The sequence below is a fragment of the Rhamphochromis sp. 'chilingali' genome (genome assembly GCF_963969265.1).
Source record: "Rhamphochromis sp. 'chilingali' genome assembly, chromosome: 5".
Lineage (NCBI taxonomy): Eukaryota > Metazoa > Chordata > Actinopteri > Cichliformes > Cichlidae > Rhamphochromis > Rhamphochromis sp. 'chilingali'.
Window position 1 is genome coordinate 13,262,391 of NC_137932.1, and position 70,855 is coordinate 13,333,245.

Sequence of the window (70,855 nt, forward strand, 5' to 3'; positions counted from 1 at the left end):
GCGCCCCCAGGCCCCGGCCAAGCGACGGGGAGGTGCGAGTTCAGGTGGCCGCCCGCGAATCCAGCGGTGCAGGCCAAGCTGGTTCGGAAGTCGGACGCGTGGCGTGTGCACCCGGCGCGGCCGGCACAGTCGTGAGCCCCAGCTCACAGGTGGCTGGGCAGAGGTGTGGCGTGTACTGGCCTCTGGTGGTGGTGAGGCCGATCTGGTGAGCACGGCGATCTCAAGCGTGGCGCACGCCTCGCTCGCCAGTTCCACTCGAGCAGGCTCCCCTGGCACGGGGACCTCCAGCTCCTTGCGCGGTCCATCCGTCACTGCCGTCGCTCCCCGCTGGAGCAGCCCATCGCGCGACTCCTCCGTCACTACTACTCCCTCCGCCGCCGCCTGCTCCCGCTGGGCGGCCGCCATTTCGGCCACCATCTGGGCCAGCTCCTCCATTCCCTGGCTCCGATACGGACCCGCCGTGCTGCCTCCTGGGTTTCGGCACCAATGTGGCGAGAATAAGGCACGGCGGGACCACGGAGTATCATTCGGAGCCATCTTTATTTACATCTCACCACAACAATCCCCAAACCCCTGAGTCCCCGTGTTTTTAACTAGGCGGGCGTGATTAAGGATGCCGTGCAGGTGCGTCCGCCCTCCCTGCACGGCACCGCAGACCACGCCCCACCACAATGTTATAAAAGGTACAATTAAAGATTTTCATGGATTTTTCAAGGATAAATGTCTAATTTGATCAAAAGTTCTATATGCCATTTCTGGAGAGAGTGCAGTGGAAATGTTGTCACTTTTGGACTTTGCTACTTGCAGCTAAACATTTGCAGCTAAATAATGTATAATGTAAGCAGAAACTGCAACTGAATGAGGGAATATTTGTCTAAAAACTTAAACTGAACTAGAAGGGTACCAGTGCTCCAGCTTACCATCTTTACCTGAGTAAATCTGTTTGTTGAACAATCTAAATGGTTGATTCAGAAACTTCTGTGACATCAACTTAACTGAGACTCATTACAAATTTCACAAAACACAGTTGAATACTTAGTTAATTAGTTTTTATTAGTTATTTTTGTTTTTGTTGTTACGTTAATTTTAATAAAAAATAAATAAATAAGTAAATAATTGTCATGGTCCCCGTGCCTGCCCAGCCGGCCTCACAAGGCTACACTTGTGTTTTTTTTCTCTTTCTCCCCCTATCTCTCTGCCTGGGCGGAGCTCACAGCTGGCTCCCGCCCTTGGCTCTCACAGCTGTTGGCGATCAGCTGATTATCCGTCTTCTATTTGAGGCTGGGTCACATATCCTCTCATCGCGGGATGATTGCGCTACTGACGTTAGTCTACCTTTCCAGCTCCCGTGGTCTTACACCTTTATGCCTTCGTGATTTGTGAGTGATATCTCCCTTTCCCTGTTCCAGCTTATCTTCCCGGACCTGTGACCTCCCCGCGGTACGAACGTGTGTGAGGACGTGAGCGAGCGTGAGAGAGAGAGAGCCTTCCCCTAATCCCCTGAATTTCCCGTCACTGTATATATTATTGCACGGGTGTGTAAATAAATTGTGTTTTGAGACATCAACCTGCTCTGCGCTTGAGTCCCTGCTTTCAGCCCGTGACAATAATATCTTTATTTTATTTTATTATTAATTTATTTGTTGTTCCCAGAGAGCAAGCCAAACACTGGTCCTGACTATCTCTAGTAGTGGTGCACTACTAGTGAATGACCGGTGAATGTGGGGCGACGGTGGCAAGAAAAAACTCCCTCCTGGAGGAAGAAATCTTGGGAGGAACCAGGCTCTCTGGGAGGACCCTTCCTCCTAAGGGCAATACTTACCAGCGGTCTGAGACGACGGTTGTTCCTTCTCAGCACGATGATGGCTCTAACTTGCTTCCACACCCTGTTTTAGAATGAAGAGAAAAATGATTAACAAGGTAATAGGACATTTCAAAATTCTCTCAGCTGCTGTGTCTTCTTACGTTTCTCTTGTAAAACAGGATGTAGGCAGACTGCTGCTGTTCCTCAAAAACTGCCGATCCAGTTGTGTGGAGCACCCGTGCATCATTATAGGTGAGCCAATGATCTGATGTAGACTGTGGGCTCTCCTCAGGATGCACAGAATGACAGATGTAGTGTCCTAAGATCACATTAAGACAAATGAATCCAACTTCTAAAAGTCAACTGATTCAAGCAAACAGTGGTTTGGACTTAGTGCTTCTTAAAACATCAAAAGCTTTTGTGTGTGAGTCCTTCACTCAAAAGTAGCATTTTCTGTTTGTAACAAGTCAGTTGTTTTACCTGATTCTGTGCCTCCATAGTGACTAATGATGCTTATGAGTTCATAACGGCCATCACCCTGAGAAGGAACAAATCCAAAGATCAGTTTCATAAAGTCTCACATCAGTGCGATAATTAAGCTGATTCTCTGAGATGTTCTGCAGTCTGTTTTTACCTGTTTGGATGACACCACCAAGTCCCTCTGCAGCCTGACGGGGTCATTCACCTTCTGAAGCTTGTGGGTTTTTGTAAAGCCAAACCTCTTCAGGTGAAAGATGAGAACTCTGGCAGAAAAGAAAAAAAAACCCAAGGTACAAAATAAGAAGAATGAGTGTCAAACACAAACCGAAGATGGGAGAAAATGACTGCTCAAGTGTTGTCTTAAAAACTCTGATGTTTAGTGCGCCACAGTTTGGAAATCAGGTCAGTCGATCAATTCTGATGTGACCTTACTCACCTTGGCAGTGTATCAAAAGACTGCTTCACTTCCGAGGTCGTCCCTCCACAGTCACAGGTAAATTCGATTTTTTGTTCCTAAACAACGGCAAAGAGAAAACAGGCTTTATGGTAGAAAAAAAAATCACAACCTATGCACACACACAAGATCAGTGATACTACATCTCTACTGGAATTTGTGATCTTACCTTCAAGTATGTCCCTAACATGTCCTCAACAGACCCCTCTGGAACCAGGTCAAGGGACAAGCTTGTAAATTCCTCCTGTTGTGATGACTGGTGACCGCAGCTACACATTTAAGGAGTAACGTAGTTAAAGTAACGATCAAGTAGGTGGAAAAGAGGTATATGAAAATGTTGCAATCAGCCCTGTGTTTCTGAAAGACTGGCTTACCTCTTGCATGTCCTCATGTTTTCCATTTTGAAAACATGATGGTCTTCTACTGGGCAGGTATAACTTCGGCCCAGGAGAGCTGCTTCCCTCTTCAGGTGAGGTGAGAGGCTTTTCACCTCATTGAGGAACAAGGTTAGGAATTCATGAGCGTCCTGAAAGAAAAACACAGAGGAGATTTAGAACATAAACATTAGAAGGTAAAGCAAAAAACAAAATGTCCAAATAGCTGACGCACTTTCTGTGCACTGCCTTCGTATTCAGGAACCTGTTGGCTGAATGCCTTCTTAAAAGATATTAGGCGGCGTTTTTTAAGGTCATAATCTCTTGATTCATGACAGTTCCTGATGTTCATGAGCCTTCTGTAAACAGACAAGGGTAAACAGACATTTCTGGTGTTAGATATCTTTGTTCTTCAGGTTTCTGAAGAAAGTAGAAGGTTGACGTAGCGCACCTTAAGAGCCGAGCTTCTGGGACTGCTCTCCACAAAGTCTCCTGACGGCTGACATCTCTAATGAACTCCTCATTGTTGAGGAGGCTCTGCAGGCAGGAGTTCATGTAGCAGCTGTTTACAATGTTTGGAAACCTGCCACACATACACAAAGTTTACACTATCAGTGTAAAATAACTCATTTCCACTTTGACAAAGAGAGCTTTGGTCCTCGTGCACCACGTGTACTCACCCGAAGCGGTCCACAGTCTGAACTTTCTTTTCCATTTTTTTTCTATCCTTTAAATTTTTCCCTAAACTATTGCAAAAAGGTAAAAACACAAACACACAATTAGGAAAGATGTCAAGAAGCTAAGCAGTGTATGTGCATGTATGCATGAGCTTTGAAGTTTAAACATTTTGGAGGACGTTTTTCTCTTACATGTCAAACACCTGCTCCAATACATCCTCTTGTGCCAGAAACTCCATAAGCAAAGTGTCCCAACTCAGGTCTGATGGCTCACTATGTTCAGTGGTGTTTCTAACCTGGTTGGAACTTTCACCACATTCCTTATGGGTGCTGCTGCATGCAGAAAGAAGAAAGGAGTCAGGGATGCATAGCAAGCACAACAGGACAACAAACAAACATTGTCTCTCTGGAGAAAAGCATTCAAACATCTAATTCTTATTGTGATCAGCAATCGGCCAAAATATTAAAAGCACTTACCTGGGATTGTCTGTAGTTATGACCTGTACTAGGTCCTCTGAACTGTTCAGTGGAGGCTTGATGTCCAGTTCTTGGCCTTTTGTTTCTAGGCAGTCTTCTTTTGGTGGTGCTGCCTCAGCAAGTGTACAGTCCTGCTGCAGGTTCTTTAATCTGCAAAAATATACAAATATATAGAAGATTAAGTATCAAATCTGCAACCAGAAGGATCCCAAAAGAATTTTTCTTTAAAGTGAGAAGATTAAAGTGTCCCTTACTTGTCACTCTTTTTATCAGGTTCCCCTGTTGTTTCTGGAGCAACCAGTTCTCGACCTTTTGTTTCTAGGCAGTCTTCTTTTGGTGGTGCTGCCTCGGCAGGAGTACAGTCCTGCTGCAGGTTCTTTAATCTGCAAAAATATACAAATATATAGAAGATTAAGTATCAAATCTGCAACCAGAAGGATCCCAAAAGAAATTTTCTTTAAAGTGAGAAGATTAAAGTTTCCCTTACTTGTCACTCTTTTTATCAGGTTCCCCTGTTGTTTCTGGAGCAACCAGTTCTCGACCTTTTGTTTCTAGGCAGTCTTCTTTTGGTGGTGCTGCCTTGGCAGGTGTACAGTCCTGCTGCATGTTCTTTAATCTGCAAAAATATACAAATATATAGAAGATTAAGTATCAAATCTGCAACCAGAAGGATCCCAAAAGAATTTTTCTTTAAAGTGAGAAGATTAAAGTTTCCCTTACTTGTCACTCTTTTTATCAGGTTCCCCTGTTGTTTCTGGAGCAACCAGTTCTCGACCTTTTGTTTCTAGGCAGTCTTCTTTTGGTGGTGCTGCCTTGGCAGGTGTACAGTCCTGCTGCATGTTCTTTAATCTGCAAAAATATACAAATATATAGAAGATTAAGTATCAAATCTGCAACCAGAAGGATCCCAAAAGAATTTTTCTTTAAAGTGAGAAGATTAAAGTTTCCCTTACTTGTCACTCTTTTTATCAGGTTCCCCTGTTGTTTCTGGAGCAACCTGCCTTCTTCTCTGTAGAAAGAAACCAAAAGACAGGACATAGCTGTGTGCTTCATTGCTCTTAATTGCTCCCATTTCATTGTGATGAATAAATGCTTGATGATAATGACTCTTTCCATAAAACATACCTTCCAGAATTTGAAAATAGACCAGCGGGACTTTTTCTGTGGCTTTACAGTGGGGGTCTCTGCCTCTGTATCGCTGTCAGTTTCCTGTAGAGAACGAACAAACATAATGTTATTAAAAAAGAAAAGTCACTTAAAATTAACAAATACATTTTAAGGAAAATGTGCATTTCATATGTCTTCTGTAAAAGCAAACCGAGAAACAGCAGAAGAAGTGTCTCCATTTTATTTTCTTCTTCTTCTTTATACCATTTTCATGGTTAGGTGTTGTGGCAGCAACAGAAGCATCCGGGACGCTGATCGAGGACAAAAGTGTAAATGTTATTTTTCAAAGTGGAAATTTTTAACAAGGAGCGCATCCTGGATATTGCAAATAAAAAATAATAACTGTTATGAAATACCAAAATGAACAAAATCATGTATTTTGTACATTTACACTCTATATTTTCAACTAATCTCTGAATCGATATAAATAATAGACAAAACTAGAAGTAGTAAAAACGATATAAACACACAAGGCGGAAGAAAAACAACAATAAAAGGGAAATAAAACAGCTCACACTAAACCACTGCTATAAATATCTCCGGCAACATTGGATTAAAGAGTCACATTTCTTTACCTCTGTTGAGACGTAGAAGGAATTTCCTTCTCTGCCACGTTTTGGTTTTTTGATCTCTGTTTAGAAAGAAGAAAACCAACATCAGTAATGGCATAAAACAAACATTCCAAGGGAGGCTCTACATGAAAAGTGTCCAGTTAGAAAATTTGGTATTATTTTAGATTATTTATCAATTTAGTGAGCTATCGACTCATGAAGTGGACCGATATGAATATGTTTAAATAAATTAAAAACAATTTATTCATGCCTCAATTTGAGTTTTAAAGTTTAGGGTATGAAATACAAAATACTTCATTTGGTTCAAAATTCAGTTTTTACAAAAATCATCTATGAAGCTCCATTAAAAGCTTCAAAATGCTTATTTACTGTAAGAAAATATACAGAGAAATGTGCTACAAGTCTCGTCAAACTTACCTTTCTGAGAAAAAAGCGTTTGAACATCTTTGAACCTAATTTGATCGCAGTGAAAATCTTCTGTGCTATGCAAAAGTTCAACTGAAAACAAGTTCAATAGTTGTATATTTATAAGCTTTCAGCATAGAATGTTCATACCCTGAACATATGTCATCATAATGTATGGGGCTAGTTTGCATATTTTGGAATGTATGCTCATTGGAACTGTGTGGTACTCGTCTCCAAGCAACCCCACTGTACATGCTTGAAATGTACAGTGCAATGTGCAAAAAATTGCAAAAATAAACAAGACAAGACAGTGCAATGGATATGTGCAAAATGCTGAGTATTGTGCAAAAGTAACTTGGTGTGTGTGTGTGTGTGTGTGTGTGTGTGGGGAGCAGGGCGATATGACCAAAAATATTTATCACGATATACATTTGAAAATTTGCGATAACGATATAACTGACGATATAACTGACACTAGACAAAATACTTTACAACTCCACAACTTTATTAGTGCAAAAAAACCATCAATGTATTTTCACTTAAACAAGCAGCTGTTTTTATGTGCATTAAAGTTATATAAAAATGTAACAATGCAAATTCCTTGCTGACAGTTTAACCAAAAGGCATTTCCAGTGGAAATTGGCCGACATATCCTGAGCATAACAATGTATAATATCCACTAAACTTAAAAAGAGGTTATACACACACAATACAGTAATATTATGTTGAAGCACAGTACGTATCACTCCGCGAGGCGCCTGCCTAATATAGCCGTAATGCTCCACTTTCGCTCTTCTCATTCTGTGTCGCCGCCATGTGCGTATGTAAACATAGGCACTGCGCATGCGCGTTTTACCCATATTCTATCACGATATTTCATTTTCCTATCGTTGCCCAAAATTACACCGGTATTACCGTGAACGGTATGATATAGCCCAGCCCTATGTGTGTGTGTGTGTGTGTGTGTGTGTGTGTGTGTGTGTGTGTGTGTGTGAGATACTGCAGATAAGTGCTTGGTAGCGATGTGTGAAGGTGTGTGTGTGTGTCAGTCCAGTCACTGAGTGTTCAGGAGTCTGACGGCTTGCTGGTACCTCTTTCGAGAAGGCAGCAGGGTGAAGAGTGTGTGAGGTCCTCCATAATGCTGGTGGCTTTGCGGATGGAGCGGGTGCTAAAAGTGTCCATGATGGAGGGGAGAGGGGCTCCAATGATCTTCTCAGCTGCTCTCACTATCAGTTGTAGGGTACTGCGATCTGATACGGTGCAGTTACCATACTAGATAGTGATGCAGCTGCTCAGGACGCTCTCAATAATCCCTCTGTAGAAGGTGGTGAGAATGGATGGTGAGAGATGGGCTTTCCTCAGCTTCCGCAAGAAGTAGAGATGCTGTTGGGCCTCCTTAGTTATGGAGCTTGGGTTAAGGGACCAGAAAAGGTTCTCCGCCAGGTGGACATCAAGGAATTTGGTGCTCTTGACGACCTCCAAAGAGGATCCAGTGATGTTAAGTGGGAAGTGAGCTCTCTGTGCTCTCCTGAAGTCAACAATCATCTCTTTTGTTTTGTCCACGTTCACAGACAGGTTGTTGACCCTACATCTCTACAGATGGCCCCTAGCGCAACCCTTCAGCCTACTAGTAATTGCACCTATTGTACAAAAGGGTTAGGGTTGTGTATGGGATTTCCTATGCCCCCTGAATGCACCATCGGGGTGCATGTCCGCAACTTTAGTTCAGAGACAAACGGCAGCCAAACAACGGACAGTGTGTGCGTTCATAAGACCGTAAGTTAATGTTTTACTTCACTCAGTTGTGTTGGTGTTCAGCCATGAGTGTATTTGATGACTTACCAGCAGTTTCTGCTTCTGTTTATGTGACATTATGTACAAGTGGTAGTTCGCTAGCATAACAGATTTGTTTACTAATTAGCTTCTAGGAGAGAGATTCGTTGTTATCGTGTTGTTGATTCTGTGCTCCGTGTAACAGATGATAAACCAATGTACAGTTGCCTTCAGTGCATAGTTGTATGCGGTGTGTTAATGCATAATGTCTGACTTTAAGTTTATGTAACCAGGCTGAAGTATAATGTCAGCTCAGTTGTATCTTTATGTTTATTATGTAATCTGATTCCTAATTGATTGTATTATTATGCTTTGTCTGCAGAAACCACACATACACACACACACACACTCTATCTCGCCCAGCTGCGGGCACATTCTCAATTGAAAATACAAAGAATGACAACTTTATTCCTGGACTCTGCCTGTTTGTTCCTCTCACATCTGAACATTTGCAAGTGTCCTGACCCGACACTCTGAAGTGATTGCTGCCAGCTCAGATTTCTTTAACCCTTCTGAACACCTATGGTACAAATTTGAGCAAACTAGGTGACTTCCTTCCTGTCACCAAGTTGTAACATTCACAAGATTTTCAGAAAACTTGACCTTTGACCTTGAGGTCAAGGTCACTGATATTCAAACTGAATATCAGTAGATGCACCATTGGTATTAATTCAAAATCCTATGCCTCTTGTTCTGGAGTTATTATCTTGACCAAGCTGAGTATACAATTATGAAAGAATTATTTTCCATTTTATTTCACTATCTGTAAATACGGCAAATAAACAGTATTTGTGACAATTACTAGTAAAGCGGTTAGTGAGAATCCACATCTGATTACAGTATAATACACTGCTTATTTATGTAAAATCATCATCAATAAATGTGTTCAAAACAGAAGCTACACTGGCTTTAAAAGTTTTTGTTAACTCTGGCTAGGGCTAGGGCATATCATACCGTTCACAGTAATACTGGTATGATGTTGGGCAACAACAAGAAAATGAAATATCGCGATTAGGGATGGGTACCGGTGTTCTGACATAAACGGTAGTAACCAGACCGAAAAGCAGCGCACATTTCGGTGCTTTATTTCGGTGCTTTTTTTTCCTGAGCTGTGATACACTTCTAGCCAATCATTTTACGTTTCCGAGGATAGTAGGCGGGGCCAGGTACGTACGTTCTTTTATGCAGAGCTACAGATTAAAAATGTCCAAGGCGAAGCGGTCAAAAGTCTGGCTGTACTTCATAGCAAAATATGCAAACTCAGCAGCCTGCAACAAGTGCTTTAAGCTGATACTGTGATACTGTCAAAGGAAGTAACACCTCGAATCCGATGAAACACCTGGCGACGCGTAGCGTTTTTTTTTTAAAAGCCGAGAAATGCGCCGTATTTGATGGCAGCAGCAGCCGTTCTTCTCTGCGTGAGTAGCTTAATGTTGTTTGTGTGTAATTTACGTTGAGTAGGCTAACCACGTTATTACATTAATGCATGTAAGGTGAACTAGCAAACATCATCATAGCTACATGCGGCTGTCTTCTTGGTTGATGGCAGATACTCCCTTCACCCTGGCCAAAAAGGCTAAAATGACCAAAGAAAAAGAGGGAAACAGCTAAACATGAGAGGTTTTTGGACAAGGTTTGTATTTTTTCCATTGTTTAAGCACTGCTTCCAGCTAAGAGTGATACCATATATGCCCCATAGCTGCAGAAAAGGCTAACATTGTTATCTTTTTACAAAAAACCAGCTGAATATGAGAGGTTTTTGGACCAATTGTGTGTTCTCCATTCTTTAAGCACCGGTTTGAGCACCGTTTGAGCACCGGCACCGTTTCAAAAGTACCGATTTGGCACCGGTATCAGATAAAACCTAAACGATACCCATCCCTAATCGCGATAGAATATGGGTAAAACGCGCATGCGCAGTACCTTTGTTTTCATACGCACATGGTGGAAAAAGCGTGCTGGCGACGGAGAATGAGAAGGGCGAAAGTGGATCGCTGAATGAAACGGATGAACCAGAATTGGTTTGTAAAAATGCTGCAACCTCAGTGGTGTGGAACTGGTTTAGCTTTCGTCCATCAGATACACAACAAAGCACATTTTTGGTAGAGCATGCTAGCAGGCCGTCGTTATTACCGTGTTTTTTGGAAAATACGGCACACTTAAAATCAATCCTTTGATTTTTCTAAAAATCGACAGTGCCCCTTATAATCCCGTGTGCCTTATGTATGAATTCTGGTTGTGTTTACTGACCTCGAAACGATTTTATTTGCACTGTTACATTTTTATATAGCTTTAATGCACATAAAAAACAGCTGCTTGTTTAAGTGAACATACATTGATTGGGTTTCTTTTGCACTAATAAAGTCGTGGAGTTGTAAAGTATTTTGTCTCGCGTCAATTATATCATCAGTTATATCGTTCAAGGGTTCAAGGGGGTTCAAGGTTCTTTATTTGTCACATGCATAGTTATACAAGTATAACACACAGTGAAATGTAGCCTGACACGCTCCTCGACATGTGCAAAAATTGGGAGGGGGGGGGGTAGAGAAAGAACATTATATATATATATATATATATATATATATATATATATATATATATATATATATATATATATATATATATATATATATACACATATAGTATATACACTGGGTGAATGTGCAGTAGTAGCAGCAAGCAGGTGAATTCTGTACATTAATATGAATAGACATCTGACTATTTTACAGGATAGACAATATAAACATATTTAAAATTAAAGGAATTGAAATGTACATTGTGCCTTGGTTTAGAGTGTCTGGAAGAGAGTCCTGTCTCAGTCAATTATAGATGATGTGAGAGGGCGGGTGTGTGTGTTTAGGGCACGGATGGCTTGGGGATAGAAGCTCATTATCGCAAATCTTCAAATGTATATTGTGATAAATATTTTTGGTCATATCGCCCTGCTCTAACTCGGACTACCTGTCCGCTCTTACCTGTTTCTTTTGCTCTCTCTGCTGTCTTCATCCTACATCCAACTTTACAGCTATTGTTTGGGATGATATGATGAAACTGAAGAGTGGCTGGGCACCTGGAAAAAAAAAAAAAGAGGTTGGATGAGGCTGCAGCTCGTGTCCCAGCCTTACTGGCATTGCCCCTCAAACCTGCTGCACCACCCCTTCCCTGCAGAAATGACAAGAAAAGAAATGACAAATGATGGGTCTCTGATGGGCAAAGACAGACAGACAGACAAAGTCCCTAGAGACACAATTTCAGTCAGTTCTATGCCAAGTTGTTGTGAATAAGGGTAAGTATGGAATTGAGTGCCTTTTTTATGTTTGAATAATTCATGCTGGTGTTACAGGGCTTAGTAAACAAAAACTAATTTTGATGAAAGAAGCCAAGTACAAGGACCTCAAAAAAGCCTACAATGAGGTGTGCCTATTGGAGAAAAAATACAAAGAAAGTCAGGTTGGCTCAAAGCATTTGTACAGTACTGTATCCGAGGAAATCGATGAAATTAAAGCCAAGTTCATAGAAACTTTATATAGCTTACAGTGAAATTATCAAAGAAACCTCAGCTACTTACCTGCTTTTGACTAACAGTTCTCTGAGTTTTGCTTCAAAGAAAATTTTTTGGTTTATTTCAGCTGTTTTCAATTGATATTGACTTTGTTAGTTAAACATTGTTAACCTGCTTTCAGTGTGTCCTGTACACGAGTCCTCTTAGCAAACCATGACATAGGGCTGCTCGATTATGGCAAAAATGATAATCACGATTATTTTCACTGAAATTGAGATCTCGATTATTTGACGATATTTATTTAACCCTTTAAGACCTACTATAGAACCAAGTCCGCCAGAGCTTATATTATTTTTTTACATGTTGTAGTGCCATTTGTGGGAGCATTTCAAGTTGCTATACAACTGTTATAGCCCATATTTTAATAATATGTATGCATTAAGTCCATAGTAACTACATTAATTGCAAAAAAGTGCAATAAACTACAAAAAAAATTGAAAATCGTTTTTGTTTGTTTTTTACATATATTTCTACTTGGAGAAATTTAAGAGGCTTATCCCTCAAAACTTTAAATACAAAAAAGTTGCAAAAAATAGTTTACAACAACAGGAAATTTATTTTGAGTGTCTTCAAAGTTTTATTTTGGAGATACAGCAATTTTTATATACACTGCAGGAAAAACGAAAAAACAATCCTATGATGCAAATTTGCAAAGAAAACAGCAGGTGCATCAAAATAAACTATTTCCAGCAGCGCAATTCGAGTTCTAAGCATCCCAGGAACTATTCCGAAGAGTCAAACATGACCAGTATAGGCTTTTAAGGCCTACAAGTAAAAAACGACATTTTCCGCGAAAATGATGTCACTTCCGGTTTCGGCCAGGGAATGGCGGACATGTGATCGTTCGCGCTGACGTCTGTTTCACTGTGGGAAGTGTTACGAACAGCTGATCGGATCGGCAAAGCCTGTTTCTGGAATATTGTGTTTTTGTTCCTGCAAGCGCTTTTTATGCAGTTTTTGCAAAGCTTTATGTGGAAGGAAACCGTGACCGAGGACAAGCTGATGGCATCAGATGTAAGTACAACTCCTCCGGTTTCATATGTAAAACAAATTATTGCGCTAGCTTACACGGTTCAGGTTCTACAGGGATTTAAAAATAGTTACACAAAACGGAGCGTGCTGCTCTGACCGGCTTTAAAGGGTTAACAATGACTTTAAAAAATAATATAAAATAGTGTGCAACACCACTGAAGTTTTTTTTTTTTTAACCTCTCTTTTCAACCAACAGCAGTCACTCTCCTCTCCAAATAACTTCTGCTTAGCTTTCCGAGCTTCCCTCGGGTCCTCTTAATCAGCGGTCTCCAACCTTTTTTGCGCCACGGACCGGTTTATGCCCGACAATATTTTCACGTACCGGCCTTTAAGGTGTCGCGGATAAATGAGGGAGGGGCTAATAATCGGCTCAGTCATTTTTAATGATCGTTGAAAGCCCAGATCGTAATCGTGATTAAAATTCGATTAATTGAGCAGCCCTACCATGACATAATATCTTTTTGGAGCTGATGAAGCTAAGCTAAAAACTATGGAGGACCACAAGAGCCACGTGCATCGAAATAAAGAATTCTGTGCTTAAATATTGAATTGTAGAATAAATTCTCCATTTGTAAATTCATTTTTGAATTCCAATTTAATAAATTGCATTTCAAAATCCATTTTTGATTCCTGTTCGCTCAGGGATTAACCTTTGGATTAGCTGTTGGATTAACAACTTCATTTTAAAAATACTGCAGCTATTCAAATTTGCCACACTGTGGGATGTAAGGAGCTCTCTGATTGGTCCATCTCTGAGGCCGTCTCTCCTGCATGAAGTCCAGGCGCTGGTTTTCCAGTGTGTGCATCTGTCACACCATCAATGGCTGCAGTATGGAACAGATGTGGGTGTGTCCTCATCTCCCAGAGGAGTCCAAATCATCATCAAACAGCCCTACAGACAAAAACAAGAGGAAATATAAACAACCAGACTATCAGCAGTGATTTAACTACTTTAAGATCTCTGAGAAAATCATTTACAGTATATATCACTGAATTTAAGGCCTTTAAAATCACAGAGCATACAGAAAAAAGTACTAAACTGAATCAATTTCGGCTTTCGTTTTTCATGATGTATATTGTATTAATAATTAAATTTCATTATCTGTGTCTTTACCACACATTTGCCACACAGGTTTAGATACTGTAGGTTAAGTGAATGCTTAAATTGCACTGATTAGAATATACTGGACATTCAAAGCTAAGATTCAGCGCACTGTGTTAGAGGCTGGGATTTGATGAATTTATCATATATACAACCTTTGATCATCATTTATGTCCAGTTGAGAATGAATCTGTGCACTCACATATTAAATGAACTGAAATCAGTAGTGTGATCTCCAGTCTTGATATAAGGAATGAGAGAACTGACAGCTGTTATTTTAATCCGCCTGTCTCAGTTGTTTTAACTCTAAGTATCATAAAGTAATGTGGTAACATCTGGACTGACGAGTTTACTGTCAGCATTTTAATCGCTAGTTTAAAGGCTGTAGGCTGCAGCCATTGCTCTAACACTGTATAAACGTAACAGGCCTCAGTGCTGGTTCTAATAGTCTGAGCTGCTTCCAGCTTTATTTGTGAAGAGCACAGCAGCTTACAAAATCACGTAGCTAGCTCGTACAGCTGCCACGTAAAAATTTCATAAGCTAAGATGACCTTAAAATAATGGGGCTAAGTGCGGTGATGCTAGCGTTAGCCATGTTAGCACGTTACCTTCAACAGGTGGTCAGACTGCATAAACAGGCACTCAGTCAGAGGTTGCGCTCTTCATTTTGCTGCAGGGTCCCTTCATTCTTCACATATCCGTGTTGAGCCGAGTGTAAATCCCGAGGCTGAACGGCCTTTGTACAAGTACACACGCTTAGCATGGCGAAGCTATGAGCTAGAAAAATCCAGGCAGACAGCATGTGTCTGTCCAACCAATCAGAGAGCTCCTTACATCCCACGGTGTGGCTAATTTGAATAGCCACAGTATTTTTAAAATGAAGTTGTTGATCCAACAGCTAATCCAAAAATTAATCCTGAGCGAACAGGAAAGGGAAATGGATTTTGAAATGCAGTTTATTAAAGTGCAATTGGAAAAAGGGTTTTGAAATGAAGTTTATTACATTGGAATTCAAAAATGTTTTTTGAAATGAAGTTTTTAAAAAGCATTTTAAAAATCAGTTTATTAAATTGGAATTCAAAAATGAATTTACAAATGGAGAATTTATTCTACAATTCATTATTTTGGCTCTTGTGGTCCTCCATAAAAAACAGTCATCATGTAGCAGGAAGCATGAAGTTAAAATCTTGTAAGTGGTACAATAAAGTTTTCATCCTGAAGTGATATCATTGTTCCAGGATAAATGTCTTGTCTGAACAAAAGTTGCCACTAGTCAGGGAAATGCTAACCAGGTGCTGGGTTAGTTCAAATCCAGCCTAGAGCATTTCTATGTGAGATTTGCATGTTCTCCCTGTGCCTGTTTGCTCTGTGTTCTCTGGTTTCCTCCTACACTTAAAAAATTATTTACAGGTTAGGTAACTGTTCATTCTAAATTGGATGTAGGCGTTCAATGCTTGTCTGTCTCGCTGTTTTATCTCTGTGACATGTGTACCGGGCTTGCCCCATGACATCTAGGTTAGGCTACAGCTACTCTGTGGGGGAAAATGAATGGATGGTCTCGTCTAAGTCATGTACCCAGATTAATTTTGGGGTAAATTATATAATGCTATTGTTTTTCTCAAATTATGGAGCCAAGAATCATAAGGATGATCACCATGTTAAAACTGAGGCTTCAGACCACATTACATAGGTGGTCCATTTTATTATACAGTATTTAGTTCAGCCACAGTTAAACAGAGATGACAGATCACATCAGATTTTCCTCAGTCCAGCATATCACTGATTTATAAAGCTTTACTGAATGATTTCTCAGCATAAAATTATTTATTACAACATAAATGTTTATGCCACTCTGTCTAAAGATCATTTGCGCCAGACTGGATCCGGTTACAGGCTTCCCAGGTGAGAGTTCTTGTCAAAAATTTCTAAAAAGAGCTAGAATGTCACCAATACGCTCTTCTACATCTCCCTCCCTACTTTATACATAGCGGACAGATGGAACTAGGCTATCGGTTTGCTAAAGTTAGCCACGCAATTAGTTCACACACTAATTAGCTGTGAGAGGCAGAGGCACACCAGATTTCCCCAGTGTCTAAAACCCGTTTCCCAGCCTGAAAAAGAGTAAATGAGGTCCTGGCAAAGACAGCAGAAAATATCCAGAAAGAAAAACATGGCAGCTCATACAACAACATTTATCAAAGAGTGGCGCTGTTATGGGAAATGTGAATGGAAATTTTAATCCTTCTTTGTGGGAGAAACAAATATTCCACATTGCCTAATCAGGAGTAACTCAAACATCTATATCTGTTTTATATAATATCATAATATATATATCAGCGGGAGAAAAAGAAAGAATTTAGATGGTGTCTAAACTTTCCATGAACCCTCCCCCACTTTTGTTTATCACCAAATAATCTTGTAAAAATTAGACCATCTTAGGGCTTTAATTTCATGTAAATATCTCTCATCCTGCCCTCCTTGCTGCTGGGATGAACTGTGGTTTCACTTTAGGGCCAGGGGTTCTTTAAAAAGCCAAATTCCCACATGCTTCTATTTGTTTTTACTGCTAGCCAAATGTTTTACTTCACTGGAAAGAGAAAATAATGTCTGGTGAGTGTTCCTGCAATGTGTGGGCATGTGTGGAAGCACATGTGTATGAGTGTATACTGAGGGGAAACTGCACGCCCGAGAATGTGGAAGAAATACAAAACAATTAAAGCTCTGTTAAGAGAGTGCAGTGCTGGCAGGCATCTCATATCAGGTGCAGCAGAGACCCAACAATGGAATGCTCTGAGGTGGTGAGCAGATCGATGTCAGACGTCTCACTTGTCATGAAAAAGGCCCAGATGCTTCACTTGATGGACAGTCTGGACACATTAGCCATTCAAAATGGACACAAGTCATGAGAAGGTCAACTTGATGCCTTCAACCTTGCATGAAATCCCTGCAATTTCCCTGCAAAGTCTTTGATGAGAATCATTACTGTTTGCTCTGATTTTTTTCTGGCCTGGTTCACTGATCAGGTCACGCAGTAAGAGCCAGTTTTATCATTTCTATTTATGGTAATGCCTCCAACTAGCACAGCTATAGTCTTTAAACCAAATCTCATTTTCATCAATGGCATCATCTCAAAGCACATTACTTTTCAGTTTCAACATTTGACAAAAGTAGCAGAAATCACACATTTTCATCATCTGGGCCTTTTGTTTTAGGCAAAGAAGGAGGGAAATATTTGAAGCTTCCCATTCCAGGGAACATTTTGTAACAATCAGGTTTCTGAGCAGTGTCCAGCAGACTTCACATTGTTTCTCTAAGGGGGAGAAAAAAATTCTCTGGCATCATATGAAAGCGGGGGAGGCCTGATTGGAACATTAACTATTCATGCACTTGTACTTCCCTGGGGGGACGGGATCGGGAATCCCACCCATTTACCAGAAAACGAGAACGTCTCAAGGAAACTGATCCCGATCTGATGGATCTGGGTGGAGCTCTGTTAAGCTGTTTTTCCTTTCACTTTTAGACCAAATCTTTTTCAGAATGTAATATTCTAAAAAGAAAAAAAAATACTTCTTTCTTTTTAAGATATTTAGCTGAAACTCCTTTACAGAGCTGACTGACAGTTGACTGACAAGTCAAAATTTAAATTAAAAGAGAGAAAAAAGTTCAAATCTAGTTCTTTTCCCTTCTTGATTTTTTTTGTATGATCATTTTCATCTACAAAAACCTAATTAACCAGCCGATACATTAAATAGTCTGTGAAGACAAATACAAACAAAGCATATATTTAGTATTTATTCTGTTTCTATCCCACACATCAAGCGAGCACAGAGTAAAATGAACATTCATTCAGGGTTGGGCTCTGGATGTACCTCTGTTTCTCTTTTTGGTACTGCGCATGTTTGCATGCATACGAGTTAATCGGAGCATTTACTGTATCCTTCTTCAGTTGCTTGCTTGTGAGTTGTTCATCATTCAGTTTTGTAGTCAGTAACTGAAAAGCATGCTCTGTTGTGTTGAGATCAGGTGACCCACTTGGTCACTGAAGAATATATCATTTCTTTGTCTTGAGAAACTCCTGCTTTTGCGGTATGCTTTGGATTGTTATCCATTTGCAATGTGAAGAGTTGTGTTCTGTTTTGCAGCATTTAGCTGAATGTGAGCAGAGTATAACTCTGTACATGTCACAATTCATCGTTCACATCATCAACGGCTGTTTTATCCTCTTTGCAGACCTCTTTCCATTCATGAAGCCTTCTAGATCGTAAACTATGATATGTTTAGCTCCTATAAAGCATTCTTGATTTGTTGTGAAGCAGTTTTCCCTAACCATGGAAATAATTCTGTCATCATCCACGTCTGAGGTATTTCAGTCCTTCTGGTGTTGCTGAGCTGACCACTTCTTTTTAAGAATGTAGAAGATTGCTGATTTGGCCGCTACTGAATCTTCCAGTGAATAGCCATGAAATGCAAGTTCAATATGTGGAATCACCTCCATTTCTTTTATCTGCCTAATTTGTCATGGAATAATGAGAGAAATTGCCCCTTTTGCCGTGAATTGTCTAATTACATGTTAGCCTCTGAAAAATGGGCCCTATGTCTAAAAATGGCCATATATTTCTGGCCCATTTACACCAATGAGGTGCCATAAATAGTGTAGGAATTCTGTGTGTCAAAGACCCTGAACCCTACAAGGCCCTAAGGACTGAAGGCATGCGTGAGCCACTACCTCGTAACTTTCCTTTTTCTTCAGTGACAGAGAGCCTATTTATGCCCACATTTTGAGAATAAATCACATTTGGGAAACATTTTCATGAAACTTTTTCTTCCTTTATGAGCAGTGATGATAGCGGCCTCTCTGAAGGCATATGCAGACGAATCCAGAGTTTGTGTTCAGATTGTTTGTGCAAATCCAAGCCAGTGAGAGATAAGGACAGAGACAGAACGGCTGAGACAAATGTGCGTCCACATAATCCACGTAACTGTTTTACCTAGACTGAATTCTAGACAGATAGATGAATGAACAAGGTGCCAGAAAGTCCCAAGGTTTTGAAAACTGATATTATCACCACCACCTTACTTGATAAACCTCAGCCACCTAATGCTCAAGGTAAACAAAATCAGCCTTCAGGAATTTCCCCGTTCCCATAAACTTATTATTCAAACCAGATCAAATCCACTTTTTTGTTTCTTCCTCTTTTATTTTTTGTTTTTTAATTTTAATTTTAATTTTCATAGTTTCTTTGTGGTTTACTTGCAATTAGTGCGCTACCAATCCGTTAACATAAGCCACATACAAATGCTATGTTAATTGATACATTTATATACTGTTGTAAAGAGGGGTTCAGCCACGGTCAGACATCTGAAGGGTCAGGGGGTTGTTGCAAGTAAGTTTCTGTTAAACCTCCAAGAGTGATTCTATTTTCTGAGGCACCTCTGACACTCATCTAGACCTCAACAATGCCCCCTTTCTCCTGTCTGCCTCACGCTTGGCTGGCCTCTCTGAATACGACCCAGGATGAAATAATCCATACTCCTGATCCCCCACACAGCACTTACATAAAGAGCACCCACCTAACCACAAATGCAAAGCTACACATTTTAGTCCTTAAATGTTTTTAGGAGCTCATTGAAACACATGCATAACCTGTATAGAGTTGGCAGCCGCCTGCAACTTTAAACCTCAACAAACTATAATTGAGAATTCACATTTGCAAAGGACAATAAATAAAGCACACATAAAAAACGAGTTGGTGCACATAAAAGATACAGAAAAAGTGTATCTCAACCTTCCTAGCTTCCACAGAAGTGTATGGAAAACTTAGCTAAAAGCGCCATCATGTGGAAATGTTTGGAAATACACAGGCTTTACCATCAACACTTTCAGCATTACACACACGCACACACACACACACACACACACACACACACACACACACACACACACACACACACACACACACACACACACACAAAGAGAGAGATAGATAGACCATAGTATCTAGTTTCTTTGGATTATTGTAAAGTAAAAAAATAAATAAATAAAGGTGAGGGTGCATTAGCGCACGCAGCATGGGTGTCTTACACATCTGTGATGTTTCATTCAGATGACATTACCAAGCCACTTTCTGCATGCATTACATTTTTATGGCTCCAGAGTAAGGATCCGGGTGCTCTGGAGCATTATATGAAATGCCAAAGGAGACCTGAAACTCCTGAGCAGCTGAAATCTTACACCAAGCAAGAATGAGAAAACATGTTACTGTCAAAAATAGAGCTTAGTATTTCGCATTAACAGTTACAGAAGGGTTTCAACATTTCATATGCTGTCCCATTTTAAATATAGGGATCACCGGAATTTGAAATCATTGCATTAAATTTCCACAAACCATTATGATTTTACACGGTCCCAGCATGTTTTGAAAATGTGGTTGTGAATGAAGAAATGAACTAAAATAAACTGCAACATGTTCATCATGATGTTGCCTCTGAAAAGTAAAAGGTATCTGTCCTTTACAACTAAATGTTCTGCGTTGATAACGTACAGCAGGGTTTAGCCCTAAATAGCACCATTGTGGGCATCATAGCACAGAGGGAGTGAGTTAGGAGGAGGGCAGGCCTGCTGCACTCTGGCTGGGATCCATACTTAACACATAATCTATATTATCTTTAGTCTGCATGTTGACACATTCCGGATACGCTCAGTAAATAACCACAGAGACAAGTAAGACTTCATTTTCTTGTATTTCGCTGATGGGAAATTTTTAAAGTTTATTGATATGTTTTGTTGAATACTATAATGAATACTTTGCTTGATTTTTGTTTTATTGATCGGTTTTTGTCTGGTTTTGTCTCTTCGTGCTTTAGTGAAGAACTGATGAGGGTCTTTTTCCTCCTGATCTGTCATACCAGTATTTTTTGTGAGCTTTTGCTTTGAAAAATTAAATCTGCCACCTCATAAATACGAAGCAATATTTTTTGAGTAAAACGCAACTCAGATATTCAAATACATGAAATTAAAGGTTTATTTATTCAAATAATTGATCATTAAGGCAACTGTACTTGGCATAAACTGTATGTGTACAAGTGAATGTAATTCGACCAGATTCCATTAAATGTAACATTTTATATTGTACTTATGCAACAAAATTACATCAGTACAAAAAATTTACATGTAATGTAACTGCTTAAAGTCTTACACACACACACACACACACACACACACACACACACACACACACACACACACACACACACACACACACAGCTGCTGTCTTTGTTGTCTAGGTAATGTGTCCTGAACCGATTCATTAATAATTCATTACTTTTCTTTTGAAACTTACACCCTTGTATTTTACACCACTTTCAGAGTAAGGGTATCCCCCTGACATTGGCCTCCATCGAGCAAGTTGTCATGTTTTGATAAGAGACCGAGGGTGGTGAGGTCATCGTCTAGACTCCTTATCTTTACAGCCATTTAAAGGGTAGGAACCTTTGGTGGCTCTTTAACACATTTTTGAAGATTTGGATTTTGTCACTGTTTTAATGCATTTAACTATTTAATTCTTTAAAGACTTTAAAATTGATTGAGTGTATATTTTAAAAATCGAATCTTTTAAAAAATTAAAAATAGGAAAGAATACTTTTTTTTTTTGTTTGTTTTACAGCACTAATTGAATATAAAAATATTTTCGTATCCAAAGTCCTATTATTACTTTCCTTGTGTTTTCACCTGTCGCATCACTTTTCCCTCCCTTTTCTACGTAGCCCTTATGGTTTCCCGTTCTTTTCCCCGTCACCTCTGTTTATTGCCAGCATTCTTTGGATCTTCTCTGACGTTTGCGCCAGAAAACTCCGGGAAGATGATTATACACTGTTTTATTTTAGGCTGTTTATTTTTGGGATAACCAATGTAAAAGAATAGTGGCGATGTCTTTGGTCCAGGCTGTGAAACGATCACTTTACACTTTTAGAGAGGTCCCAAAAATTCATTGCATTGACAGCACGCCGGTGCATTAGTGCATACTGTTGGCCTGCTCATCTGTAAAGTTTCCATTACTACTGAACAATATGCAGTTGTTAGAGTAACTGCTGGCATTTGCCTGTAATTCCTTAATGTAAAAGAATGGGCCAGCCACATTCTGCATTTATCCAAATGGCATGTGACATTTCAAACTGACTTGCAGTAGTATAGCTCCACGTGTCTTCAATAGTTCAGCTTATATTATAACATGCATATGACTGTGTGCATGTGTGTCAAGGCAGAGGACGAGGTTAATCCATCTGCTCAGACAGCCGAAGGAGTAAATAGTCTCAATTTGGGAGGAGGGAAGAAACACATAATCTCATGTCCCGCCTGCCCCTCATCGAAGCCGGCAGTAATTTGGACTAGGGGGTGTGGGTGTGGGTGGAGTAGGGGGTTGTAGCTTGGTATAGCCATGTCAGTGAAAGGGCACTTGGATACACATAAAACACATACAACTATACACACATACACCCAGGGCCGCCTCCAGAAATTTTTCATAGGGGTGGCCATATAGGAGTCACTGAAAATATTGGGGGTGGTACACCAAAAATAGCATTTTCAGTTTTATTATGCTGTTGTCAAATATTAATTACTTGAAAAATATAGCAAAAAACAGAGTAAGAAGATAATGATATGCCTAGTTAATTTCCTGCTATTAAAGTTGTTAGATAGAAATGCATTTTTCATTCCCTGTGAAGAGCTTAGATCTGCATCTTTGACATTTCTCACCCAAATTGAATAATTTCTTTGCAGTTGAACCTATCACAGCTATTGGCTACAGCTAAATGCTTCCCTTTTCTTCCAGAAAACTGCTATACTGAAGACTGACTTGAGTATCAGGTGACTGAAAGTTGCTACAACACGAGGATGGAGACAGAACCAAATCCAGAAGAAGGAGCCAGCGCTCCAGACAATTCCAAGGAAGAAGGAAGTCTGGACACATCAGGGTTTGAAACAACTGCTGAGCGTCTGGTGGAGCTGATAAACAGCATGGAAGTGATGCTTTTGGACGTGGAGCAGTTGAGGACCACCTGCAGCGAACAGGTTTCTGAGCTGACGCATGCGGCAGCAGACCTCAGGAAGCAGCAAGAGGACCTTAAAGAGAGCTACTCCGAGCTGTCCCGAGAAATACAGGAAATCGTGGAATCAATGGACGACCTGTTCAGCACCAAGAGTGCCTTTGAACCTCAAGAGAAGCAAACAGAAGCTGAACCAGCAGCTTTGAGGGACAAAAAGTGACTGGCAGATTTAGCTTCTCTTTGTATCGTGTTTGGGATTGTGGTTTTGAGTTTGGATGCTTACATTTTGAATGGATGGGTCGGTGATGGGGTGAGATGCTGAAGTTTGACATCGCTGAATCGTGCTTTATTGTCTTTGTTAAGGTTTTTGTCATTGATTGCTAAGTCTAGCAACAACAATATTTTTTCTTATTTTTATAATATAATATCACTGACTTTATGTATATATATATATATATATATATATATATATATATATATATATATATATATATATATATATATATATATATATATATATATATGAATGAATGCTGGATTTTCCCTTAAAATAATAGTTTCATTCAAACATTAACAATATGAACCCAACAAAGGCACAGTTTATTGCCTTTCTTTTTTGTTTGATTGCTATGTACTTGCATCTTAAAGGCGATGACAAGAGACTATAACGGCTCCTCTAGTATTGCAGCTCATTGGCACAGGAACGTTGATGTTCACTGATTCCCGGTGTTCCTTGTCCTCCATGCTACGTTCACATCCAGGCCATGCTCCACTGTGGTTTCTTGCTAAAAATAAAACTAAATAGAGCTTTAAACCTATGTTTACCTCCCACTAGCTCCCCTGTTGTGATTTACTCGTCTGTATTTAGTGGTTACAGGATGTGTGAAGGAGACAATCAATGGTGAGACACTTCAGAAAAGGCAATCAATGGAAAATTCTCTTTCACACTGAGTCACGTTTTAGTGCGCTTCGCAAATAATACAACTTTAAGATATGTTGCAGAGACGTATTTAAATTGCACGTGATGACACATGTAACCTCCTTTATATTATGAAATGAACCAAACTTTGATGATGTTCCATTTCTGCATGAATCTATACATTGCCTCTACATTTGCATAATTTCTGTACCTCCAAAACATTTGTGTGAATAAAAAGACTTGATGTAAATTAACAACATGAGTCTCGGTACGTGGAAGTTCTAACTTCAGACATTCTGCTCCAGCAAGAAACATATTTACGATCAAAACAGAACAAAAAAAATAGAAAACCAGTGTTTCTCTTAGTGGTTGAAATCTGACACTTTATGGGCTGTGGTGTCAGTAAGCAGTGAGAGGGTGATGGAAGAAGAAATGCTGGGTGTCGTTGCCTGCTGTCACTGCTGAAGTGCACATCCCACCGTGCAGCTTGTCAGCAAGCTGGGAATTCACTTCAATCAGGTAATTCAGTAATAAGATTTTACATGTTTTTTTAATCCAGCTTTTCATTTGTATTTGCATGGAATAGATACTTGTTAAGACATTAGCAGGGGTCCTGAGGGACTCAGGTTTCATCTGATACACGTTAATCTGTTAATGGATGAATGAACTGCACGCACATCATTTGTGTTAAATGGAATTTCTTGCACTGTAAGTTGCGTTAATTAATTGCTATCCTCGTCAGTAGTTCAGCAGTGGCTTCAGGTGAACATGAATATCCTGCAAGTCCTGGGACTCCTACAGCTGCTGGCTGTACCTGCTTTTACAGTGAGTTTTTTTATGTTAACAATATTAATAGTATTGTATTATTACAGATTCATATCAACAGTACCTTAAGACACAGGAAAATATTCCTTTGATTTTTTTTTAAGTGGTAAATGATTTATTTTCTGATGTGCAAGCATGATTAGTTCAATGTGTCACAGAACAGGTTTGTAAAAATGTTGTGTAATGTATAAGTGTTAGTTTGTGGCTAAATGCTATATTTTTTTAGTGCGTCTTGCATGCGTTTAGTGTGTGAGTTAGGGATTTGTGTCAGGTCCTGATGTCCCATGTGGGAGCACAACATGTTCCAGAGCCTGACTTTGAGTTTCTCTTATTTGCTTAGTTGACACGTTCGACCCACGACTACTGGGGTGGGTTTGGAGCCTATGGACCCTGCAGCCGCAGCTGTGGCACAGGGGTGGCAGTGAGAACCAGGAAATGTATTACTTCAAGGTAGGGCAAAGAAATGCATGAAGTAAAGAGCCTCATATTTATATTCATTGCTATTGTGTTTTGAATATGTGAACTTAAGGTAATTTTGTATTCATTTGTAACATTACAAAAGACTCTTTGTTAAGTCTAATTGTTGAATGTTGCCATTGTGTTTCTTAAATTTGTACAGTCTTAGTTCAAGCAGTAGGATCAAAGCCATTCCTTTAATCCTGACCACCTCTCCAACCACTCTGTGCTGGGGGAGGTTTTATTGTAGATACATCCTATCTGAAAGATCTGTTTCTTTTGATGTAAGCTTCCTGGGTTTACGACCCTTTGGTCAGCAGGAGGTCTGACACACACACACACACACACACACACACACACACACACACACACACACACACACACACACACACACACACACACACACACACACACACACACACACTCTTACAGAAGTTCACACATATACATAAAATGCTTTGTCTTAGAACCAAGGGGGCGTGGCTTTGTTCTGACGTGTTTTGTGTGAACTGTCTCTCAATAAAAGGTAGCAGGAGGAGGTCAGATCTGGGGGTCATTTTCGTGGTGGACACAGACGAGGCCTCCCTTGCGCAAATAATCGATCGATCGACTGTCTTGTTTTCTTCATGATGAATAAGTCTCTAGAATTAGCGGGGCTTGTGGAAACACAGACCCAACACTCTTCTTATATCGTTTTTAATTTGTGTCTTTTTTAACACTTGAGTGTGCAAATGCCATTTATTTCATTTCCTTCTGCAGGACAGATGGTGGACATAACTGCATAGGATCCTCCAAATCATTCCGCACCTGCAATACACATGTAATTATCCTTTAAACCCATTTAAAAATACTTTCACAAAGAGAAAATGGATAGTATCTTGTTTAAATGTTCGATTTCCTGTCATGCAGGAATGCCCAGTGAGCTCAAGGGATTTCAGACAGGAGCAGTGCTCCCAGTTTGACAGAATGGACTTTAATGGCAAACGCTACACATGGTTGCCTTATTGTGGAGGTACATGTACAATATGTACAACAATATTTAAGTGTTTTTAGGTTTGTGACTCCCTAACCTTTTCTAGCAGCTAATCCATGTGAGCTCAACTGTGTCCCGAGAGGAGAGGATTTCTTTTACCGACACAGAACTGCAGTGGTAGATGGGACCCCGTGCTATGTGGGCCGCAGTGATATCTGTGTGGATGGTGTCTGCAGGGTGAGATTTGGAGCTGCAGATTAGACCTATGCATGTGACTCTTACTTAGTTTGAATATTTGGGTTTCAATGTACCAAATAATCCAAGAGCAGGGTGTGACGCTAGAATAGAGCATAAAAATGAATCTAAATAAGGTTGAAAGATCGCCTGTATATTTTTTACTTTTAAAGATGCAGATTGTTCAAAGCAAAGACGTTTTTTCTTTATTGCTAACTCTTGTTTGTCAGCCAGATTTAGAAAAAAAGATTGTTGAAGTTAAAGGTAGAAAAAGAATACATAAGATATTTCTGTTGTTATCCTCCCTTTCTTTGATGCAGTCTTTTAGTTTTGTTTTAGTCATAGAGAATTTTACTCTCCTAAAAGGCGATTTATAGGACTCTTTTCACTTTTGTAATACCTGTTGGTTCTTTTTCTTATAGTTATTTCCTAATAATTTGTCTTTTTTTTTTAGATACTGACCCGTGGAGAGTTTATGGGCTTGGATGAAGACACTAACTCAGTACACTCCTCTGCTCCAGTTGTTGTTGCTGCTCCTCGTCCAACAGAGACATTCACATATGTCTATAGAGCTAGTGTGTTTGGCGAGTGCTCTGCCTCGTGCAGCGGAGGCATGCAGCATCGTAGTGTGGAGTGTGTAGTTGAGGACTCAGTGAACCCCCATGTGGTCGACGAGACTTACTGCATTGCCCAGCGCCTGCAAAGGCCACCGAGTCAGCAGGCCTGCAACATGCATCCATGTACTGCAGAGTACAGCGTGTCCAGCTTCAGTGGAGTATGTCTCCTACGGTTAAAAACTATCATATTTGAACTATCCTAATGATATGAAACAGTTATGTCTACTTAGACCATCTTTGCCATTTTAATTTTGTTTTTGGCTGATACAACACCTATCTTGGATAAAGTATGACCTTGTTCATATGATTGTTACACTGCTTGTATTTATCAACTCAAATCAGTTAAAAATATTAACTAAATTGTTGCATTTGATGGTCAGTGTTCAGCAACCTGTGGAGAAGGACAGCAGACAAGGGAAGTTGTTTGCGTTGGACCAGGAGGCGAACATCTGCCTGATCATGCATGCAGTGGACTGGTTCGACCTCCTTCTGTCCAGGCCTGCCGCAGACCTGCCTGTTACACACGCATAACCTGGCATATGACAGAGTACGGCCTGGTAAGGGAACAGAAAGCAAAAAAAAGCTTTAACTGTTATTTTCCTTTCAGCGTTACTAGCTTTGTTTATCTCGCAGTGTTCGAGAAGTTGTGGTGGTGGTGTGAGGGAGAGGAGAGTTGCCTGTTTTGACACTGATTTGAACCCCTACCCTGAAGATCGTTGTGGGTTAGCTCACAGACCACATTCTGTGGAGGAATGCAACACGCAGCCCTGCCCTGGGGTGCAAAGTGAGTGACATCTGAATGCAGCAAGTTCTGATCATTTTTACTTTTATTTATTTATTTTATATTGTCAACCTTGTTTCTTTTCCAGCGGCCCCAAGTGTGCAGGACCCAAGGCCAGGTGGAAGCACTATTAGAGGATTTGTGCCCCATATTCCAGAAGAACCTTCAGGTATGATGAGTGCGGAAATGTTACCATCTTTCTTTGCATGGTTGAGCATGCAATTTCTTTATATGTGGCACTACAACATAAGATCACCCTTGTGTGTAATAGAACCTCATAGAATCATATCATCCCAATAGAGCACTTTTCTCTCAGACTGCAGGCTTGCTTGTAGTTTCTAGAGATTTTAAAAGCAGAATGGGAGGCAGAGCCTTCAGCATTCAGGTCCCAGTTTGGATTTGGGGGAAGTTTACTTTAAAGACTAAGCTCAAAATGTTCTTTTTTTGATGAAGCTTATAGTTTAGGCTGGGTTGGCTGACCCTGAAGCAGATTGTAGCTATACTGCTATAGAGCACAGACTGCTTCAGGAACTTGTCTACTCACCTCTTTTCATTGCCCACATGTTTACACACCACTGCAGCACCAAATCTTTGTCTTCTCTGTCCCGTAGTCTGTATTTAGTCCTGTCTCTATGCTCTTACCCACTATTGCAAAATGGTTGTTCATATGGGGTTGTTTGATTTTTGGGGTTTGCCTTATAGTACAAAGCTCCTTCAGGCATTTTTTCTTGTGATTTGGTACTACTGAATTGAATTGAACTAATTTGAACAGAACTGATATTACAGTGCTGAATAATGAATTAATGAACATTTAGAGACACTCACCCACACAGACATAGCAGTGTTTCACAACTCAGAGTGCATTTTATATATGTGAAATCAAAGCCACTGTAAAAAAACAAAAAAAAACCAAACGTTTCTTAAGACGACGCAGACAGTAATTTTAGTATTGTAACACAGTTGAGGGTTCTTCACGCAATAAAGATAATGTACGCTTTCGGCATGTTGTAATTGTTGCTGTCTAGACTATGACTGTGCTGCCCTCCCATTGCCTTCTTGTATTTCATAGACAAACAGAAAATTCCAAACTTGTTTTAGCCTAATTTCCAACTTAGATAACTGGAGGTAAGCCACAAGCTCAAACACAGCCATTTCTTTTTCCTTCTACGAAGCGTTTTCTGTATTATAAAAGCTGTTTTTTTTAACTAAAAACAACAACAACAAACTTTTCATGACTTATCTTTTATTACCTACAAAGATGACTGAGAACCTACACAGACTTATTAAGAAATGTTAGTCAAAAGCTTTTAAAATTAGAAAGGAATGCATGCATACAGTATATTTGACCTCATTTGTTTACTTGCTTTAGTTTCAAGGCCAGCTACAAACAGTGTGTATGACTCTTACCCTAATGAGGTGAGACCTCACTGTACGCAGTCGCCTTACGGCTGCTGTCCTGATGGCCGTACCTCTGCCACGGGGCCCAGGAACCTGGGATGCTCACAAGAATGTGTCCGCACTAGGTAACATGAGTACCTCTAAACACTATTTTGCAGAAAATGATGTGAAAGTGTAGAGAAATCTTTTCCCCATTTTCAAACTGAAATTAAAAAAGAAAAATCATCGTCTCTGTTTTAGGTATGGCTGTTGTTTGGATGGGGTGACACCCGCTCAAGGATTCGGACAGGCTGGCTGTCCTGAGTACCAGACTGTGGTAGGAATCACATTATTAACTAATTTTATGAGCCAGTCACAGTTAACCTTTCTGAATAATATAACAGCTGTGTATATAAATCTAGTGATGACCTTCACTTAGTAACAAAGTATTTGCCAAGTTTACTAAATTTGAGTGTTCACCAAAAAGATATGGTCAAATAGAAGCACCACAGGGATAAAATATCATGTGTTTTTAGAGCATTATTCACAATAACAACCATAAGAAAGTATCTTTGTCTCTGCAAAACAATTATATAATCATATATGTAACGCTTAATATTTCTTTCACCATTTAAAATGTCTAACAATTGCAGCTCTTTTTCTGCAGACCACACTACAAATATAATGTATATATTGCTTTGTTTTCTCCTATATCAGCAGCACCCATCACCCACTCCTCCATCCACTGGCAATTTGTGCTCCCTGCCTCGTGATGAGGGCCCCTGTGAGACCTGGACGGTCCGGTTCTGCTATAATCCTGCCACTGCCAAGTGTACCGAGTTCTGGTATGGAGGCTGCCAGGGCAATCCCAACAACTTTGTGTCCCTGGAGGCATGCCAACGAGAGTGTGGAGGTGTGGCGAGGGTGCCTGTATCCACATCTCCAAGAGAAACTACAAGGAGAGCGACACTCAGGGACCTTCTGAGAGCAAGGCCATAACCACACATGTCACTGATATCTCCAAAAGTGCCCAGTCATGCTCTCTGTTTAAAGAAAATCAAGTGATTTTGGTACACAAATGTAGCCTATAGTATACACACCAAATAAAGAAAAAAAGAACAACAAACCACATTACATATTTCATTTAAAAATATGATTTGCCATCACAAATATTATAGCTATTTTTCCTGGTTTCACTGTCTTTCAGTTTGTTTTTGTGATCTCCACTATGTCAGTGTATGTGTTGTTGCCCTGTAGGTCGGGATTCAAACAAAAAATTATTTCATTGTAATTACTCAAATTAAATCATATATCCAATTAATAAATGTTCAGCTATGTTGTAATTTTGAAAAAAAAAAATGCTTTATTTGCATCTTCATTTCTTGTAGGGCATCATTACTGACATGTCAATACACGAGCAGGATAATAGTAAAAGCTACTCAGAGGTGCTCCCAAGTTCACAAGGGGTCACCACAACAGCTAGCTCCACTTGTATGCTGGATGTCTTTCTTGATGCAGACCTGAAGGGTTTTGTGTGTCCTCCCAGGGATGAACCAGAGATCTCTCTATGTTAAGTGAATGTGTAAACAGCAAAACAATATAATGACTACAATTTAAATTTACATTTTCCCCCATTAAATAATCAGCAAGTGAGTTCACAAACTCATTAGAAAAGTAATTTATTGGGGGGCCGTTTTCCCACAAACTTCTGTACAACTAGAAGTCTTCTATGCAGGAGCCTTGCAGGGGCTGACAAAGCGTTCAGCCCCTACTGGCTATTAAAAGTAAGGCAGCTTTAGAGCGCTTCTCTGCTGGCTACACTTTTCAGATGCACAACCTGGGTCCATTTAAATAATGTCTATGATAATTAAAAAAAAGAGAATTTAGAAAAAATAATGTGTACCTTTACAAACAAAGTCTGCTGAAAAAAAATCACATTTTAATCATTACTGTTGCATTATCGGACTTTTATTTTGAAGCAAAAATTATACTTTGAAGGGACTCGATTTTACAACCGGAAGAGGTCTTTTTCACTTCCCCTAAATTACTTTTAGACCAAACAGCTACATCGCACGGGGTTCTGAGAAGTTACACCGAATACGAGTTTTTTCAGTTTTGCATAGCCAGTAAATAGCGAGGCTTTGGGTTGAAAACAGAGATGGTAAGTGTGTTTTATTTTACATCTAAAGAGCTAATAATTCTCAGTTTAGGCCACAACTAGCTTGTGCTAATCACACACAGCTAAGCTAATAAGCTTCGAGGCTAACGCTTTGCTATTCTTATCAAACACGCGTTTTTGCCCACCGCTTCGTTGTTTCTTAAAACTTAATTTCACCATCTAATCAAATTACATATTTCTATTAATGTGAGATGTGGCTGAAGTAACGTTATGGTGGATGTTTTGTAAAAGACTGATGAAGTCGGTGGTCTGCAGCTGAATGACCATCCTTACACTGGTGTTGGAAAATGTCTGGGCAGAAGGTTACACAAGTCTCAAAAACTCGCAAAAAACTCGCATCAGCTGCCCAATTAAGGTGCTTTGGTTTGACACAGAGAAACTACGTGGTGGTGTGTATTAAACATTATCAATCATTTTACAGTCGCACACAATTTTGCTTGTCCAACCAACCAAGAGACCAGAGGGCCGCACATACGCTGACTATGAGTCAGTTAATGAATGCATGGAGGGTGAGTCTGTTTAATGTTTTCATTCATAAATCATCTCGCAGTTTTTTTAAATATTTACTTTCAGTGTAACTAGTAGTAGCAGCAGATGCAATTTTATTGAATTCATCATCTATTGTGATTCCTCATTCTTTTAAAGGATATTTTTCTCATAGTAAATACATACGAATGATAGGCCAGTGAATAATAAATTAATCCTGGTACCAAGTATTGTCTGTGTATGGGATTATGTGGTTCATCTTAATTTGTGGAGAAAAAAACAAAAACCCAGACTGACAGTAATCACTTTCTAGTTTCTGGAAAGTAAAAAAGAAAACATGAGAAAAGACATATATATTAATTATGTGACTCTCTTTAAACTATGGACTCAGGAAACAAAATTCTTTTATGTCAACTAGGGCTGGGCCATATTATACCGTTCACGGTAATACCGGTATAATGTTAGGCAACGATAGGAAAATGAAATATCGTGATAGAATATGAGTAAAACGCGCATGCGCAGTTCCTTTGTTTTCATACGCACATGGCCGATTGTTGAGTGAAACAAATGAACCAGAATTGGTTTGTAAAAAATGGTGCAACTTCAGTGATGTGGAACTGGTTTGGTGTTTGTCCGTCAGATACACGACAAAGCACATTTTTTTGCAGAACATGCAAGCGGCTGTCGTTATTGTCGTATTTGTCGGACTAAGATGCTCTTAAATCTGGGAGTAATCTGTGTCCTAAACTCCGTATACTTCAGGTCAAACAACACTGCAGCATCACTGAGAGTTAAAAACTGTCTAAATTCTTTCATCTTTAATAAAACGATCAGCATTGCTGCTTTACCAGGTGTAACTATGAAGTTTAACTTCCAGACATCCATGAAAACAAAATTTATTACATTTAACGAGTTAGAAGTTAGCAGGAAGTTAGCTAGCGGAAGTTAGCTCGCTAGTTTCGCTAGTTACCTAAGCATGATATTGCATGTTCTGACTGAGAGATTTCTGAAAAAATTCAAATGTACAGCTCTGCTATCACTTCCAACATAAATGAAGACAGGAAACTAAACAGCAGTGACATTTGTAGGGTTACTGAAGTTGGGCTAGCTGGTATATAATGATGTGCTACGTGATCGCTAGCGACACAGCTATGTTAGCATAACATAAACAGTGAAGCTGGAGGACGAACACTAACACTTTTCCACTTATAAAAGTTAACGTTAAGGTTCCTGATAGTTAGAGACAAATTCAGTCGCATGGCAGGATGCTGTAAACGGACCAAACTTCAGTCAGGAGAACAACTGAGATAATCCATCCGCAATACGAGGTTAGTCATTAATATACTGCAACAACATGGGAATAGAGCAGCTGCCAGAGAATTCAACATTAATGAATCAATGGTACAGAAGTGGAGGAAGCAAGAAGAATGAGTTTAATAAAGTTTGATTTATCTGACTGCTTTGTTTCGCTTAATGTGCCTTATAATCCCGTGCACCTTATGGTCCGAAAAATACGTACTGCACACTGCAGTTTAATGTTGCAAAGCACCTCTTTTTAACTTCAGTGGATATTATACATGGTTATGCTCAGGATATGTCAGCCCATTTCTACTGGAAATGCCTTTTAGTTAAACTTTCAGCAAGGAATTTGCATTTGCACTGTTACATTTTTATAAAGCTTTAATGTACATAAAAACCAGCTTCTTGTTTAAGTGAAAATAAATGGAAGGTTGTCTTTTTGCGCTAGTAATGTTGTGGAGTTGTATTTTGTCTCGCATCAATTATATCGTCAGTTATATCGTTATCGCAAATTTTCAAATGTATATCGTGATAAATATTTTTGGCCATATCGCCCTGCTCTAATGTCAACATCATTTTTATATAGCACAAATAACATGTAAACTTGTGCTTACTATAAAAGTTTAAAAATAACATCAAAAAAACTTAGTAAAAAAATAAAGAATTCAAAGGTTTTATACCTGTTTTTGAATGTTGACACAGCTCTAATTGACCTCAGGTCAGCAGGCAGCTTGTCCCAAAGAACAGGGTGACTGTGACTGAAAGCGCTCTCAGCACACAGACTAAAAGTATACACTGGAAACCATTTGCTTTACATTAATGGGTTTTGAACTGCAGTTGAGCTCTATTGAACAGAGATTAATCAAGGTTCACTTACACAAAGAATAATCATTAGTATGATATTCAGAACTGACTGCGATTAAAAATACGTACATTTACTCAAGTTATGCATTCCGTAGTAATGGGGTTATCATATACCTTTTAATGCCTTTATTATCTGTAAAGTAAGAGGTGTTTACAATTGTGTTGTGTGTCTTGAACTGCAGTATACACTTTTCAGATTCAGACTACTGTATTAATCCCAGAGGAAATGATGTGGTCACTGTTGCTTCAAGACAGTAAGACCAGTAAATAACAGATTAACGTACCAGTTAAATATAAGGTATTTCAAAATAGCTCTAATAAATACAGATACAAATACAGAAAGTGACGCCAAAGGTTTGTTTGTTTTCACTTATTACTTTATTCCCTTTATTAGGGCCTCTTTATTTATCTTGTCTTTCTCTTTCAGTGATTACTGCACACTGTAAAGTCTATGTAAATTACGCTTGTTTTTTGCTATTTTAGCTTTTTCCTGTGGATTGCATTTTGTTGTTGTTGTTTTTGCTTCCATTCAGCATGTCATTTGCCTCTTCCCCAGGTGTTTGCAAAATGTATGAAGAGCACCTCAAGAGGATGAATCCAAACAGTCCCTCCATTACTTATGACATTAGTCAGTTGTTCGACTTTATTGATGACTTGGCAGATCTGAGCTGTCTTGTGTAAGTATAATTAGCTGTGTATGAATTTGAATGCAACACAACATTCCCTTTGGATGCATTGGTCACGTTTCAATAAAATATTTTACTTTTTATACAGATACAGAGCTGACACTCAAACATATCAACCATACAACAAAGACTGGATTAAGGAGAAGATATACGTCCTCTTACGGCGTCAGGCTCAGCAAGCTGCAAAGTCAGTTTGACAGGGGGAATTATTTCATATTGTACCAAACATGAGGAAGAGAGATTGGGGGGGAAAATTGGGGGATGTGAAAAAATTGGGGGATTTTCTTTTTGGAAATGTCATCCTTGGCAGCATGTGTTTGTAATTTTTAACGCAAAGCCCTTTTCAGACATGGTTCCACCACTGTGCTTAAGTGACGGCACTTTTTCCATTCAGGCCACTTTTTGCAGTTTCATTCAGACACGTAAGCTCTTTTCACATGTGCACTGCAGCCTGAAGTCTTTCTTGACATTACCTGAGAGAGGTGCATGTAAGAACACAAAGGTGTGATGCAGTTGGATTGGACATTGAATGGATTTCAGCCAGGAACAAAATTCATGTAATTTGCATAGGAACTTAGTCATATTATAGTCATATTGTGTCCTTTCTATAGGATCATGCAGCTCCCTCACCTAAACCACATGGAAGGCTTGCTTTTGTGTTACATGTGAGAAAGAAATTTACACAATGTCCTGATGTGCCTGTTCCAACATTTTAAGTTTGTGTGTGAAAACAGCTATACTGGCAACTGTGGCAAAAGTGTCATTGATCTCGCAGGACATTTGCCATACATGAATTCATTCGTATTCATTACCTTTTGGAAGTAATACATAAAAAAATCTGATGAGGTTAGTAATTTAATTATGAATCTGATGTGTGCCATCAAAAAAGACTACATGTATGAAAAGGGCTTCTTTTCTTTTTCTTTGTAAAGACTGCATTGCCCATTTTAACAAAGGGAATGTTTTCACATTGTTTTCATTGGCAAAAGAGGTTTGGAATAATTGGGGTGAAACTGTACATTTTGGGCTTTATACTGAAAAATTGGGTCATGGTTGGGAACCTGCATGTTTAAGTTGTTACACTATGATGGGAAGAATGGAGAAATACTCCACGAGGTAGAAAAACTTTTTTTTTGTGTGTGTTTTTCAGTTTCCCTAAAAGTTATGTGAATTTTATTTCATTTTTTTTCCTATGTACATTTTCCTGGGTGGTTGAATTTCAAGACGTTGTGGACTTTGAAAGCAGCCGTTTTATTTTTGAAGTAGATCAGTGGCTGAAGACTGATGATCACATGATGACCCAGGATATTTGTTACTATAATTAATGGACGTTTTTGAGTTTTCATTATGTTTTAAAAGCCCACCATTGTGATATAAAACGTTTTTGTAATTCTGCTGTGTTGCATAACAACTGATTTCAACTCTGCATTTCTGTTTTCTTTTATTGAAACAAAATAAACGATTGTTTCTGACTGGTGTCCACTCGTGTATATGCGACCATTAGTGCGATGAACACTGAATTTTTATACACAATGATAGTGTGACTGGCAGGTGAGTATCGCAAAAGTTAGACCCATTCATGCTGGACGTGGCCTCAAATACAGTTTATTTTCTCTGTTACTGTCTCTTTAAATGTGGCGGGCTGCCCTGTTGTTGCCGTGCTGGAAACCCCGTACTGACTGTGAAGGGACCCAAGATGGCTGAATACTCACGGGGGGCACTTAGCAATTATCTGAGCAAGACATCGGCAATGAATGGCAAATAGCAGTATAATGTAAAGCGTAACCTTCAAGTAATTATACGACTCCAGTTTGTTGGTTTGCACAGTTTTGGGGATGCATGAGTAAGAGTAAGGAGAGAGTGGTCTCTCCGCGGCCCCGAGCCAGAACATGGCGGAACACTTGGGAAAGAAATAGCAGCTAACGTTAGCTAGCTGGCGTATTATTTAAAGAAGAATAGAAACATTGTTCCAGGCTTAAAACGGGTGTCTGTTGTCTGCAAGTATAAAGTAATGTTATCGACAGCTAACTCTATAGTTAATCTGCTTCAAATGGTAGTTTAACATTGGATATGTGGAGCATAGGTACTTAGCGTACTAGCTAGCGAGTTAACTCGTAAGGGTTGATAGCTAACGTTACCTGTAAGCGTACAAGCTGTACATATAAGCAGGAGTGTTTCGTGAGCCAGTCATCGTAATATCTGCTTCTTTTTCAGTACTCTGTTCTCAGCTGTATATTGCAGTGACATTCGTTGTTTTGTCGTTTAACGCGTAAGATAACGACGTCCTCCGCTCTTTAATTTTGTCGTTAGCTTCCTACAATGGTTTGTACGCGGAGTCTGCGTGGCGCCTTGCCTATAGCGCTGGCAGTGTAAGTTTTGAGGCAGCTCGTCAAGAAATGCGAGATATTGCAGTAGTAATTTTAACAATTATTGCGGAATCCTGCTGGAAACTTGTTGAGGCGATCCACTTTTAAGTTGCTTTTAGAACTTATCCTAAGTGACCCCCCGCCGATTCATATTTAGTTAATACTCTTGTAGAAGTGAGCAGCTGTAAAAAGTGAATTGAAGTTGTGGCGTTACTAGGTGAAGAAAGCACCCCGTAAAAGGCCCGGAAGGGGAGAACGGGTTACAAGAAACTGCCAGGATGACGGACACTCGTCGGCGAGTCAAAGTCTATACCCTCAATGAGGACAGACAGTGGGATGACCGTGGGACCGGGCACGTCTCGTCGGGCTATGTGGAGCGCTTGAAAGGCACGTCTCTCCTGGTGCGAGCAGAGAGCGATGGTAAGCGAACGCAGGAATACCACACGAAGATTGTAGTAGCTCAGTTATTACTACAAAAACAAGACGTTCCGCACTCATTTTAACCACCTGTATCACCTGAAATTTGTACACGTATTACTTATTTGAAGCAAATGCAGTAACCTACAATTTTGGGCTACCTTTGTTTTAAACCTGACAGGTTCCCTTCTGCTGGAGTCCAAAATTAACCCAAACACAGCCTACCAGAAACAACAGGTCAGTACATAACATGATGAACATCCAAAACTGATTTTTCCCCCCCCCCCATTCTGCTCTGTTTATTGTAAATTGGCTTTGTTTTTCTTTTGAAAAGGACACATTGATAGTGTGGTCAGAGGCTGAAAATTATGATCTAGCACTCAGTTTCCAGGAGAAGGCTGGCTGTGATGAAATCTGGGAGAAAATATGCCAGGTTAGTGTACTTAATTTGTGTGGGTTTGAGTTTTTCATCTCCATTAGTTTGTGGGTTTGATGCTATTTGTGTTCCTGGTGATCCCTTATGTAGTTACATCCTGAGGTGCTAATATGTTTGTCCGCACTTGTGTTTTATTAAGGTGCAGGGAAAGGACCCTTCAGTTGACATCACACAGGATGTGGTGGACGAATCGGAGGAGGAGCGTTTTGATGACATGTCATCCCCAGGTTTGGAATTACCACCGTGCGAACTGAACCGTTTGGAGGACCTGGCCGAGTTGGTGGCCTCTTCTCTCCCATCACCACTGCGGCGTGAAAAACTAGCACTGGCTGTGGAGAATGAAGGCTATATTCGCAAGCTCCTGGAATTGTTCCGTGTTTGTGAGGATTTGGAGAACAGAGAGGGACTGCACCACCTGTATGAAATAATGAAAGGCATCTTCCTGCTGAATCGTACTGCACTCTTTGAGGTGATGTTTTCTGATGAGTGCATAATGGACGTCATTGGTTGCCTGGAGTTTGACCCAGCACTCCCGCAGCCAAGGCGGCATCGTGAGTTTCTCACTAAAACAGCCCGGTTTAAGGAGGTGATCCCCATCTCTGATCCTGAACTGCGTCAGAAAATTCACCAGACATATCGGGTGCAGTATATTCAGGATATGGTGCTGCCCACGCCCTCTGTTTTTGAGGAAAACATGCTGTCCACCTTGCACTCCTTCATCTTTTTCAACAAGGTGGAGATTGTGGGCATGCTACAGGTGAGATAAGCAGACATGTAGTAGTATGATCTAACAGTATGGGGTTGTTGTTTTTACTTTGTATAAACACTACATTTTAAACAAATGGTTTAATTGAAGCAAGTGTTATAAATAGGTAAACTTGTGAATATACTGTAATCCTCACAAAGGAGAATTTCTTTTATGAAATGTTAGTGAGCCTCAAATTACAGTAATTATAGGATTGTACATTGGTTTTATTTTTGACTGATTGTACTTTTACCCTGTCTGAGATTGTCTGGCACCCTTTTATGATCATGTGACCTTTGTGTTTTTATCCTGTGTCAACTCAGCATTGTTTATGTATGGCTGTCTCCATGGAGGCACAGTAGTGTTGTGTAAATCTGTTATGCTGCGCTAGAGGAAAACTGAAACGGGCACATTGTTGACTCTGGTGTTCTTTGCTATATCACGCTCTGAAGTCAAACACTACAGATATGAGTCTTTGCTTCCTTAATTAGCATAAGGCAGGCAAGCTTAAATCAAACCGTTCACTAACCAAGGTTTTAAAAAATATTTAAAGTGGTAGTAGATGTCATTGAATGAGATGGTGTTTTCAGCATAAACATATCAAAAGTATTTTTATGACCAGATAGATCACATTGTTTATGCTCCAAATTTCTCATTGACAAACATGATGCAATTCACTTTTGTTTTCTGTGTAATTATGTTGGACTTGTACTATTGTAAACCAATAACAGCTTTGTAACTTGTGAAAATTGGGTGTTTGTCATACATTGACATATTAATCATACTCTTAATACTGACTTCTAAAATCTCATCTCCCTTTTTTGATGTCAGGACGATGAGAAGTTCCTGACAGACCTCTTTGCACAGCTAACAGATGAGGCCACAGATGATGACAAAAGACACGAACTGGTATACCAGAATTTAATAATTTATTTATTTAAAGTTGTTGCAGTCACAAACTCTTAAGATCTTTGTTTTGTTGACCTCTCTTTGTTTATTCCTTTTAGGTAAACTTCCTAAAGGAGTTCTGTGCATTCTCTCAAACATTACAACCTCAAAACAGGGATGCTTTCTTCAAGACATTATCAAACATGGGCATTCTACCTGCACTAGAGGTTATTCTGGTAAGTCCAGTGGCATTAATCTCAGATGAATAGTTTTGTGGTTTTCTCGCACTAAAATAATTTGTCTGTTGACGTCAGTAGCTTTGGTGATGTTGCAGCCTTTTGCATTTTGATCATGGGTGATGCCTTCAACTTTCTGATGCAATAAAATTGAATTAAGGGACATACTAGTAGTATGTCCCTTAATTCTATAACAACAAAATCTTCTTTTTTTGTTATAATGATCTATAATTATTCTATTAAAAAATAACTGGAACATGCTAGTTTGCTCATTACATTTATTTTTTGCTGAACAGTACTTGAAGGTTGCCAGGGCATACCACAGGAACACCTAGTTGAGAAAGCAGAATCAGACTCCAGCATGTGATATCTGTAGCATTAAATGTGTTGTGACTGAGAAGATAGCACATTTCTTTTGTATGCATCCCTTGTCAAAAATAAATTTCAATTAAGTTTTATTTTTTCTTTTAGTTAACTCGTGTGTTTAACTTCTCACATGGAATTTGAGTTTAAATGGGCTTAAAAGAAGTGCTATGTGATAAACACTGAGGCTTAACATACATTGAACATGCATGCAGTTAGTCATCAAAGTTGTGGTTTCAGGGCATGATGGGCTTTTTGGCTAGTAAGCTAATAAGATTTTTTTTTTTTTTGGTGGTGGTACAATTCATATTATCTGCTTGTAAAGTGTATGTGAGGAAGGTCAGGAAAGACCTTCTGCTCATATAGCCATTGGGTTAATGGGGATTCACTGTCCAAAGAATTTGTTAGACATTACAAGAACTACTAAAGTGCAACCATGAGTCAAACTCGAGCTTAATGATTACTATTGTGAGTTAAAGCAAGGTCAGGCACTAAAGCAGAGAGATTTACAGATTTTTAAAGTGTTTTCTTGGGGAATGGGGGAAAAAAAAGGGGGGTGGGCAACTTGATTAACTTTACATGGGGAAACCAGTTTAGCACCTCACAAAATGGCAACAATAATGCGTAAACGTGCAATTGAGGTGTCCTTTCACTGTATGGGTCTTTTCTCTATAATTTGCCACTGACCTTTTTATTTTTGTTATGTTTAAATCGATAGTTTTTGTTCTTGAAATCTTGAGTTGGGTTTTGAATTGTTTGCTCTCACTATATCGATACAATTACATGTACTTCTTAAACCTGTGCACACAAGCTGATTTTGAAGCTGATCATGACTTTTGTTTTCATTATATCACTCTTGATTTTATCAGAGAGAGAAACAACAAAGGTTGTTCCTTTTTTAAAAGTTATTACTTTTGAACAATTTTAAAGTACATTTCAAAATTTCCTGGCGTGCAAATCAAAAATCTGCTGATAAATATAATAAATAGATTTATTTTGAAAAGGGAATGGACGATGTTCAGGTGCGTGGGGCAGCCACAGATATCTTCTCTTATCTGGTGGAATACAACCCCTCCATGGTACGAGAGTTCGTCATGCAGGAATCACAGCAGAATGATGATGTGAGTATATACACAAAGGCAACATGATAAATAGGAATGATGTCCATTTATCACAATGATGCACATAAACTAAAACTTATTTGCCTTTCAGGACATCCTCTTGATCAACCTGATCATAGAGCACATGATCTGTGACACAGACCCAGAGCTTGGTGGTGCAGTGCAGTTAATGGGTCTGCTGCGAACTCTGGTGGATCCAGAGAATATGCTTGCTACTGCAAATGTGAGTGTGAATGCTGCTTTTACATAGTTTCCACTATGTATGTATGTACTATTTACACTGACTGTAAAACAAACAAAAATCAAAACAAAACAAAATAAGTCCATTGCGCAGATAAGAGTTGGCTTTCAAAATGTGTAAGTGCTTAAATACAAAAGAGAACAAATGTTATGTCTGTGGGTTCTTGCGCTTTGGACAAAGACAATAGTCCTATCAGTAAAAAAAAAAAAAAAGAAGGCAGATTTCCTTGTTAATCAAGTTACTGTCTAGTAACTGAAAACATCACTGCCACCAATTCAACAGGTTGGCCAGGATATCTGCAGCTTCACTTTCTTGCTTGTAATTCTTTTGAACTGGAGTGAAAAGCTCAAGTACATTTTAAAAATTTAGCAATTCAGCAAAGTATCTGTTTCCTTATTTTTATTTTATTTTTTACAGAAAACAGAAAAAACTGAGTTTCTGAGCTTCTTCTACAAGCACTGTATGCATGTTTTATCAGCTCCACTACTGGCCAACACCACGGAAGAAAAACCTAGCAAAGGTACCGAGTTTTTGTTAGATTTCTTTTTTTTAATCTACAAGTTTTTATGTTGCTAGCTTTCTCACGTTCTTTCTTTCCTCCTTTAGATGACTTTCAAACATCCCAGTTGCTGGCCTTGATTTTGGAGCTGCTAACATTTTGTGTTGAGCATCACACCTATCACATCAAGAACTACATCATCAACAAGGATATTCTCAGGAGGGTATTGGTGCTCACAGCCTCCCGGCATGCTTTCCTGGCTCTATGTAAGTCACAGTTCTTCCAACTATATCTGTCAAAGTAGAGAACGATACAATTAAAGTCTGTTTGACAAATAAGGACATCTATTGCTTAATATTGAACATTGTGTTTCTCCCTGCACAGGCGCCCTGCGTTTCATGCGAAGAATTATTGGTCTAAAGGATGAATTCTACAATCGCTACATCATGAGAAATTTTCTCTTTGAACCTGTCATCAAGGCCTTCCTCAATAACGGCTCACGCTACAATCTCATGAACTCTGCTATTATTGAGATGTTTGAGTATGTTCGTGTGGTGAGTATTTTTCATACCAAAATTTAATAGGTAAACAACAGTATATATTTAACACAAAAGAACCTTGAGCGACATGATCAGCATATAAATGATGTCAGAGCGCCATAATAGCGGTCTGTACATCTCATGGTTAACTTGGTTTGGGAAGCTGGAAGGAAAAATATGTTTGGTTTCACTTGTGTTACTGATTTTTGTTCCTGTTTTTTATTGCTTCTGCTTCTCACATTTGAAGAGCCTGAAAAACCTGTACTGAAAAAACTGGTCATGTCTTACAGGTTTAAAAAACCAATGTATGGCTAACTGATGTGCAAACATAGCTGTAATTATTTGTTAGGCATTAAAAACGTATTCTCTCTATCTTAAGTGATTTTATATTTAATCAGAGAAACTGATATGTGTACGATGTCAAACTAAATCCCTAAAAGTTTACAAGTATTGAGTCCATTCAAACCAAACTGTGACGTGTTTTAAGGTTGTTTGGTTCTGACCAAAACAACCATGCCCAAGACTTTTGAGGAGATGGTGGTGAAGTTAGCTTGGGGTTTTGTCAATGCAAAAACAAAGCAAACAACAGAAGAAAAAGCTACAGGTTTACAAACTCATCACCTGATTTAGACCAGAGTAAAGGAACTATAGGTCTGAAAATGCTCAGTCCAGTTGTTATGTGTGCTTTCATTAGAATTTGTTCTAATCTGCCTTTTGTATTTCCCTCATTGGCTTCTTTCCAACTTTTTTTTTTTCCCACACTGCTTTATCGAAAACTGTAAACTGCCCATCTTTTTCTCTTTCCATACTTTCCCCCTCTGCTACCATTTCTGTGTTCTCCGCTCCCGATTGCCATTGCTCCCAGGAGGATGTGAAGTCTCTAACGGCTCATATAATAGAAAACTACTGGAAGGCTCTTGAGGATGTGGACTACGTCCAGACATTTAAAGGCCTAAAACTGCGGTATGAACAACAACGAGAAAGGCAGGACAACCCCAAACTTGATAGGTAAGAAGATTTTGTCTTGACTGCTGCCTTTATCTAATTATGTATTGACAGACAATGTTTGTCTGACACTAAATGGAAAAAGTGCGTGTGACATCTTGAATGACTAATTTTGATGAATTTTTTTTTTTCATGAATTGTTTTTTTCTGAAGGCAGCTTTGTTGAGTCATAGTGCTATTTTGAGCTGCTGTGTTGTAAATCGTGCCCAGTTTATATTCTTTTGAAACGCATCCTTACACTTGTATTTCACCAACTGTACAAAAGCAAGTTTCCACTTATAGAGAAGGTTTTGCAACTTAACGCAGTCTAACCGTTTATAGTTAAGCAATAGACCAGTTGATCATCTATGACTCTTAAAGCGAAACTGGATGGGTTTGTTTTGTTAATCTGTAATACTTCTGTTAAATTTCATGTTATAAAATATCGACTTAATTTTTAAACGAATGTGGTGTATGTTTTATAACAGCTTCTTGGGCTATGTGTATACTTCATGTGTATGTGTATACTAATGCAAACCACATGTTTGTGGATTACATTAGTTCTGTAAGAGGAAATTTGACTAACTAAGAGCTTTCAAAGAATAGAAAATCTTTTTTTTTTCCTGATTGCTGAACTGTGCATTTTCTTTGACAGCATGCGCTCCATCTTGAGGAACCACCGCTTCCGACGTGATGCACGGACGCTGGAGGATGAGGAGGAGATGTGGTTCAATGCAGATGAAGATGACCTTGAGGATGGCGAGGCAGTTGTTCCTCCCTCTGATAAAATGAAGAGTGAGGAAGACCTCATGGAACCAATTAGCAAGTTCATGGAAAGAAAGAAATGTACGTGCAAGGAAACTTGTGATGTTTGGTGGGAAATTGGGGTTGGAAAGAATCCATTCCTTTTGTTAATTATATAAATTAATGTTACTAGCTGATTATTTCTGAAAACGAAGCCCCTGTAAATTTGATACAAGAATAGATTTTATAAAGGGTATTTCAGGGTTATAGATGTAATGGCAAATTTTAGGTGAAAAATACATTGTAATTGGGTTGTCTCGGTTACATTGATAGCTTTAGGTGTAGTCATGGGGAAATCACCAGTGTATATGGTTCTTACATTATTCCTCCCCAGATGAAAGTTGTTTGTTGTTTGTCAGCAAGAAGCAAAAACTACCAAACTGAATTTCCTGAAATTTGCTTGTAAGGTGTTGCAGAGCCAAGATAAGTTAATTTTGATTTTTTTAAAATGGTGCATTGGGCTTTGCACATAATGTGTTCTGTTATTGTCTTGTATGGCATTTTGTAAGGATTCACTCAAAGAAAACTGTTTTCATTTGGTTCAGCATAGCGGTGCCACTCAGAACCAGTTTTTACATGCTGGCTAGGTATATTTATAAGTAGTGAGAGACGCCTAAGAAGGAAAATATGTCTTGCAAAAGCCTGTCCTGATTTCTGAGGAGACAATTATATTCACCCCTCCAAAATTTTAAAGAATTTTAATGAGAGAATGACCTTTTCTTTATCACCTCATCATGTTGACCCACAGTGAAAGACTCAGAGGAGAAAGAAGTATTGGGAAAGTCGAGCTTGTCGGGCAGACAGAATCCCAGTTTCAAGCTTTCCTTCTCGGGCTCCACTAAAACCAGCCTCTCCAGCCCTCCTTCATCTGCCTCACTAAACCCAGGTTCTCCAGGATCGCCAGGGTCTCCAGGCTCTCCAGGCTCAGGCGCACGGAGCTCACCCTCCACCACAACTGTAACCACAAAGGTACCTGTCAACATTTTTTTTTTTTTCTTAATGAGCAAAGTTAAAAAAAAAAAAAAAAAAGATTTGCACAGTGTTGGCAATGCTTTAAACACTTAAGTGAAGGATTTAGTAAGAAATGAGATTTAGCTATGAATCTTCACACTTATACTGTTAAATTTCTCACAACTCCCCCTCTATTCTTGTTATATAATACAAAAACTGGACATGATAACCATTGTGCCACTGGACTAGGATATTTTTTTCTAGCTGACTTTATTTACATGGTGGAAAAATAGAGGGGGGATGGAGATTATCAGAAAGTGTGTTATTTATGGATTTAATAGATTTCTAAAAATGGAAGACTCGCTGCACAAAATCAGGACAATTAACACCAAATTATATACAAAAATGGGGGGAAAAAATGCAGTGAGTTTAGTAGTTGTGAAGAATTGCATGCAATATTGACATGTATGTGTAATGGGCATATGATTGCTAGTTATAAAGAAAGCAGTGTTGAAACATGTCTGCAAATAATAATTGCAGTTTCTGCAAACTGGGTGTCTCGTTTCTGCTTCAGGGAGGTTTGGTGGGACTTGTGGACTATCCTGATGATGATGATGACGAGGAGGAGGAAGAGGAGGAGGATGGAGAGAGTAAAGAAGACCCTCTGCCACCCTCAAAGAAGTCCAAGCTGAGCTCCTAAAGAAGCGTCACTGTCTCAGCTTGTGCACCGCTCAGGCAGTCTCAGCGCATAGACTTTACACAGGAACGATCAAACTTGTAAACAAATTGAATGAATGAAAACCACCGCTCAGTGTCAACGGGTGGCCACATGAGGAGCAGACTGTGAATGGATCTGAAGGCTCCTCACACTAGTCCAATTCATACAAGTGCCAATCAGGAGACCAGGAGTGGAAAAACCGTCTGAAAATGGGAAGAGACGATTGAAAGTTTGGAGAGGGGAAAAAAATTTCACTCAATAAATCTTCAACGGACTCAAACAGTATGAGCCATGAGTTTGGTAATTTAGCAACTGGAGGAAAAGACCACATACAACACAGACAGAAATCCCAGAGAGCTCGCGGGCTTGGACCATAACCCACTGACCCCCACCTGCCCCCCACTCAGGGAAGGACATCACAGTGGCCCAAACGGGTCGGCCAATTCAGACCTAGAGCCACCACTCGCACCCCCGTCCCCTCCTCAGAATCCACTTCCTTCCTGTTCCTTTCTCCTTCTTTTCTCCCCTGCTCTCTCCCTTCTCTTTGTCTGTTGCTTTTTCTCCCTTTTTAAGTTAGCATATAGGACCAGATGGGAGGCAGCATGTGGCAAAGCGCTGTCCTTGTTGTCATTTGATGATGTCATCAGTGTCGCCGTTCCTCAGCGGACGTTGTTTCTCCGAAGAGGAAAAAAAGCCAGCAGTTTCTTCATTATTTTCTTTTATGTTCTGTATTTGTCACAGTCTTTTTCTTTTTTCTTTTTTTTTTGTAAATGACTACAAAAAAAAGACCTGCCTTTAAATGTTCAGGACGTTTTCAGTCACACTTGAACAGGTTTTTAAAGACCTCAGTAGGTGAGCTAGTTTTACCCTTTTTGCCCTTTGAAACTGCAGATTTTTTGGAGAATTTGTAATCCCGTCTTGATTAAAGATTGAGTGGAATTCTAGATGTGATGAATTTTGTCATATCTTTTGTTTTTCCTTTCTTTTACATGAGTGTACACTAGTTGTTCAGAAAATTTGGGACCATTAAAATGATCTTTGCTGTAAGATGTCCTACTACCCTTTGTTCTAGTAATCAAGTGTTCCTGGCTGCATCTACTTTACTATATATTACAGTTTTTGGCTCCTTGCTAGAAGATGGGTGCCCCTGTTTCTGTAGCGCAGACAGTTCTTTTTGGTTCACAATGGTTCCACAAGCTAGAAGGTCAAACTGAAGAAAGATCTGTAATTCCTGGGACTAAAGTATTACCATTATGTTCCAACTAGCAGACAAGGTATCCCAAGTTTTTTGGGGGTGTACTTGGTTGCTGATTTCCTAATAATCCACCAGATGGCATCCTTGGTCCATGAGAGAATCAACTATGTGAATTGTGGGTTATTTCAACTGTGCTTTGCAGTCCTTACAGAAATCAGTCATTAACTCCTCCACAGAGAAAGTATTAATACCTTGCTGTTGTTTTTAAAATACTGTGTATTACATGTGGCATTTTTTAACTTCTTTGTTGAGACGGTAATGGGTGGAACGTGGGTGCTTGATATACCACACTGGGGACAAATTGTTAAAGATGTATTTAAAATTATGTATTTAAAAGCAAGGTCAGATACACAACTGCAATTTTGCAAGTAGACTCCATTAGAACATGTTATCCTGTTGGTATTATACCAGTATGATTCATTCTGCCAACTCATATAAGTGACTAATATGAGGTTATAATTTCTTTAATCAGTCTTAGAAGAGGTATTGCTAATCATCTTCATAACTGAAAGCACTTTGCAGCACTTGTAGCCATGCAAGTGTTTTGTTTTTTTTGGAGTGGGGAAAAAAAAGTTGATGAAAAATGTCAGCACCCTCCCGTTTATGTGGTCACCTCAGTGGGAGTCTGAGTACAACTCAAAAACAAACAGCATCAAGGCCACCAAGAAGTCACTGTGTTGTCCCTCCAAGTGCATTGTGGCCTTCAAACATTGTTTATTAATTAAAACCCAACAGAAGAGGATCACTCGGTGCTCAGCGGGCAACGAGAGCCGTCGCACAACGCCTATTAAGGCCTCCATTCACATGAAAGCCATCTCCAGACAACAGCAGCTTTTGAAGAGCAGCCCTCCCTGCCAGCCTCCGTTTGCTCCTCAGCAGGAGTGTGGCAGAGTGTGTGTATATGTGTGAGATCTCCCTCTTTGCCACTGGAGAGGCCAGCTTGGTCTTGGTGCCAGCCACTTCTTCACCAGAATGCCAGCTCCACTTCCAGTGCCAAGTCGTTCACCCGGCTCTGCCCGCCTGTATGTCTGCCAGGCTGAAGAGCCCCCATCAGGGACGCTGCTGTCCAGCTTCCTACTGGGCCAATGAAAAGTCTCTTTGACAGCTGTCTTGATCAGCTCCACTCCTAAAGCATACTGTCTGCCAGTTGTCAACTTTCTATACATTGATCACATTAGTATATATCTATGCAAATGCTAAAAGTAGCAGAACAAATGATAGTATAGATGAGGCTCACTACTATACTGTGTGCATACTTTCATAAGAAACAAAAAAAATGGTGTATTTCAAACAAGGTTGAAATTTATGAGTTATACTTCCTGCCACCAAATATATACCTCCCTGACAATGTGGTGGTTTTGATCTGTAGTGATTGCAATCTGCTTTTAATGCTTCGCTTTATTCCATCTGGCCTCACATAACATTTGTTTTTTTGTCTGTACACATACCTGTTTATAGAGCTTTTGATCTTATCACCTTATTAAGTTTGCTCAGCTGCTCAGAACAAAATGTCCTACCTGTCAAGAACCCTGGAAACATGTCCACCAACTCCCTGTTCTGCAGCAGTGAACATTTTTATTACAACTGATGCAGATGCTGTGATACAATCAGGAGCATCAGAGAAACAAGCAGTGGAAGCAAGGGAGGGAAGTTACGAACATACGAAAGTCACGTTATTTTCAATTAAAACGATCAATTTAGTTTATAGCCTAAGATAGCTATTACAGACCACTTTAGCAGCCAGTTTCCCAAAATGGTCCAGAGCATGCAAAGTGCAACTTTTGGACACTCTCAGTTATAAATAGCAAGGTGTCTGACATTTATGGCTCTCTTTTAGGGCTATGATTTCTTTGCTTTAACGAAACGAGAGCAGAATCAGTAGGGGGCGGTAGAGACCACTTGTGGATGCCAATCAATGCATAGATTTATAAACGTAGAAAGGTAATCAACCTTATTATGTGCACACGTGTTTGGTTTCCTCCATGCCATTTATTTATAAACAGACTCATTGTTTTTTTTTTAAGTTTTTGAGAAGCACCTTTAATTGATCAGTGAGGGATGGGGAAGGAAAGGGGAGTTATTTTATCCCGTGTAATCCTGGTAACTACATCAGGATATATGAAAGAGGAAATGTGGCACACATGCAGTTTTTGGAAGCCTGGCTGAGCTTGTCTAAACACTCACACAAAGTCCACCTTTATGTCTCCCTACCGGCCCGGGCGTCGCGGCAGACAATGACCTGTATTTCCCGGCACAAAGTGCTCTCTGTGTCCGCCGGAGCTCCCCCGCTTTAATGGAGGTGATTGCCCGTGTTCAGTGCAGCGCGTCCTCCGCTGTGCGTGATTAATCACCGTGTTAAACGCTGGAGCTGGGCGTCCCCCGGGCGGAGAGAGGGCCGGTAGGCCGACGTGGAACCCCGGGGGCTGGGGGGCAGCCGGGACGGCCTCGGGTCAGCATCCGTCGGCAGCGAATAAAAGAGTGGAGAAAAGTCCTCATCCGTCACATATGGTTTACATTAAAGCAGAGGTGAGATGCAGTCACAAACAGAAGTCCAACATACTGTGACCTAAATGTTTCTGAAGTGGTGGCAGAAAAAATATGAGGTCTCCAAAGTTACATCTATATATCAAGATCATTTCAAATAACGGACTTCTTGGAGATTGTCCCTCCTCTCCTCTGGATCATGCTAACAAGCTTGCATATTGCTGTAATGTTATTTACCCCGAAAACTCCATCTAGAGCTGACGTGTTGATTTACAGTATAGTGACATCTGCTGAACCTGATGATGATAATCTGATCAAAGCCCATAGTGTTTATTGTAGTGTTATTGGTATGTTTTGGGCCAAATATTGAAACGGGTAATTTGTATTTTATTGTGAAGTAATGAAAACCAATGACCTCTACATGCAGTCTTCAACTACAGTAGTTATTTTCTGTCATCCTGAATGATTTAAAGCAATATCAGGAGGTGAAAGCATTTTCCAACATAAATTTTAGACTAAAGCATACATAAATAAATAAACTTTTTTGGCGTAATTGCTCTTTAAATCTCTTCTATGACCCATGGACTCAGGTCGGGAATGCTTTCCACCCCTCAGGTTGGAAACTGCTGTCATATTCCTTCTGTCTCTCCTCATAACTTGCATCCACTGCAGCTTAACAGTTAAGTTCAGTGCAGCTAAAATGCCTTCTAAATGTGCACCATAAACCAGCAGTAAGCCCGTGCTTCCTTTGTTTCTCGGTAGCAGACCGTGGCCCCTTCATAATTCTTGTCACTCTAAATCAGAGATAAATAATGAGCTTTCCCATGGAAGCGATGGAAAGTGGAAGAATTTGGGGCTGATCTGCTATTGCTAAATGTTAAGTGGTTGTTATTGTGCCTCGGCATGGGGCACAGGAAACATGGATGTGAATGTACGAGCTGCTGGGCTGCGTGTTAAATGGAAATGTCACAGTGATAAAGAGCGCACCTTCCGCGCCCAAGAGCGTGTGCTTGTTTTTGTGCGTGCATGCGTGTGAGAAGACTTGGTGGCATACTTTGGAGGCGCACTGTAAATCCACAGCATGAGCTGCAGATAGCTGCACGCTCACTGACACACACGCACACAAACACCCACACTTGAATCTATTCCTACTTTCCAGGAGTTTACATCTAATGCTGCTCCAGTAATGTGAGCTCACACGTCGGAATCTAGCAGATAAAATCCCCACCCGCATAAATTTCTGACCCTATTAAAAGCACGTAAAACTCACACTGAATAAAATAAAACCGACTTCACCGGCCCTCTGGGCACGTATAGTGTCCCAGACTGAAGGTGTTGAAGAGAAATTAGGCTGAGCAGCAGAGCGCTGGGAAACACAGCAGTTTCTGTGAAGGAAAACGCTGGGAGGCGCAGACATCCAACATGTAAAAATCACCCAGGGCAAGGAGGTGAATGGGCCAATCATGATGTCTGAGATATTGAATTTACCTCACGTAATGTGGCATGAATGAAGCCCTTAAAGGTATCAGTTTTCAGCCAATAAACAGGGAGAATCAGACACATGGTTCAGTTGGAGTTGAACATGTGAGGCCAGTCACAAACACCCACCCACCCACCCACACACACACACACACACACACACACATATAGCCAATGCCCCGGTCACCCAGTCAGGCTGCTACTGTGAACATTAAAATCACCATTCGACTTAACAAATCAAACCTTTCGCTATATGTTAAGGTCTTGACAAGCTTTGATTTCTGTCCGTAACCCAAAATTAACCAAACAGAACTGTTCCAAAATACAGTAGCAGTCGAAATCATGCTTGACATTCACTATTTGAGTCCGCTTTTGTATTTCCACAGACTGAAAGCCTGTGCATTACCAAAACGCTTATGTTTTTTTCTGCTTCTTCTTCCTCCATTCAGCCAGGCCTGATGGCTCCTGCTGCTGGAGTGTCTGAGACTTTGATGGCGGCTCTGTGTCGTGTGGCGTTGGCGTCCGCGCTGTGCCAGGCGGCGTGTGTGGTCAACAGGCAACCGAGAAGCTGCGGGGAAGCGAAAGGGCTGTGGGTCAAGGCAGAAGCCCCTTTGGTTCGAGACAGGGCCTCACCATGTATCTCTTCTCCGTCCGCTCTTCACGCCTTCTATTCATCTTCAGATTTCTGTGTCTGTCTCCCTGGCTGACCTTGAATAACTCATACCTACAGTACGCATGGCATATGCCTCTTTCACAATTTTCTGCATCCTGCAAAGACTTATTATATCCTTCTCACACACTTACACCTCATCTTTCTCTCCTCCCTCCCTCTGTGGCCTAGGGGCATATGGTTTGGCTGGGCAAGAGATAAGAGAGACGTGTCAGCATGAGGTACTGAACAAACACATCTTTCATTTCTTCCTTTCTTCTCTCCTGCTTTAAGTCCACTTCCCTGTCCTAGTCCTTTCTCCTCTCCTCTTTCGTCCCTCCTCTTCTCTCCCGATCTCCTCACCTCCTTCGTCTCTGTGACGGCTGGGTACAATTAGGAGCAGAAAGCCTTTCGTCTTGTCAGGGAGAGACTTTTGTTATATTTGCGGCTGATGGAGAGGGGAGCGGAGGGAGAGAATGGGCTTCAGATGCTCTCTAGGAGTGAAGATGAGGGGGGAAATGAAGGGCTAGAGGAGAAGAGACAGATCTCCTCATGCTGAATGAAAGGCCTTCTTTCCTCTCTGGTAGGGCACATCAGAGACATGCTCTCCTTCACTTTATGGAGGGGAAAGTGGTTTCCACCAAACTCTGCTTCCATTTATCTTTGGCTCGCTCGCCCTACTCGCTGTACACACACTTCCTCACGTGTTCACATTTGTACGGCACATGCACGCACATGCACGTTCTGCACGCATACTGGATTTGCTTTGATTCCTGATTGCTTTGGTTTCTGCGGTGGCTTGATCAGGTTACTGTTTAAACTCTGTGCCAAGCCAGTGTGTGTGTGTCTGTCTGAGCCTCTGTGTGTGTGCGTAGAAGTGTGATGATGGTCCCTCAGTCAGTGGTGGGAATAGCACAGTTTCAGCTGCTATTATTAGCCCTCTGTTCCACAGGCCTGATTCTTTTCCCTGTCTCTTGTCTGACACCAGCATTTCATTATTATCTGGCTCAAGCGCAGGAACATCCATGCTCCCAGTGCTAGCTACAGCTAGGACGCTTTCATTCCAACAAGGCTTTTTATAGGCTGCTACTCTCGTATACATTATGTCCTTTATTGTGTGAAAGACACAGGGTAGACAGAAATGGGTTAAAGCATCATTTGGTGGGTGCGGGTACTTTAAGATCTACTACAGCAGTGTAGCGGTCACAAAAACACATAATTTGTTCATATTTCAACAGATGAATCGATGAAAAATGGCAATGATAATGCATAAAAGCATAAAATTCAATTTTTGCACCAGTTTATGAAAACTTGGAAGTGTGCAGTCTGTACTTGAAAAAACATTGAGCTGAACAGGCGGAGGACAGAAGAAGTAGTGGCAGGCTTGTCAACTATCTATTGCAGATGAATAGTATCTGACACTTATGTCCTTAATAACAAAAATCCAGCAAAGACTTGGGATGCCTCTAAACCCTGAGTGGACCCATCTGCTGTTTGCTGAAGCTTTGTCCAAGATTTCTTCAGTAGAAGAGTGACTGTTCTTAAGGAAGGGAAACAGGGATAAAAGGCTGATGTATGATAAATTACACAAGAAATGGACTGAAAATCAGAAGCACCAGATCTTATGGAGTGATGAATTCAAATATGCATTATTTTCCTTCAAGAACCCTGGAGAACTTTTCCTAAAGACTACTTAAAGGAAACTACAAATAAGCTTGCTCTAAGAGAGTTTAGGCTACGTCCAAGACTAAAGGCAATCATACCAAATACTGGCTTTCAAGCTCATTAGAATTATACAAACATGGTTTTACTGGTTATACATGGGTATGCTGCACTCCCATGCATGTTTACATGCTTCAATAAATTGCTGCACCTTTTCCCATTTTCATATCAAAAACATAAAGACTTGAGGAGTGACTCGAGACTTTTGCACAGTACAATACATAAAACAAAAAAACAAGCTTAGTATTATTATTATTTTTATTATTATTTAGTGTTCAGCCGCCCATCAGAGTGCTGTTTCCAGCCCATACTAACCCCTTGATGTACTAGTTCCCAGAAACAGGTGACACACTTACTTTGCCTTTTGTTGCGCACTCAGACACCAGCAGACAGTTGACAGATGCACCCTTGACCGGTGAGCATTTCAAGGACACAGTCCTCACACTTGAATAATTTGAGCACAGTCACTGCTCACACATATGAAGACAAATGCATACACACACTTGCTCGCAGTACCCAGCGCACAACCCCCCACCACACTTACCAGTCTCACAGAGTGGCTTCCATTACAGATAAGTGCGGCACTGGTATTGACAGGGTCATGAAGGACCCTAGCTGTTGTGACCTTTGAGACTACTATCTGTTTGACCAGCCAGATGGTCAAAGTGAGAGAGGCTCAGTATTTTGAAAAGAAAAAAAAATGCCACAACAGGGTTTTTTTAAAAACACCTTGCACTTCAGAGAAAGATTTCAAAAGAGAAAAGCCCCATTAGTAACATTTCTAATATGCTTGTATGATATAGTATGAATGAAAGAGGAATTTCCCTGTTAATCATTCATGTCTGTGTTTATGTTTGAAAGTGTGCGTGGGCAGCTCTCTCTGGATGTTTTCTCTGTATGTGAGCCGTATGGCTCTCGACAAAAATAAACTTCCTGTGAGAAGCGCCTGCCACAGGCCAAAATCATTCTATAGCCCCTCTTTTCTCTTGTGTTTAATTCCTGACCCGAGACCAGTGTGATGTTAGTTTAGCAGTGCTTAAGATGCGTCCCTCGAGCGGCGAAGCCAACCAGGGGCAAGAGTGCTGTGAGTTTAGTGTACATGAATGACGAGTCCTCTGTGGTTTTTAACTTTAACTTCGAGTTCAGAAGTTCAGTCTGTGAACGTAGAAAGTTAAATCTATGAAACTGTCTACAGGGCTGTCCCTGACATTTCAGAGTCGTGAAATTGAAGATATTTTGGGTTAAAATGTCTTTGAACTTCTTTTTTTGTTTCTATAAATCAGTCAGTGAGTGATGTCCAAATATACGAGGGATGAACTCTAAATTTGTCTCTTCCTGTAAGAACATCTGGGTCTCTCTTTCTCTCATACACACACACACACACACACACACACACACACACACACACACACACACACACACACACACACACACACACTGACGTCCCCCAACCGACACACAGATTCATGTATAGGATATAAACTGTTATCCACAGTTTCCCTTTGTCATTTCATCATGATTTTGGGTGAGAATTTATGTGAGATAATAGCAGTAAAACAGCAGTGTGATGTCACGTCCACAACCACAAGACTTTATGCTCCCACATTGTTGCGCAGTTAGTTTGATTTAATCAATTTTGGTTTGTTGTTTTACTACACATCATGACACTACATTGTATAATAAATGATGGCATGCGCAATTGGTTTTCAGCTGTTTTAAGCCAAAGGGCCAGCAAAATGGACTGAACCATCGTCTTTGTCCACATGGGTGAGAATGTGGTTTCTGTATATAAGATTATTTATTGCACCTGTGGCTAGTATATAGACTGAGCTGTCTTTCATTGAGTTAGGTCACTTTGTTTAGGTTTTGTTAGGCATTGTTTTCGTGTAGAGTTCTAATCAGTTGACCTCTTTTTTTTTTTTTTTAGACTGACATATTTCTTAAAATAGCCTATTTAGGATTATATTTCTTGATATTGTCTTTGTGTTTATGGGGTATAAAAAAACCCACATTTTAAAAATTATACCTATGCCTGGGCATCCTTCGACTGCTTGGTCCCTTACAAGCAGGAAGGAATCTATGAGAAACCATATTTCTTCTTCCTGTTAGAGTACCAGGCTTTATGATTGAGGAGGTGGTGATGGCGGTGCTCTTGTGGTTTAGTTAAATCCTAGACCCGCTGGTCATGTTGCTCACGAGGTGCTGAAGCTTGGGGATCTGATGCTGGCTAATGGGCTGAAACGGCTCACTGTAAATGTCGCTGGCTTCCTGGGTGGTCATCTTTATCAGGTGGGGTATAAACCTAAGTGTACTGAAAAGGTTTTGACTCAAGTCCAGAAAACAGTCCTTAGCTGACCACTTGGAAAAATGTGAATAGCCAGAGAATTTGTAGATTTTCTCTCTATGGAATTCTCAATTGATACAGAAGACCTGTTGTTGTTTTATTTTTGCTTTTTTCTCTGCTTGGAGTTGGTGTCCTTGCATCGGATTGTCAAGTGTGTGCAGGCTTTGTGGTCAGTTTTCATAAACACACACATTGCTAATGTTGTATCTGTCGTATCTGTCATCTATCTGCAGATCTCAGTGTTATCTGTCCTATAGACACCCTACCCAAATACCACAAGCTAGATCCCACACTGGAGAGTCAAAGTTCACCTGGTTGGGATCTGACCCCTGTGTGACCTCTTCTGATGTGATTGATCACTAACACAAAAGAGTCCCAGTGGTCAGTGGTCACTGAGGTCCCGGGCCATCCGTTAGCCACAGCAGGGGCAGATAGGGGAAAGGTTTCCGGGTCAGGGGTCAGGGAGATGCCACATGCTCGGTCGTCTGTCACATGGTTTGGCCCTCTTGGATGACACTGGACGGCTTTGAGAACCCAGTCCAGTCTCCCTGTAGTCCACCCTTCTGGATAGATGTGATTCATACAGGCTATCAGTTCCCTCTGATGAGGCCAACATATGACTTATGGGATGCGCCAGACTTTACAGAATGCTTAGATGCCATGTGGTTGTAAACCAGGGCAACAAAAAGAAGCTCATTTCGGGCTGTCTTATATCTATGTGATATACCATGGAAGTAAGTTATTTGTATGTGGCTGTTGTTTAGTCTGTGTAAAAAAAACAAACAACAAACAAACTTAAAAAATTCAATACCACATTTTATGTTTTCCTGTCTTTGTACACATGCACATGACCCTCCAGCCCCCAACATCCCCTCATTCAACACACACACACACACACACACACACACACACACACACACACACACACACACACACACACACACACACACACACACACACACACACTTATAAAGTGGAGGTGACCCTGTCCAGACGGGATATGAGGCTCAGTTCCATGGCAAAGCGCTGCTATTACTGCTGAGGAGGGGAAATGTGAGCCAGCTTACTGTCCTAAATCGATGGACTCGCTTCTGCTGTCCCAGGAGTCTGCTCATTCTCTATCACTGTTACCACAGCCCGTCTATCTCTCTTCCTCCACATCTCCCCTCTCAGTTTCTTATGCTCTTTGTTGCTTTCACGCCACCCCCTCCTCCTCTCCCCTCTGTTTTAGTGTTTGTATCTACAGTTTATCTCTTCTTATCTCACAGTAACCGATATGCAACATGAAGAAATCTGATGGACAGAAATGAAGAAATGTGAAGCCCACAGCAATTAATACACAACAGTTTGCCTGATGCAACATGTCTGATAGCACCAGTCATTATCCTGTGTAGCCTCTTCCCTCTATCTTCCCTTCTTGTCTTTCCTTATCTTATTTTTTCTTCCGCTGAAACTTTAATAAGTGTTCGTCTTTCTGACTTATCGATTCACAGCGGAAATCACTGCTCTATCTTCCTGCTGCTTTGGAGGAATGGCAGATCAGCTTTTCATTTCAGTTCAGTTTAATTAGTGTGTGGTGGGGGTGGGGATAACACAAGACGTTTAGGAGATGCGGGATGAGGAGGCAAACTGTAACACCCACTGTAAATAATGTTTGTTGCTGTTTGTTTCATTGTATATGCAGGCATGTACTGTACATCTTTGTTAGTTTTCACATGTGTAAACACATTTAAGCTATAAAGACAGGGAGTAGGATTGTGTGTACAAATACATCCTTCAATGCGTATATATGAGACTTTGTGTTGTGTTTGCATGTCTCTGTATACTTGACAATGAGGTTTCTTATACTTCCTGTATAGTTAGGACCAGCTACATGTTCAGATCCTGAGAGTGTGCTCCTTATTTTAAAGTTGCTCTGCCGGTAAGACATGATATTAGGGAAACTTGGCCTACATTACTGTGCAAAATGTTTAATCCACTGCTAACTCCTTTCAGTTTGGTTCCAAGAAGCCAAACTGTTGTAATCATTTTTCAAAATGGTCTTGAGCAGCAGTGCTACAAAAGCTTCTCTGAAGTTTTTAGAAGTTTGTCTTTAGATATTGGCTGCCTTTTGCTCAGTTTTAGTCCGGCCCTTTTACCTGACCATCTCTAAAAGGAATTTTTGGTTGTTTATGTAGGGTTTTTTTTAAGCCACGTAACACAGACCCATGAATCATTCAGGCATATAAAAGTCGCCTAACTCAAGGAGTGAATCAGTGTTCATCCCTTGAGTTAGCAGTCTACAAATAACAGACAATTTAGCAAAGAGCCCATGCTAATCTAACAATTTTAAATTCTATTTTTAGGAACTTTGTTGCCAGTGACAAAAAGGCTTAAAAAATAGTATTTTTAAACAACAAGGCAATTACCCAAGAGCTAATATCGGTAAATCTGGCATATCTCTATGTACTGTGCAGTGTGTCCTTAAAAAATCTGGGTAAGTTAGACAAGCAGATGATTTGATTCAACAGTGAGTGTCTACAGCCATCTGTAAAGCACAGAGGAGGATCTTTCATGGTTTGCATATCACTCCCAGACATTACTGAAGCAGCATCGGATAATCTCGAGAAAGAAAAAACAAAAGACAGCCAACATCTAAAAAAGAGCTTTCAATGTCCTTCAACATGCCTGCAGCACTGTTCCAGAAGACTGTTTAAACTTTACCTAAGAGAGTTAGGGTTGTGTTGATAAATGAAGGTGGTCATACCACACCAAGGTTGAATTTTACAAACTGTTTTTGTATTTTTTAAAATATATTTCCATTTATGTTTGCATGTCTGTATTTTCCATTTTCCTACTAAAACATAAAGATTCAAGACTTTTGCACAGTACTGTATATGTGTTAACACTGTGGCTCCATAGTGTAGTGGTTAACACATTTGCCTAACATCCAAATGATCAATGTCTGGAGAGCGGGAGGAGACAAGTCCTTTGGAGGGTTACATCAGGAAGGGCATCAGGCGTGAAAAGCTGCTAAATCAAATTTGTGGAATCATCCATTGTGGTGTCCGCTTGTCAATAAGTCAACAGCCCAGAGGTTTTCACTATTCAGTGACATATGAGGAAATGAAATGGCTTTGCCAATGAGTGTGATGGGTTAATAAACACGTTAACCCATATATACTTGTGGTCAGAGGTTTTTGCACTCATCATGGGCATGAATGGTAATTTGGGTGTTTTAATGATTTCTTTGAACTGTTCTTTTTCCAAGGTGGAATGGCTCTACAGCATACATCTTTAATGACTTTTAAAAAACACAAGTTTTGATTTATTTTGCATTATCTCAATATCACACAGGGTGAAAAGTATACATAGAGTTTCTGTTGTAAACATCTACTAAGGTTCAGTAGTTCAGTCTTGACCTATAAGGTAGTTTTAACTATAGGGCTGTTTTTTTCCAATTTGGATGGGTTGGATGGGCTCTGTCAGTTTCTTTTCTCGTGCTGTCATAGCAGAGATGAGATGGTCAGAATTATGAAAACAAGATTGAAGAATTTTGTTTAAGATAAGGATTAGTAGCAGGGGTAGGCTGAGGTTAGTTTAAAGTTTAGTGTCAGGCATGTAAAGGCCTGAGTCTAGAGATGCAACTCCCAGAAGTACAAACTTGTGTGTATGATGATATGCACAGCTAAATTCCCTTCATTATCACTTGGGGAACACTTTGCCTTTGCACAGCCATGACTGCGACCCTGTGTTTCAATTCTAATATAAAAAAGAAGGCAAATTTCAGCCAGGAGGATTTTCCTGTAAACGTCCTCCTCTGGGTGAGAGCCATCAATCTGCCTCTGGCAGCATTCAGGCCGGAAACAAGGATCACATTCAGTCAAAACAGACCAGTGTTTGGTTTCCACCGTAGAACACGGTTGGACGCCAGTGGCAAGACCCTCACTGTGTGTGTGAGTGTGAGTGAGAAAAGAAGTGAGAACCTCTGGTTTCTTTGACAATTTGAAACACAGGTGAACTGTGAACCCCTTGTATCTAATTTGTTAATTTGCCCGGAAGCGAAGAAAACCTTGACAGCCTTGCTTACTAAATGGAGTGAACTTTCATCTCTCGACACTATAATTGCGTGCCAGTGCCAGTTGGTGAGCTGCACAGGCACACGGAAGACGCCTGGTCTTCTCAACACATGTTACTGTGCTTTGTAATGAGTTGAAAACTCCCATCTGTAGCTTGCTCTCTGTTCTCCTTTCTTCTCTGGGTCAGAGAATATAAGCCATTAATCATCACCTGGGTGTGTGACAGCCAGCGTTTGATTGGAGGTTTGATCCCAGCTCTTTGACAGCCTTCTCTCTCTGGCTGGTGTTGCTAGAAGGGTAAAGGTAGGGAGGCAGGGTGGCAGGGATGTGCAGGGGGGGTTGAGCACACTTCACAGGAAGCATAATTGGCCGTGAGTGAGTGCTTACTGGATCAGCAGCGAGATCCCTGACTGAGCAGTGTGTGTCAGCTGCCCTGGACCCCCTCCAAGAAGCTGGGGATATTTTTAATTTACCTCCTACATCAGGCCTCAGGAATGCCCCCCTCCCTCCCCACCTATAGATTCCATACCCCACCCCCTCTCCCTTTCATTCACTCTTGCTCTGCTTCCCATTATCTTTATTTGAAATTCAGATCTAGATTGTCTCATCAGAAACACATGTTAGCGGCATACTTGTGTATGTGCGGAGCGTACAGGAGCTGCCGTGTGCATGCCAGCATAGGTACATGTGATCTTAAGCACACAGATTCACATTATTTCACTCTGAAAGCTGATACGTGGGTTCACTGTGAAATGGGCCCAAGGTGCACTCCGGAAATACCTGAAAGCAGAGCCAGGATGCATGTTGTTTTATCCAGCACTGCCAGGTCACAAGAGTTCAGACTTTCTTCACAGGCATGCCTTTCTGATTGATCTGGATCGGAACCAATGACTGGTCCTGCCCTTAGGAACAGTAAATCTACTTTGTTACTAATATATAACCAGGTTGCCGTTGTTTAGATGCCTTCTGAAGGGGCCCTGCTGCTACCGCCGTCTTACTTTGAAAACATCACAAGGACAGTTTAAGGGCTTTCTTGGCTTAGTTTTTTTGTTTCTTAACATGGCTGTTTTTCGAATCTTCAAAAGTGATGACACCATGATGTAAACATTTCTGTCTTGGTCTATATCAAGCCCCTCGGTGCCACTACTTTCAAAATACTTAGAAATACAGGAAGTATTTCTTCTCCACCAACTACTTGCTCCCAGGACGGCAAGACCTCTAGGAGGCAACTATGTGGTCACATACATAAACATACAAGGCAGAAGTTTCTGGTTTAGATGTTATGGGAAGTCTGACTTCAGATTTAATTGTTTTCCCCTTTAAGAGAAAAGATAATATGACTGTTAATCTGACACCTTGCTGACAAGGCAGTCCTGTAAGAGAGGCCGAGAACATTTTGAAGATCAGAAGGTGAGGAAAGGTTTACATTTTCCTTGACTCTCACCATCAAGGTTAGAGGGAGGTGAGCTAAAGCAGGGTTCACTGCCAAGGTCTGCATGTGTATTTCTGTGTGTGTGTGCCCTCTTTTTATGAACGTTCACCTGAGGAGAGGCTGTTTCCGCTGTCACGGTAAATTCCTGTGCAGATCTCAGTGTCAGCACCGGCAGTGGTCTGTCTTTGGGGTGGTCGCACTCAAGAGGCCCCCTGTTTCATAGCTTCTGAGGTCGCCCCCTGCCATGCCTGCCCAGAATAAAGTCTGCCTTTGTGCTCTGGAAACATCATTGATATACCTCAGACAAGCAGCTTATATTTCAGTAGCCAATAGACATTGATGAGCATTTGTAATTGTGGACAAGAAGAAATCTTTAATTATTTCTGTTAATTTGTACACTTAGGTGTCCTATTCTTATGTAAGATTAAATCATTGGTTGTTCTATTACAGTGCTTAAACACTTAAAGTTAACAGTTACCTAGAATCCTTCTTAAAGGAACAAAAAGCACAGCTCATGTTGTTCATCATAGAAAGAGACTTATTTTTCTTATCAAGGACAAATCTTGTCAGGTTAATTTTTCATACAAAGTTATTTCCAGTACCAGGATATTCAACGTGTTTGTTGCATTGTATTGTTGTCACACTCAAAACCAAAAGTGAGCATCATCACATATAACAAAGAAGATGAATTGAAGTGTCAGTCTTGCTCCAAGTTACTTTATAAATATTTTGCTTAACAATAGGGATTTTTTGCAGCGTACCATCAAGGTGCCCTTAGAAATCCCCAGCAATTCTGAATAGCCCAGTGGCCAATAAAAAAAGACTGGTTGTCTGGGCAGTTCACAGCTGTTTGGGTTTTTGAACTGTGGAATTGTGCACAAGAGAGCCTCATTCATGCCCAATACGTGAGTTTACTATGAGCTCAACTGTCTCGTAAATTCACTGAGAGATTCCGTGAGTACGTTTCATTCAAATCATGTGCTCTAGTTTAAAAGCATTGTGCATCCCATTAGACAGTGATAATAATCTCCAGCCAATTAGGATTGAAGAACCAGATAATTAATGATGTTCTTTTGTCACTGCTTTCATTATTCCGATCTTGGCTTGTGAAAAAGCCACCGACTTGCATATGTGTGCAATAAGTGTTTTATTGTTTTTGTGAACTGGGCTGTGGAGGGGGATTCAATGTGTGTGATGAGGGGGAGGAGGGAGGTGGGGAGGATTTGTTGTTATCTAATATGCTATGTTCAAGCTGATTTTTCCACCTCCAGGTGTAACAAAGCAGGGGAGGCAAATGAGGGAGGAGCCTATGTAAATTAATTTCCTATTGCTGTTTTCTTTGTCTCTAACCCTTTCTGCTACACCCCACAGTCAGTGTCTTTCTCCACATCCCTCACTGCCTCCCATGGTTTTGCTTGATTTTTGTTCTTCAGTCTCTTTGTCTATACATCACTAATGCTATAGATACATGACGTCACTCTGGTGCTTGCACTCATTACTGTAATAGCCCAGCGTGCTCTGCTTGGGGAGGGGAGTCCAGACAGATTTTCCTGCTGTACTCTGCATAGGTAGTGCATCATCTCCCTTTGTCTGTCTTTCTCTATCAACCCCAACTCTCTTTGTGCCTTTGTCTTACAATCCCACCTTTCTTTATTGCCCCATTCCTGCCTTTGTCTTTTGTTTCTTTTGTTTGAACTGTGACACTCCATTTATTTCTCACTGTCTCCCTCTTTTTCTGCCTCCCCCTCCTCCCCTCTTCTTCAGCCTCCTAATTCCCTTTACACTTTGCCACACACTTCCCGTGTCTCACGGCAGTTAGTTGAGCGTAAGTGTTGGAGCCTGCTCTTTGTCGTAAAGTACACTAATAACGATGACCCTGCGGTCTGATGTGCAGGATGTCTTCCACCACCACGACCCCTCTGGGAGGTGTCAGTAGCACTCTCTGATGGGGAACGTGTATATGCGCATATGGGCCCTCATGCGTGTGTGTTTCACTGGTAATGTAATGTAAATATCTATCACAGGAGAGGAGAAAATGGAAGATCAAAGCCGATAGGATGTAGGAGAACAGACAGCTGAGTTTGCACATATGTTTGCCCTGCAATATTAGCTATGGGTCTGATGTGTTTAGAGATGGAAGAAAATCCTAAGAGGCGCTGATTCCTCAAATATGAACTTAATAGATGCAGTTGATGCAAGCATTAGTCTGGCTGCTATTAGTCTGGCCATGTGGAGTGGGGGGTGGTTGTGGAGGTAGAGGGGATTGTCCACTAAGCAGAAGGTCAATGGTTTCGCTACTCCAGTCTGCATGCTCAAGTGTCGTTTGTGTAAAACATTGCTGTATGCTTGGATGTGTGTGTGAATGGGTGTCAAGAGTGCTTTGAGTGGTCCACAAGACTGAAAAAGTGCTCTGCGTAAATATACACCACTCCATTTACCATGTGCTTCTGGAAATTTCAGGACTGCATCATCAATTTTCATGCATCTGTCAAGTTTTACTGTGATATCGGAGAAGGCAGGAGAGCATCTGAAAAGAAAAATGTGAGTCGAGCTCCTCAAGTCTCAACGGGGCAATGAGAAATGATGGGTGGTGACAATACACCCTTCAACAAAAAATGCGCTTCCTCTTCAGTAGCCCTTCCAATCGTGTCCCCAGGCCTCTCACAGCTGTCTGTACCACGAAGCTCTGGCTTGAGAACCTTTGAGGCTCCAGGAGGCCACCAAGCTGCCCTCCCCAAACTGTCATCCCGGCTGCTTCACCCTGAGCCCTTATGCTGGGCCTCTGACCAGGAGCCAAGGGAAAGCATAGGGCAACTGCACTAATCTTTTCATATGATGTGGCCTGTAGAAAGGTCTTGATATGAACTGAATGTGACAACAGCAAATTACAGCCAACAAAGGGCACAGAGGCCTGAGGGAAGCTATCACACAGTGGACTCCACAATGACTAGTACAAAGCTACTGTCCGCCTGCATTAGCTGTGTCTAACTTTTATTTTGCTTGCTTTCGCCATCTCTTGGTCTCTTCTTTCCTCTTTTACTACTGTCATTACCTCCGTCCAACTGAATGAAGTTGGACGATGTCAGTTAAGTGGACACGTGTGGACAAACTGTCAGCCACTGATCTAGCATGTGAACTCATTTTGTATTTACATGTGCTCATCCTAAACGAACTGGATTTAGGTTCTGCTTTGCTCATACCATGCTGAGATGGTTGTTTGTCTGCTATTGATCACAGCCACTCGTAATCAATCCCTGCGGTCTTGCTGCTGCAGAAAAGACGCATAAGTAATTTGAGCATTGCAAGAGATGTGACCAGGAATAAGCCTGACCCCGTCTGCTCCTCCACAGTGTATTGATCCTGCGTTGCTTTTGGCAGATGTATGATGCCAGTTGCTTGCAATCTCATCAACGTGGCAGTAGTGCGCACCGGCCCTGGGTGGTCACTGTGGCAGTTTACGGGCATTACGTAACCCCCCACGGATGGAGTTGTGATTGGAGACTGATAAGATTTTGTGATCCCTGTAGAGGATTTAACACACGCCTCACTTCATCCCTGATCCCCCTTCCACTCAGCATAAAGCAAATTACTAGTAACAATCTGTAGTGACAGTAGCGCAGGCTTCTAGTACAACAAGGACAATGCCTCAGCTCCCTCCCTCCCTTACTCCCCCAACAATTATAAGTACCCCACTGGGCTCAAAGAAGGCTGTCGGCCTCAATTTCACTAAACTTTACACGTCTAAACAGTGTACTTAGATGGCAGTGAAAAGAAAAATGTTTTTCCTTTTTTGTCTTCCCCCCCTTTGTCCCGGCAGTCCTCGATTGTTTCTAATTGATCGTGCTATGAGGTTCATATTCATTGCAATTTTCCCATGCATTTGATGGCCTGTGTGCTCATTGGATGGACAGGGGTCTGGGAAGGTGCTGACATAAACAAACACATGCCAACATGACCACCTATGTGAGAAGTAACATGATTTGACAGCTGAAAATGAACTGACAGTCCAACTTTGATTAAGGCATCTTGCAAAAAAGGAGGAAAACAGTTTTATGGGATTTTCATAACATCACCATAGAAAGGTAGACGTTCTCAGCCGTACCTCTGTACATACAGAAAGGAAAAGACATAGGCATAGGAATCAATGTATGCATGTATGCCACTTTCTGTTTCCTGAAGGTCACCTCAGCACTGACTGTATTAGTAGAGCAGGAGTGGGGGTGGAAGTATAAGAAGTAAGTGGAATAAGACAGAAATGAAGAGTAAGCACAAACAAAGGAGACAGGAGCGTGTTAGCTCCTAATCAGGACAAAGACACCTGATCAAGAATAAAACTGAATATCCACTTTTTGAAATCTGAAGAACATTTCTGACCTTAGTTCCTGCTTGCATTATAAAAAGAACTAACTGTCAGGAAGCACAGCATTGCTGTCTCCTGTGAACCCTTTGGCATAACATTCAGCCTTCATCAATGTTTTCTTATGAGTTGTGTAACGCCACCCTAACAGTACTGGCTCGCCCTTGACTGTCACTCTCATCATCTCCATCACTCCTTAAAAATGGATATTGAGTGGAAACCTGCAATGAAGAAACGCTGTACCCTTAAAAAATGCCTGAGCCACTCTGTTAAGGTCACCTTGTGTTTCCACAAGTGTTTCCCTTTGCACGCAATGCATTGTCCTCCTTTGAGCTAACACTCGGTGTGTTGAGAAACAATACAAATTTAAATGAATTTGCCCTGCAGTTGACTATTTGCATATCTATGTAACTAAGGATGCTCTCACCATATTTCATCGATTAACATATCTCGAAGCTGTCTGCAACAAGATTAATTAAAGCCATTTATCTCCTAAATGTCCCTGCTGTGCCTAAGGACATCACTATTTGTCTTTGTGATGATTACTGTTCAGGGCAGTAGTCTTCACTGGAATGCCATCTAAAGAAAGTAATCACCACTATTGGAAACAATAGAGCTGTGAAAAATCATCCCTACGTGCATTGGCTGGCTTTAAGGCGCCAGCGCTGATGATATTCTGTACATCATCCCACTGAGTCGACTATCCTCGCTGAACCTCCTGTTGTTTGCATCGATTCTCTCTCCCTCCCTTCGCTTCATTCTCTTGCATAATAGCAGCCGTGAGCTCGTAGTAGCAGCAGTGAGCTCACAGCGGCTCATCCCGCCCACCCAGCCCGGCTCGGCTCAGTCGTTACTGAAAAGCTTCCAGTATTTCATCATCCTCTCTGTCTCCCCTCAATGACCCCAGCTGCAGCTATACTCTCTGTCGCCTCAGGGTGGCAGCGAAAGCTTGCATTTTTTCTTCCCTTCTCAGCACAGACACATTGTCCTCATTGACTCTGCGTATGTGTGTGTGTGCGCCTAACGGCTGGCACAAATACCAACCGCCCGGAGTCTGCAGTACTCTCTTTCTACAACAGTCTGGCACTGGCTAACACCAATAGACACAAGGGAGGAAGAGAGCGAAAGAGAGAAAGGAGACCGAGTGAGGGAGGGGAAGGAGAGACACTGCAGGGAGAGAGAAAAAAAGGACAAAGAAAAAAAGAGAGAGAAAGGGAACGTTTAATGCAGAGAAGGAGGAGGAAGAGGTAATGTATAGAATGATGAAGTAAGTGGTAAAGATGGAGAGAGACACAATAGGATGCTCTGGGACGTTGAGGGGTTTAAGAAAAGGATTTAAGAAAAGGAAATGGAGTGGGAAAGAAAAAAATACAAATGTAATATAGAAAAAAAACAGACAAGTGGCTGATAGGAAGAAAAATGAGGTGAGAACACAATAGGAAGGATATAAGGGGAGAAGAAAGTAAGGCAGAGAAGGTAAAGAAGGGAGACAGTGATGAAGTACCTACAGAGCCTAAAATATAGTTTTTTGTCTATATGTCCCAGGAAAAAAATGTATCTGCAGTGCAGAGGACATTGGTCTACTGTTATGACAACAGCTGTCCATTGATATGTAGGTATATCTGTGTGTATGTGCGTGTCCTATTTCATATAGGTGTAGCTTCAGAAACACATATTCAACAGACTGGTCTGGCCACAAGCAGGATGGTGGCAGAATATGCTGTAGTACATGTAAAGGGGGCATAAGTGGGTGTGTGAGGAGGAAGAAGAAGGGCTCTTAAGTCAGCACCTGTCGTGTGCTGACCCCAAAGGAATACTCTGTGTGTGTGTGTGTGTGTGTGTGTGTGTGTGTGTGTGTGTGTGTGTGTGTGTGTGTGTGTAATAGTAAAAGGGAGATGTATTGGAATGCTGCCGAATCCCCTGAGGGCCCCACCACACACACACACACACACACACACACACACACACACACACACACACACACACACACACACACACACACACACACACACACATATGCGCACAGTGTGCCCACCATTCCCTCAATGAGTCTTCATAGCGCAGAACCCTGTGATCCCGGCACTTATCACATAGGCAGGCGCAAGAGGAATACACAAGCAGATGCGTACAATATGCACACTGCAAAGTGCGGGAAGGTGCTGGAGGTGCTGTACACACAGGATGGAAGACATTGGCTGATGTCCAGTTGAGGATTATATCACTTCCCCACTGCTTTCTACTTGAATACAGGGAAATCTAGTGGAGCCCCAACTGTGCCAGCGCTTCCCCTTCCTCTCGCTGGCACCTCTGCACCGCCAGCTGCACTACAACTGGGGATTCAGGCGTGTTAGTAATTTACACAATCTTAATCCAACGGCAAATTCCATCTGTAACAATAGAATATCCCTGTGTCCCGAGGAGTGTTTTGTGAAGAACACTTGCTCATTTTCATCCCCATTAAGTTTTGCATCCATAAAACACTTACACACACAATTGAACCCTTCCTTGTACAGTACCATTGGGAATTTTGAGGCTTAAGTGTGTTGCTCAAGTACATGTTAAGGGCTATTTAGGGGAAAGTTATTTTATATATCTATTTTTAATAGTTTTCACATTTTTACCTCTTAAATTGCTGTAAATATTCATGGTCACATATCATTTTTATGTCCTGGAAGTGTGCGGTAATTTCCTGGTGCTGTAATGGCAATAAAACCATTTGATTCCAAAAATGATAGGTATAATTTTTCAGACATTAACCCTATAAAACTTAAGGATCCCCAATAAAATGCATTTAAGTGAGCTGTCTGGACACCATTGCACTGTGACCTCCTGCCATGACCTTTAACCCACAGAGTGTATACACAATGGGAAGCAATGAAACAAGGGATATGGTAAAGTAGTGGAACTCCCCAAGGTCAAAGACTTTATGGGCTAGGAAAGAAAAAAAGAGGAAGGGATGAGGAACAGGAAGGGAAACAGGACAAGACAAGAAAGATGACAGGAAGTCAAGCTAGTCTGAAAAAATAGTTTATCACTCACTGGCACATTAACATATACCATGCTCCACATATACCTTCATTCACACACACACACGCACATACACAGTAGCCTACTTCCCCAGTGTTTTGGTCAAAGCGGCAGAGTTAAGATCCCCAAAGTAATTATGAAATTTAATTACAATTCCTTAGGGAACAGTATGGAAATGAGCTCTGTACCAAAAGGCTGAGAGTTGCACAGCACAGCACAGCAGCTAAGTCAGGGACAACGCTGGAAACACCAAGCAACGTCACGACAGCTGAGGGATTACACAACGGAGCTGACATTTAACATGGCACCTGTGACAGGAGCGGCAGTGTGTCGCTCACACTTTCAGTTTGTCTGTCAGTATTCCGGGTGTGAACTTCAGACACAAAACTTTACATCTGTGGTAGCATTTGATCCGAATACAGAATAGAGGCTGTACTGGAAGCCATAGTATAGATTGCATTCTGTCTGATTGACAAAGTGTGATAAGATGTGAAATCCGCGGGGGTTGAAAATAGAAAACACCCAACTGAACCGCGGTCAACAAGCCATTAATCCTGCCTGGCAAACACACAGATGTGCGGAGAGCAAACACAATCCAATCACGTCTCCAAGCCATGGAATGTGGACAGATGCAATAACAATATATGACATCAAAGCATGCATGGTTGTAAGCTCCAAGGGGTTGAATAACCCCTCAGATTAGTCCTGTAAGTCATGGCAGCCCCCTCTGTTCACAGACCCAGACGTCATAAATGTCCCCAGACACTGAGAACCAGCGTTCGGGCTTGGCCTCACTAACCCTAGGTGGATGCCGGTGGGTTACTTAGATTTGTAGTCATCTAGCTCCCAAGTTTAGTCTTCCAGTGTTTCACACTCAGCGTTCTAACAGCACAGGGGTTATGTCTTAGATGATGAATCCAAGACCAGGGATGACCAGAATGAATCAGATCAGCTGCCTGGGGGATGGTTGGGTGGGGGTGCACCCATGAGTTGACATTTTCCAACAAAGGTCCCCATGATCTTGGGCAGCAGAGATGTACTTGACAATGGGAGGAAGTTATTAAGTGTTCATCATTTTTTTTTATCCTGCATGATTATTGATGTATGTAAATATTGGCCCACTCGAGGCATCCTAATGGCTCAGACAAAAGCAGAACTAATCCCATGTAATTACAGGGCCCTTGAGTCATGTGTTTGTATCGCTTCAGTCTCTCCGCTCTGAATGATCTTATAAATCATGAAATTAGAAGGCACTGGAGCAGCACAAACCGCTGCCAACACTTAAGTAGAGACACCATTCCTAACACTCAACTTTAAATTGATTTCTTGACTGTGAACACAGCGCTCTTATTTTCTTTGCTTTGTTCTTTTCTTTTCTTTTCTTTTCTTTTCTTTTCTTTTCTTTTCTTTTCTTTTCTTTTCTTTTCTTTTCTTTTCTTTTCTTTTGTAAGCTTGGCTAAATATAACTATTTATTGTGGCAGTAGTCCTGTACCTGAATCTCAATCCAACTGACACTGTTCAGACATGCCTTGTTTGGCACAAGGCCTATTTCTTTAAAGTCCTCATAAGTTGTAGAGATATTCAACTTCAGAATAAACAGACCAATAAATTAGAGAATTTTCTTTTGAGTTTCAAATGTTTGCACTCATCACTTCAGCTCCTGCTGTCACTACAAATGCTGGCTTCTGGCTTCTTGGCAGCCAATCTTTCTGAACCTGTCTCGCTGTACATGGACGAGACGTCTGTGCTCCTGTTCTGCTAACAACAGGTGTGTCTCTGAATTGAAGGCCACCCTATGGGGAAAAACACGCTGATAGAAAACACACAGAGGCATGCACACACACCCAGACACACAAAAGGAGGCTCAGAAAAAAGTGAAGGGCAAAAAGTGGAGTTGGTGAATGAAGCAGGTTTAGATGAAAGAGGTTCTTTTGACATCACCGGGCTGCTGAGCCTCTGCTGGCAGCTACAGTCAGGGTCCGTGCCAACAGGGCAGATGCTGAGGCCCTGCCACCTGATATGGTAGGAAAAGTTTGAAAAGCACGAGAAGAGGAAGAGAAAA

At 40.8% G+C, this 70,855-nt stretch overlaps 4 protein-coding genes across 9 annotated transcripts; 3 read left to right on the forward strand and 1 right to left on the reverse strand.

Moving 5' to 3' along the window:
* Positions 1-1,750: 1,750 nt before the first annotated feature.
* On the reverse strand, positions 1,751-14,744 carry LOC308397788 (ubiquitin carboxyl-terminal hydrolase 46-like). 2 transcript variants are annotated; one of them, XM_080883899.1, is made up of 21 exons: positions 14,548-14,744; positions 11,219-13,729; positions 6,009-6,064; positions 5,585-5,684; positions 5,392-5,475; positions 5,220-5,275; positions 4,987-5,115; positions 4,754-4,882; positions 4,521-4,649; positions 4,267-4,416; positions 3,982-4,119; positions 3,793-3,858; positions 3,564-3,695; positions 3,348-3,471; positions 3,113-3,264; positions 2,908-3,007; positions 2,721-2,797; positions 2,439-2,547; positions 2,285-2,342; positions 1,966-2,123; positions 1,751-1,886 (listed from the first exon to the last, which is right to left on the reverse strand). In XM_080883899.1, the coding sequence occupies exons 7-21, from the start codon at positions 5,103-5,105 to the stop codon at positions 1,869-1,871; spliced, it is 1,659 nt and encodes a 552-aa protein (XP_080740025.1). In that variant the 5' UTR covers positions 5,106-5,115; positions 5,220-5,275; positions 5,392-5,475; positions 5,585-5,684; positions 6,009-6,064; positions 11,219-13,729; positions 14,548-14,744; the 3' UTR covers positions 1,751-1,868. The 2 variants fall into 2 exon arrangements, with proteins under 2 accessions (XP_080740025.1, XP_080740024.1); XM_080883898.1 differs by having other exon boundaries at positions 3,982-4,122.
* A 9,557-nt stretch (positions 14,745-24,301) lies between these two features.
* On the forward strand, positions 24,302-30,488 carry paplnb (papilin b, proteoglycan-like sulfated glycoprotein). Of its 4 annotated transcripts, none has more exons than XM_080882899.1 (13): positions 24,302-24,419; positions 24,643-24,725; positions 25,066-25,175; positions 25,941-26,001; positions 26,091-26,193; positions 26,261-26,391; positions 26,843-27,163; positions 27,386-27,562; positions 27,639-27,789; positions 27,875-27,955; positions 29,156-29,309; positions 29,425-29,500; positions 29,881-30,488. In XM_080882899.1, exons 2-13 carry the CDS (start codon positions 24,669-24,671, stop codon positions 30,160-30,162), a joined length of 1,704 nt encoding a protein of 567 aa, XP_080739025.1. In that variant the 5' UTR covers positions 24,302-24,419; positions 24,643-24,668; the 3' UTR covers positions 30,163-30,488. The 4 variants fall into 4 exon arrangements, with proteins under 4 accessions (XP_080739025.1, XP_080739028.1, XP_080739027.1 ...); XM_080882902.1 differs by having other exon boundaries at positions 29,884-30,488; XM_080882901.1 differs by having other exon boundaries at positions 26,264-26,391.
* Positions 30,489-31,167: 679 nt separating this feature from the next.
* Positions 31,168-36,149, forward strand: erh (ERH mRNA splicing and mitosis factor). The gene is made up of 4 exons (XM_080882903.1): positions 31,168-31,324; positions 31,764-31,851; positions 34,548-34,668; positions 34,766-36,149. The coding sequence occupies exons 1-4, from the start codon at positions 31,322-31,324 to the stop codon at positions 34,872-34,874; spliced, it is 321 nt and encodes a 106-aa protein (XP_080739029.1). The 5' UTR covers positions 31,168-31,321; the 3' UTR covers positions 34,875-36,149.
* Positions 36,150-36,339: 190 nt separating this feature from the next.
* On the forward strand, positions 36,340-46,756 carry smek1 (SMEK homolog 1, suppressor of mek1 (Dictyostelium)). Of its 2 annotated transcripts, none has more exons than XM_080882897.1 (15): positions 36,340-37,463; positions 37,642-37,697; positions 37,795-37,893; positions 38,036-38,653; positions 39,473-39,550; positions 39,649-39,765; positions 41,133-41,249; positions 41,341-41,472; positions 41,908-42,010; positions 42,097-42,255; positions 42,374-42,543; positions 43,394-43,536; positions 44,168-44,358; positions 45,065-45,285; positions 45,842-46,756. In XM_080882897.1, exons 1-15 carry the CDS (start codon positions 37,322-37,324, stop codon positions 45,965-45,967), a joined length of 2,472 nt encoding a protein of 823 aa, XP_080739023.1. In that variant the 5' UTR covers positions 36,340-37,321; the 3' UTR covers positions 45,968-46,756. The 2 variants fall into 2 exon arrangements, with proteins under 2 accessions (XP_080739023.1, XP_080739024.1); XM_080882898.1 differs by having other exon boundaries at positions 43,397-43,536.
* Positions 46,757-70,855: the final 24,099 nt, after the last annotated feature.

Bases quoted from the DNA above. Each gene is read 5' to 3' on its own strand.
- smek1 (XM_080882897.1), top strand. From the start codon at position 37,322: ATGACGGACACTCGTCGGCGAGTCAAAGTCTATACCCTCAATGAGGAC. The intron at 39,766-41,132 runs GTAAGTCCAGTG...TATTTTGAAAAG, and splicing joins CTGCACTAGAGGTTATTCTG to GGAATGGACGATGTTCAGGT. The intron at 42,256-42,373 runs GTAAGTCACAGT...CTCCCTGCACAG, and splicing joins GCATGCTTTCCTGGCTCTAT to GCGCCCTGCGTTTCATGCGA.
- paplnb (XM_080882899.1), top strand. From the start codon at position 24,669: ATGAATATCCTGCAAGTCCTGGGACTCCTACAGCTGCTGGCTGTACCT. The intron at 26,392-26,842 runs GTGAGATTTGGA...TTTTTTTTTTAG, and splicing joins GTGTGGATGGTGTCTGCAGG to ATACTGACCCGTGGAGAGTT. The intron at 29,310-29,424 runs GTAACATGAGTA...TCTCTGTTTTAG, and splicing joins CAAGAATGTGTCCGCACTAG to GTATGGCTGTTGTTTGGATG.
- erh (XM_080882903.1), top strand. The intron at 31,852-34,547 runs GTGAGTCTGTTT...CCTCTTCCCCAG, and splicing joins AGTTAATGAATGCATGGAGG to GTGTTTGCAAAATGTATGAA. The intron at 34,669-34,765 runs GTAAGTATAATT...CTTTTTATACAG, and splicing joins GCAGATCTGAGCTGTCTTGT to ATACAGAGCTGACACTCAAA.
- LOC308397788 (XM_080883898.1), bottom strand. From the start codon at position 5,105: ATGCAGCAGGACTGTACACCTGCCAAGGCAGCACCACCAAAAGAAGAC. The intron at 4,417-4,520 runs GTAAGGGACACT...ATATTTTTGCAG, and splicing joins CCTGATAAAAAGAGTGACAA to ATTAAAGAACCTGCAGCAGG. The intron at 3,859-3,981 runs GTAAGAGAAAAA...TTTTTGCAATAG, and splicing joins TTGGAGCAGGTGTTTGACAT to TTTAGGGAAAAATTTAAAGG.